General features: G+C 41.6%; 3 protein-coding genes and 1 long non-coding RNA gene across 5 annotated transcripts in view; 3 read left to right on the top strand and 1 right to left on the bottom strand.

Moving 5' to 3' along the window:
- The window catches only part of tcf7l1b (transcription factor 7 like 1b), a 32287-nt gene extending 10897 nt beyond the window's left edge, over nt 1-21390 (top strand). Inside the window, exons 4-12 of one of the 2 annotated variants that reach the window (XM_056376972.1) lie at nt 8662-8745; nt 15788-15923; nt 16396-16498; nt 17103-17186; nt 19000-19143; nt 19268-19430; nt 19527-19634; nt 19817-19868; nt 20467-21390. In XM_056376972.1, coding sequence (XP_056232947.1) covers nt 8662-8745; nt 15788-15923; nt 16396-16498; nt 17103-17186; nt 19000-19143; nt 19268-19430; nt 19527-19634; nt 19817-19868; nt 20467-20957 — 1365 coding nt within the window. In that variant the 3' untranslated portion in view covers nt 20958-21390. The remainder of the gene's footprint in view (nt 1-8661; nt 8746-15787; nt 15924-16395; nt 16499-17102; nt 17187-18999; nt 19144-19267; nt 19431-19526; nt 19635-19816; nt 19869-20466) is intronic. The other variant, XM_056376973.1, reaches the window with a different exon arrangement.
- A 3762-nt stretch (nt 21391-25152) lies between these two features.
- tgoln2 (trans-golgi network protein 2) lies at nt 25153-30889 on the top strand. Its single transcript, XM_056376461.1, has 4 exons — nt 25153-25362; nt 27114-28225; nt 28845-28928; nt 29033-30889. Exons 1-4 carry the CDS (start codon nt 25308-25310, stop codon nt 29036-29038), a joined length of 1257 nt encoding a protein of 418 aa, XP_056232436.1. The 5' UTR covers nt 25153-25307; the 3' UTR covers nt 29039-30889.
- A 445-nt stretch (nt 30890-31334) lies between these two features.
- zgc:153044 (uncharacterized protein LOC751678 homolog) lies at nt 31335-34367 on the bottom strand. Its single transcript, XM_056376462.1, has 2 exons — nt 34127-34367; nt 31335-33534 (listed from the first exon to the last, which is right to left on the bottom strand). Exon 2 carries the CDS (start codon nt 32149-32151, stop codon nt 31603-31605), a length of 549 nt encoding a protein of 182 aa, XP_056232437.1. The 5' UTR covers nt 32152-33534; nt 34127-34367; the 3' UTR covers nt 31335-31602.
- A 5132-nt stretch (nt 34368-39499) lies between these two features.
- LOC130170202 (uncharacterized) lies at nt 39500-44330 on the top strand. Its single transcript, XR_008827955.1, has 3 exons — nt 39500-40128; nt 40670-41196; nt 41734-44330. It is a non-coding gene; the product is annotated as an uncharacterized LOC130170202 (long non-coding RNA).
- Nucleotides 44331-72089: the final 27759 nt, after the last annotated feature.

Here is a 72089-nt window from a genome sequence, read left to right as displayed (position 1 = left end):
TGGAAACTTGTGTAATTATTCAGTTACACTTCTTGTTTTGGAGGCGTTTCATTGCTTTTTCTGTCCAGCTACTGTGTTGGTCCATTAGCAAACATCCTTTAATTAGTACTATTTGCATAATTGGAGAATTTATAGAGCTAAAATGTGCCCCCCCCCCTCAGGATTACACCCCAGCAAAATCTCACCCAGCAGAAACACAAGAACAGAAACACTTCTCAGTTTCTTTGTTCGAAACACCTCAGAAACTTTTTGAGCCCACAGCCTCACCCTAATCAGCCCCCACCCACAATCTCAACTTTTCTCCTTGCCCCCCACCCCTCCCACCCACCCACCCACCCAAACATGTCCTCCAGCCAGGTTTATTATGCCGTTTCACGCAGACCAAAATTGCAGCTGCATGGAGAACAATCTGGAGCACATTAGCTCAGGCGCTGTGATTTATAAATTGTTTCTCAGGCCATAAATCCCTGCTGTAATTGTGCACAAGCACCCTTCTCTTTCTCCACTCTCTCCCCCTTCGTTCTCTCTCTCTGTCTCTCTCTCTCTCTCCTTCTTTCTCTCAATCTCTCTCTGAGCAACGTACAGTTCTTGGGTTAACACTTAATTGTTTGCAGAAGTGTGCAGCTTGGATTGAGTAAAAGTTTGTTGCGTTGTGGCGCAGATCTGGGGCTGTCAGAATCAGCTCTTCATGAAAGATAAACTTTCCTCCTTTTTCCTCCCTCTCTGTCGCGTGGTGCAAGCTAAACTTCCAAGATGGGATGTGAGCATTTGTCTTCAGCTCCATGTTACTGTGGCTCATGCTCTGCATTCCTGAATACTGTGTAATTGTAAGGGGCCTCTCCTAAACTCTGTCCCTGGGAATCTGATATTTACAGCAGCCCCTGATCGTAATCACCTTGCCGTTCTCATTAGATTGTATTGAAACTGAAAGATAGCAGCAGCTGTATATATTGTTTTAAATAGCGTGTCCAGCCTCGAGCTCTCAGTGGTCTGGTTAATGTTGTGAGGACATTTTTGAAAACTGGAGCAGTCTAAATGAATCAATGTTAGTCCTTCAAAATGAGTAAAACATAATTCATAATATCTACATCAACAGATAAAAAAAAAAGACATTCTCCAGTGACTGACAGTCTCTTGCTCATGTTTCTATTCTACTTGATGAACCTTGAAGAGGTAGGCGACTCCACGACCCAAACTCATACTCCAACCCCCGGAAAACCGATACGTTCTTAGTGGAAAATGTATTCTTCACCAAGTTTCAGACACGTAAGACGAGCCTTCGGATGTGAGCGTGAATTGAATTTATAACCACACCTATCAGCGGATCATGATTTAGCACTCAGTATCAGGACGCGCAGCATGATGAAAAAGAAGCCTGTAGATTGCAGGGGAACGACTTTTACAAATGTTTCAGGTATAAAAATCAACGCTTTGGCCACGTTCCAGACCTCCCTGCAGTCTGCCGACAATACGCATAACTAATCCTGGGGAATGTCATGGTAGTAAGTCGTGCACTGTGTCGCACAGTGTGGAGGTTTGAAACTACTTTTGAAAATATTTTCTTTTTCAATCAAACATGCCAGGCACTATATGCCAGCTGAGATTATTTTCAGTCCCAAAATGATGATGTTTTGGTGTAGTTTGTCTGATGTAGGCTGCTAGAACTGGATAAAAGAGCAGAAAAGAGAATCATTTTTACTTCTAGCTCATTGGATTCAACTGATTTCCTACCAAAATTACAACATTTACTCGTTTTAGTAAGTTATTACGTTTTTTTTTTTCTTTTTTCGGTCATCTCTCCTTAAATGTGTCTAAAAGCGTTCATAAATGATGTGGGTTTCATTTCTAACAGACAGTCTCTGTGTCCCTGTGCGACAGCAGCGAGCATACCTGTGGAGTGTGAATGTGTCTGTGTGTTTGAGCAGGTAAGAGCTGGAGGGGCGCGCAGGCCGGCAGGGGCGAGGTTGTGGAGGGCGGATAGGAGACGGGAGAGTGAAGTGAGTGGGGTTAGCAGTGGGGTGATAGGGATGTCAGGTAGTAAAAACTGAGATGAGGCAGGGCCCAGAAGTCTGCGGGGCCTGGAGATTTGCGCCTGCACTCAGAGAGCAAACACAGGAGGCATCTGCAGGCAGCTGTGTGTATGTGTGTGTGTGTGTGTGTGTGTGTGTGTGTGTGTGTGTGTGTGTGTGTGTGTGAGGGGGGAGGGGCTGCTGCCGCTGCTGCTCAGGACAGGGGGGGTGGGGGTGTGGAGCTGGGTGGTGGTGTTGGGTGGTGGTGAAGAGAGAGAGAGAGAGCGAAGAGGGGAGGGGAAGGGAGGGGTGGGGTGTGGGGGGTGGACTTGCAGAGTGAACACAATCAGCCCTCTGTTTTCATAAGACTTGTGGTATGTGAGAGCAGAAACAAATGTGTTTAATTTAGGCCCTTTTTCTCTCTCTCTTGCCTTCTCCACTACACCCACTTATGCCCACCTCAGTTTCTTAAAACTGACTTTTTCCCTTCAAGATGCTTCGTTGCCTCTCCTGCCTCTGTCAGCTGCTCTTAGGGAGTTTACTTTTTTTTTTGAGAAAAAAAAGAGCCATGAAAAGCTAAAAAAAAAAAAGGGGGAAACAATCACCCACTGTGCCCTGTCAGAAAAAAAAGACACACTTTTAGCAGACGTATTCAAATTTACCCGTGGTGAGTGGGGGTAAATATTTATCTGCACTCTCTGGAAAAAGAAGAAAAAAAGATTATTTTTATGTCTTCACCAAGACTTTGGAGTGATTACTGTGCTGTGGTATTTACCCTGTTCAGTGTGAGGGGTGCATGCTGGACTTATTATTGCCTCCTAAATGCCTTGGCAGGAAACCCTGTATTATATTGGTAACCCATGCTGTCTCCAGTCAATTTGTGTTTGGTCATAAATGAAAAATTCGGGTCTCACTTGTGTGTCATTGGCGTAGACTTGGATGCACACGCACGCACATACATTTACACACACATTTGATTTCTAAGTCGAGCTTTACTGTAAACATCCAGCCAGCCGCCTGTAACCACCTCGTGCTCTGGAGTTAATTATACAGACGTTTACGGCTGTGAATTTCAATGAAACGGGGCTACTCCCCAAACAGTAAAAAGTTGTGTTCCTGTGCGACTGGACAAACAATGCCACAGGACATGGAAAAGGACGACATCTTTGACATTTGAGGTGTAGACTGTCTTGACATCAGATCATATTGACATTAAGCGGAGCGGTCTGTGACCATTGAAAGCAGATCTCCCAGGTACGGGAAACCACATAACTGACTCCACATAATTGACTCGAATAGCATTGCACCCTCCTCTCTGTCTTTATGAGATGGCCCTATTCTTACCAGATGCATAATTATTTTCTTATGTGTCTAATTATACAGTGAGTTTTATATGACCTGCTGTGTAACAAAATTACTCACTTATTCCTAACTTCAACCTCAGTTAAAGAACCTTTCTTTATATCTGATTGAAAAATACAAATATAAGAAAGATGGCGGCTTCATTTAAACACTCGTATGTGCTCGTGGATAACGCTGTAGACGCAGGAAGCAATAACTCAGGATTTTGTCATGCAAAAGAAAGAAAAAAACAACAACCCTGAAACAAATAATTGCTTGAGTTGCAAAAAATGCAAACTCCTGCTGAAGTCGGAGCTCACTCACTGGGCTAGAATGTTAAAGAAGCTTTTTTTGGGGCGGTGGGTGGGTGGGGGGGGGGTGCGTTTATCTTGGCCTTGTTCTCTGTTAATGCTGTTTTATTACTGAAACCGCAGTAAATTCACTCCCAGGACTTTTCAAATAAACCCAGTTTGGCCTTGTATTGAACATGCATGAGGCAGTCATATGACACTCAATCGCTCATTGAATATTTCAGAGTTGAATCTTGGAAATCTTTTGTTGAAAATGAGGATTTCTACAATTTATGTGAAGCACATACTGTTACAACACAAATAGTTTTTTACTGACTTTGGAATGATGAATTATCAGATATGCTGTACAATAAATTCTACTGCGTATCCTCTACTCCCCCTGAAGGGACTACTGAAATTCTGTGTGAGCTGCACACAGACGTAGATGGAGCTGTAGGCCGAGTGTGGAACCATCTCGGAAATCTTGGAAAAACCTTGACGCTGTGTTGTTAGGACCTCCCTCGCGCTGCCTCCCCTCTTCACTCTTCCCTCTCCCTCTTTGCACTAATAGTTCTTTTGTGCACAAGAGCATGTTAAGAGGCCAATGAGCCTGGCCTTAATAGGCCATGTTACCATAGAAACCACAGCACTCTGGATGTCTGACCTTTGACCCAGTTTTTTTTTACTGGCTGTGAATGAGAGTGCAGGACGACCGACCAGGTCACAATAGAGGCCCGGCAAACTGAGGGAGTACCCCTGTCATAGTCACTTAACTTCATTCCTCTATGGGCTAATGGACACTTCAAATGTGGCAGCCATTAGCAGTGTGCTATCTCCACCGCAGCACCACGGGCTTGTCAGGGTTAATATAATGTAAACCAGGAGGCTGGGTGATGAGCTGAAAAAAGAGACAACAATAGTTCTTATAGTTTTTATGGGTCTCTGGTCATTTGTATTCAGCAGGTAGGTGTAACACATCTCCACTAATAAGCACAGAAAGATGAAATGATCCGGGGTTAGAAGTCCATGCCGTCAGTTTGGATAAAAAAAAGACTAATTCTTTTCTTTCAACAGTTACACTGTCACTAAAATGTTTTGTTGTTTCTTTCTCTTCGGACTGATAGCTTTAATTAATAACTTCCTCCCTGATTAATCTGCTTACTTCATAGTGGACTGGATAATAGGACACGGTCCCCATTCAGAAAAAATTTGCAGTGGCCTAGTAGTGCATTACTGGTCTGACCGGCTGAGCTGCTCGTCGTTTCCCCATCAATTACACACTAATTAGCACAATGACTGCCGAGGTTTGCTTAAGAATTGTCAATGTAATTGCCTCTAATGTTGGCAAACAATGAGCCTTAATGCAAACTGTGAGTCAAGGCGGGGGCTACTTATCACATTGTCTTTGTCGGCAAAAGCTTTTAATTGTGTTTCATGCATAGATCAGGTTGAGGTGTCAATGGCCCCGCGTGAGCAGGAGATATCAGCAGAGAGAACCACGGAGGGACCGTTGTGTCGGGGGCCTGACAGGGCTATTGTATGGAGCTGTTGTTCATATGGGCAGGGGACGGTAATTAACACCTCAGCCAAACAGCAAGCTGTGTGGCCCATTTGTTTTCTGTTGGGGGGTAAAAGAAAACAATGGGGAGGGGTTCACCACACAGTAGGTGATTGACATTATCTGCTGGAGCGATCCATGGAGGCATTCCTGTTGCTCCTGCTATTCACCACAAGTCGGGTGAAGCCATTTCACAAGCGTCAGGCCTCGTCTCAGCTGCCACTTTATACATATTCACTCTTTTATTCGTGGTTTGTCTGATTGTTTGCTCTTGATTGATTGAATTAATCCAATTCAGCTCAAATTTCCAGACATTTAATCTGTTTCAGGCACATTTGCTTTTTCCCTAGAGTCAAGCTATGTTTTGTGCATGATTTTTGTATGTATGAATGTAGACGTATTATGGCACATTTTACTGAATTTGAAATATAATTCTATATTTGTATTATTTTTGACAGCCATTATGACTTCTCAGTGCAGCTCAGAAGTCGGCAGATAGTTGCTAGCAAAGTTTGGGATATATTCTGTCCTTTTGGCAGAGTGTCTGACTTAGTTTGACAGCAAATGTCCAGACATCTGTCTCTTCTCCATGCTCTGATGTTGGCCTGCAGTATGGCACCACACACTTCAGAGATGACAAAGACTCTTGGCTGTGTTTTCCTCCGCTCCGTGAGAGCAATGTAACAATTAGAACCCAGCTCTGGCAGGCCACATGCCCCAGAGCATATGCTGTATTCTCTGTGTTCAAAAAACCAAAGGGCTCCAGTGCAGCTTTTTGGAAAATTTCAGTGGCATCACTGCCACCTTTGTCGCATCTGGGTCCTGTAAAAGTAGCACATTCTACTGATGTCTATTCTGAGTGTTGGAGTCAACAGGGAAGGCTGGAAGACAATTAGAGAGCTACAAAAATGGATCAGCTAAGCTTCACTTTAGTTACACACTTCTTTCAGTACTCTGTCCGAGTCTATTTACCAGAGCTTCCAGCTCCCATGCTGAAACAGGCATTGCTATGGGCCCCGACCATATGTCTCTATTTGTTTCTAATATAATAAGGGCATGCGTATAGCATTATTAAATATCTTGAAGTTAATCTTCTGTTTCAATCTTATATAAACATTTAACATCATGTAACCCATGTCTTAACTGTTTGAATCACGAATTTGAAATGCTGGCTCTGTCCTAACTTTTTCTCTTACACTTCCCTTGTGCGTTTTTTTTTTTTTTTTTTACTGTAACACTGAGAAAGTTTTTGCTGAGCTGCATGACCCGCAATTCCTCGCCTTTTGTTTCCTGAAACAACTCATAGACCCAAACACCCTCCCTCTCTCCCTCTCTCATGTGTTAGTGAGTGGTGTGCTGCTCTGGTCTGGACTGGAGCTAATGTGACAGTGTGCAGCTGGCATTACCTGGCTGGATGTTTCGGGGAGTGTGTGAACAGTTGCTCCATAGGGCACACTGGCAATTAAAAGAAAAGTAGGCGCTCAGAAAAAAGTGCCTGGGGGCATGTTCCTCAGTCCTGGCAGAAGCTGTCAAATAAGGGATGGATTGGGTGGGAGAGCCGGGGTGGGCACGGCCGGGCTACACCAAACGCTCACAATAGGGCTTGTTTCATTTGTGGAAGGACTCATGATTGACATAGATTAGACAGAGAAAACTGCATTGTTTTGGATTTTCTCTCTGGAGAGTAGCATTCATTAGGCACCATGCACACAGCAGAGTAAAGTTTCAATAGGGAGCTAGCAGCCTCTAAAAGCAACTGCCTCCTGACAGTTGTATGGACTCGGGCCCATTAGTTGGAACCTACGATTCAGCCTTGAGCAGTATAGTGAAAATGAAGAGGGCTGATGTCAACTCTAAGAATTTCCCCCCTTTTCGAAGGGAAAAAGGGTCCCCTTCCCCCTGCCTCGGTGCTCTGTTGGACCCCAGCTGTCAGGAAACAATACTCTCTGCCTGCTCCGACAAACTCATTCCTGAAAATGTTTTTTTTTTCCCTCCTCTCCCTTTTCCCCCTCCTGCTATAATGTCTTTTCCATTTTTAACCCACAGCCATCCAAGCTTCCTTCCTCCTTACAAACCCCCGAGTGATGAATGAAGTTTTAAAAATCCAAACCTGAATGCATGACTCCTCCAGTTTACTTGTTCAGCATCATTTATCCTGCACCAACTTTTGAAAAGTAGACAAAGCTTTGCATATATTTATTAACAGGTTTTGTTGGTCTTTTTTTTTTTTTAAAGTGTCAGATACTATTTCTTGTCTTTTCCATTCATCAGATGTTTGCTTTGGGTGGACGTCAAGCTGTTTGTGCATAGGAATTCATAAGCCTAATACTATGTAAATGACAATGACAGTACTCAATGCAGAATGAAAACAATGGATGCATGGTGAGATTGTGTAACCACCTTTTACAGACAGAATTTACAACCCGTGATGCACTTCTTTACCCAAAAGGCAACTTAAATAATGAACTGCATGTCTTTATGTGTCTGGACTACATGGGCCTGGATGAGCAAAGCAAAACATATAACATAAAACCCTTTTAATTAATTTGAAATTGTACCAGGGAGAAAATCCACATGCATGACAAGCTGCTGTATCCGGTATTTAAACTGATTCATAAACCAGATGGTTGAGCCGTGCTTTTGGAGCTCTGGCTTCATGCTATCTTCATTGCTAGAGGACAAAAAAAAAAAAAGCCCAGCATGTTGTATCAAGCAGTAAATCACAAAAACCTCTCCTCGAGTACATAGCTCTTACGCCATGGCACATGGCGCATAGGGACTGGCAGCCGTAATAATAAGACAAAGTGTGGTGGAAATCTTTGGGACAAGTGAGAAAAAAGCAAAAGGAAAAGCAAACACTTACACAATCCTTTATGATAACTCTGATACATGTGTAATATTAAAAGGAGGAGGGGCTGTGTTCGGGGTCAAAAGTCCAAACCAATTGAGACGGACAGACAGGAGTTACCTTTGAGTCCGCCTTTCGCTGCTGTGTAGATTGGGGCTTCCTTCCAGCTGTCTCTTCCCACCCGCTCAGCGATGGGCGCCCACAGCTGGCCTCTTGTTTTTCCTTGACAAACGGCAATTTCACAGTCCTCCACCAGTCCGTTGTGTTCACATCGCTCTCCCTGCTCTCCCCCGTGCCAGAAATCACTGTCTGACTCCAGCAGCAATGTGGCTCTCGTACAGGTGTCTGCTGGAGATCTCTGCGGGTTTGACACCATTCATACCACTTTTGCACGCTCTAGGAAAAGATGTACTCCCTGTGGTGGAGTAATTGTAAATATTAAGGAGGAGCCTTTTTTTTTTTTTTTTTTTTTTTTTTTTTTGCACATTTGGTCTCGATATCCTGCCTATTTTTGAGTGCATGTTTTTTTGCCAAGTTTTTATTACTGTGCATGTTTTTCCCTGCAGTGTTTCTAGGTTTATTGTTAAATTCTGCTCCTTTTTCTCTCACCCACAGTACCTGCAGATGAAATGGCCTCTTTTGGATGTTCCTGGATCTGCCGCGCTAAAAGACTCCCGCTCTCCAACACCAGGGCATTTAGTAAGTACACACTGACACTCACATTTAATTATGACAAGATCAAGCCAAAAAAAAAAAATAATAAAAACTCAAATTTGGAGTCAGGATTATCAGTATTATTGATAATTCATCAATATTTCTTATTACTGTTTCCCACTTATGATTAAGTTCATGTGTCAGTAAACTAGAGAACATGTGACAAAAGAGCAATGTGGTTGGTTTGGGGGGGGGGGTAAAATCAAATCATTGCCACCATAAAATTTCAGTCACAGAACTGCAGGACGGCGGTCATCAGATTTATGAATCAGAACACCATTTCGTCTCCCTTATTTTGTGGCACTAACAAGATGTTTCCTCCAGGATATATCCTACGGCACATTAACTCAATTATCAAACAAATCGTGTAAACTTATTGGGGGAATCCGTTTACTGCAAACTATATAAATGCTTTAATCAAACTATCACCATAATGTGGTTATTCACAATAATGAAGTTATAGTGAGCATTTTCCCATCCATACACAGATACCCCCCCCCCCCACACACACACACACACACACACACACCCCCATGCACCCGCAGACCAACTGCTGAACAGTCTTGTCTGTCTTTGCCACAATAACTCAATCTCCACTATAAATCTCTCAGGTTTGAACCTCCCTGCCATTCCTGAACTTTCCCACACAGGTGTGAACTAGTCATCGTGGTGTGTGTCAGTCTGATCAGACAATGCTGGGGCCTCAGCAGACCTGTTTGGTTAGTGGCTTCGCTGAGGGATGTGTGTTTGGGATTGAAAACATTAGATAACGTGAAGCCTTGAGCATCTGTATCTAACATCTCACTTGCTTGATTGTATCAGGGCACTGCCTGGTTCGGGAAGCCGTGTTAAGCAGTGCACGGAGCAGAAAGCCACAATCACTACACTTTAGTAATAAGAAACGTTGTGGCTCAGCCCCTTGACCTTACATACCCTGGCTAGACGTGCTTGCTGAGTTTGTGGTTGATTCTCTGGATCTCCAGTGATGCACATGACAAAGTCCTCATTGAGCACAGTCAATGGGAAATTGTTGTGAAGGGGATGGAGTTTGCTCATGGGAATAGGACTGACTTAAGTCTCAATGGAAACCAATTAAAGACATTTCATTGGAATAAATACTGACCTCTCAGTGACCCTGTTGATTTTTCGCCGAGACACAGCAGCTGCTGTCAAGTTTTGTTGCAGCGAACGATATTTGAATTTATTTTGCAAATTTCTAACATTATAGAAATATATGAATCGACACTGTAGGGAGGTAGAATGAAGAGAAAAAAGTCAAAACAATAAGTATGGTAATAGCAACTGTATTTAAAGGAAATGAAAGCATGCAGACTTGAGGCTGGATTGTTTCTGTTCTGTCCTTCAGTGGTTGCTGCTACTTTTCATGTGGCTCAGTGTTGGTGCTTTTCTTTTTTTCTTTTTTTTTTTGTTCGGCCTTCATCTCTTTGAACGTCATTAAACCAGAAAAGTCAATAGAGACGGAAACATTGTAGAGGACTGAGAATGTGAGAGATCAAACTGTTTTCTGGCAGCAATGTTACTCACATCTGAAAAATAAGTAGCCTTCACTTTTGTGTACGAAAACATAGGCATTTTTCGGAAGTCTGGCACATTTATTCTTTAGCGTCACGCATGTAAATATTATTGAAATGCTTTTTTCTATTTGTACATGGGAACTTATAGATTCCTATACAGGGTCTACATTGTTGTTAGCAGGCTTCTTGTATTTTGATTTTAAATTTGATACTTTTAAAGACTATTTAAGGGAGATGACATTGGGGGATGATATTTAGGATGATCATTTTACTATTTTTATTGCAACTGAATGACACAGCTTTAATGAATGGGCAGGCCGAGGCTGAAGAATGTGAGATATCATTAATGTCTTAAAACCCATGTAACATTTCAGTCTAAAAGGTGGGGAAGTTCACTGAGAGTATAACAGCTTCCATTTTTTAACTAAAAGAGGAAGTCGCCATGCTTGATCTGGTGACCTGTTACCAGAGGGTCATTTGATGTGCGGTGGGAAACTGGGTACGGTGCACCCTGGGCACCGAGGATAGAAAGTGAAACACCCTACTCTTCTGCTCTTACCCCCCACTCTGGGCCAGGAGCCCACATGCCCCTCTGGTGTGCTGCTGCTGACAGGGAGCCAGGCTGATTATGTGCTCATTACTCCAGCCGAGGAGAGAGAGAGAGAGAGAGGGAGAGAGGGAGAGTGGGAGGGGAGCAGCAGGCTGGCTCCCCAGGCCTGCAGGCTCCCCAGGCCCCAACACTGCACTAATGAGAGCAGGGGGAGCGGATGGGCACACACGGGGGGCCAGGGATTACTGCCCAGGGCCAAGAGGAGCCAGAGAGAGAGACCTGAGGAGAGGCGGTGAGGAGACACCAGCAGGGACTCCTGAAGCAGACCTGTGATGCTGCAGTCGTTCTGCAAGCATGTGTTAAACCTGACGTTTAGGTCTACTGATGCACACGTATATCTCATATTCTATTAGTTTACTGATAAGGTTTATGCAGTCTATTTTTTTTTTGTGAATGATATCATCTCACATTCCTGCGAGTGCCGGCAGAGATCAATGCATTTATTGCTCCTGAGCGGAAATCTCTTTGACATTTCTGCTAATTCCGCCAATATGCAACAAGACGACGAGGTAAAATAGAAATCAGACGATTCAGTGGGCACAAAAAGTCCAGGGAAAGACCATCCTGTCATTGTGCAGATTGGGTCCATAAGGCCTGTATGCTAATCGGAGCCTGCTCTGGCCTGAGATCCTCAATTATTCAACAGACAGGTTTGTTTAGCATTCACTTGGTATTGCTTTTGGTAGTGATGGTGGTGGTGGGTGGACTGGGAAGAGGGGAACAAGCTTTTCTATGAACATACCACACCCCACCATGCACACACACACACACGCACATGCACACACGCACACGCACACACATACATGCATTCGTGCATCACCCCAAAACCCCCATATCAGCTCCTGTGTTCAGAGGGATGCCTTCTTATGAATAATACATCAAAGGTGCTGCAGGGCTTGGTGATGCAGTGTGAGGAACTTGTCAGCCCATCAGTAGTGGCCGAGCTGGACCAGGGAGCAGAGGGGAGGAGAGGAGAGGGGAGGAGAGGAGAGAAGGAAAGAAGCAGAGGTGGCGTCGCTGTCTGAATCATCTGCATCTCGCACCCATCTCTCACAACGTACCGATTCACAGTCATTAACAGTCTGCTGATAATGATGTCAAGGCTGCGTACTTCCCTCACTGAGGTCATTCAGTCGTTTGCAGTAATTTGTCCATAAGGCCTATTCTCTGTGTCATTACTGACTACACTGACTAGTACTGTTACGCTGGATTAGAAGGAGCTGTGACTTTTTAATGAAGCAGAACTGACCGGAGTGTCTGTCCCTCCGTTAGTTATCAGATCACCGTGCATTCAGTGCTCAAATATGGGCTTCACTTGACAGGGACACAAGAATCCCCCTCTTTGTTTCAATATTGTATTAGTGTGCAGGGTAATAAAGGCAACAAGGGACCTGGTCCTGTCAGCGTGTCATAAGTCACTTAGTCACCGAATTGTTTAAGTGAATTGAAGTGGCAAGGTCTAGAGCAGCATTCCAGAGATGACTTTTGTCTCCCCGCATGTGTCTGGTGCACTCGTCAACTCTCAGGGCTGCGCGACAGTTTAAGTAGAGATATTAACCGAAGAAGATGCAGCTTTTTTTTTTTTTTCTCCTCTCAAAGCAATACATATACTTGCTTTTGGCCCATATTCGTTCAACAGACCTTTGACTGGGAGTCCGGTGAGATTTTCTCGTTTTGCATTAGGCAGTGAACAACCGGGATCCATCATGAAATCAAAGGCTTTGGGAGGACTGAACTGAATACTGATCTGAGGTCTGCAGCCCTGCTGGGCCACTGCAGAGACAAGATCCTCTTCAGAAATGGAATAAGGAACCAGTGCTTTGATTCCAATCTGGGATCGCAGAATGAGTGAAATTGCTCAAGACACTGTTTATTAGCGGCAGATTTACCAGAAAATACAGTTTCAAAATATTTAGAACCACAGTGGAGCCCCATGAGATCTGTTCATGTTTGTGTCTCTATATGCTGTGCTGATTTTGCTAGCCCTCTCAATTTATTTATTGACCACTGGGGATATTCACTCCAGTAATATGACGCCGCTCGGCGCTGTATTATTCTAACCTAGAATATTACTGCCATTGACCTTTTCAGAGGCGATGACCAGACGTAAAGCACACGTTGCCTGTGATGAATGGCATAGTTTCGGAATGGTTGATTTTAAGGACATACGACACGGTCAGTCCCCTCTCACGTCCGCTTCCTGTTGGCGTTGACAAACAAGGCTTGGATTTCTCAGCATGCCAGGCATTCTTTTCACCCTGTCTTTCCTGGAGTTTTGAAAGGCCTCTGAGCCTCCCACCCAGAATCGCCGAGCATAAAGACACACAAAGCTGCGGGGTTATTCAGTTTGTTCTAAGCTCTCTTCCCCATCGGCTGTTTGCCTAGTAATTCAATTCAGATGTGCAGGATCCAAAAACATGTTTGCTTGAATGAAATCCACCCCTCCACCCACATTGACCAAGGACTGTGCTTTTCTTAGCGCCGTTCCAAGTTGGACAGCCAAGCGAGGTACTGCCACCTCGGCCTTTTTAAGCTTCAAACCCTCTTAAGAGACAGACATCTTTTCTCTGCATCAGCTCAGCAACTTTTTGCTGTGTTTTTTTTTTTTTTTTTTCCTTTAAACCTTCCTGTTACTACGTCCAGTCGCTCTAAAGACCCGTTCTGGGTGTTTTTACTTGCTAGCTGAGAGGTACACACCGCTGCAGACCTGTTTGCAACAAGCAGGTCTATGTAAAGAGCATGAATTCTGTCTGTCGATGTAGATACCATCTGGTTCCAGGTTGCTCTTTATCCGTCCTATCACGTAGGTGTTGTTTATATTTAAAACACGGCTCATGTTCCTTGTGGTTTCCTTATTACGCTTTGCTAGTGGATCATGAAACCAGGCGTATGAAGCTGTCATGGGCTGGAGGAATATTACCTCTACACAGAAAGCAAGTGAAAGAGGGCATTGATACATTAGTGTTTAGTTTTAAGTCATGATTGAGCCATTAGTCCAGTTTTTCAATTTCACAAAACCACATTTTATGCTTTCGGAGCTTTACTCATCAGAAAATTATTTTGATTTTGACTGATTTAATTCAAAAATGTTGTGAGTTAAAGACGAGACTTTGCCTGATGAAGTAGCAGTCTTTATTCCTAACGGAGAAGCTCTGGCAGGTAGGATACAGGTCAGAGTAGATTTGCATATGTGCAACCTGCATACTCCATTTTTTTCCCCACATTTTGTCGGGCTGCGGAACTGAAAGGCAGCCTGGAGTTGAAACTAGTGCCTTCAAACTTGGAAACATGTTTAGAGCACACGATATGAATAATTAATGGGCATCATTTCAAATTCTCACTGAACTGCTTCCCAAAATGTGTTGGCACCCAGGTCTAGAGGTCTCAAACAGCCCTCACAATATAGGGAAAATGCAGGCATATTGTACACGAAGTAGAACAACAAAGCACAACTCAAATATACATGACATGTGGGACCTGGGATTTCAACTCAGCGAGTCAACACTATTTCCACCGTGAAGCTTTATCAAAGCCTCTCCTGTGTTGTGTGAAATCGTGTTCTCTGCGCATCATCATACGTACTGACCTTATATGCTCTAAGTCTGGAGAAACCAAAAAAAAAAAAAAGTCCTGAGCAAAGTGATCTTAATATAGCCATGTTTAACACCAGTAAATATTTTCCTCTCTCCATCTGGCATTACCTGAATCAAAGCGTGCTTTAGACATGGGAGAAACCAATTTGCTAAAGATTTAAAAGGAGGAAAAGGTTGGACCTTCCTTTAAAAAAAAAAAAAAAAAAGTGGCAAAAGAGAAAAAAAAAAGAAAAAAGCTACGATTTGGAACAATTCGTGGCAGCGTGAGGCAGGAGAGTGTACAGAAGTCTCAATGCAAACCTTGTTCCCGAGCAGACCACGTTGGAGAGAGACGAGAGGTTGAGAAGGGGGGTGGGGAGGGATATTGAAGAAAGGTTAGCCTGGAGGAACAAGACTCCTTTCTCCCCCCCCTCCCCCCTACCCCACCTCCCTCCACTACCGCCCAACCCACCCACCCCTTGACCCTCCCATGTGACAAGTTGAGCCAACAAGTGCTCTATTCAGCCAGGCAGCCAGAGGAAATGACTGCGAGGCTGAGCGCTGCCTAATGAAAGTAGAGACGCTGGTTATTATTATTGTCTTCATCATCTTCGTCGTAGTCGTAGTGGAGGGAAGGAAAAAATCCACACTTTGTGTAAAAGTTAGATTCATCTCTGAACTCTCTGCTCTTCACCACTTGTCTTCAGTTATACAGAATCTTAAGTCTTTTCCTAACGTTTGGGGCATCTGTAGTGTAACGTGGCAGTGTAATTCCCCCATGTGTGCCTGCTTACTCCCATCAAGTGGCTGCTGTCAGACAGAGTGGGAGATGATGTCTCCACTTGTTTATGGGTATTCAGTTTACCTTAGCCTGATTGTGTTTGTTTGTGGCTTGCTGGTGTGACTTTTGGACTCTGTGGCACCGTTGTTTTTCTTGTTGGACTGAACAAACAGTTCTCTCCTTAGCTAAATGACCGTAATGGTCTTGGCATGTGTCTGCGAGGCTTTTTAGTGTTCCTTGGTGCTGGTCCAGATTGCATCACAGGGCTGGTCACACGCACAGACTGTGATGTTTACCATGGAGGGCACTCACACGTGATGGCCTATTTACTCCATGCATTTGTTTTGAACAATGGCCCACACAAATCATGTGCAGTGTACAGTATGGGAAAGTAATACGCCTGTTTCATAGTGACTTTGATTGATGACTTTGTATTCACTGTGTTTTGAATGTTGTGTCAGACACTTGCTGCTGAACTGGTCACGTCCTGCTCATAAATTCTTGTTCCTGTTCTCCTCTTCATCAACAGTCCAACAAAGTCCCAGTGGTGCAGCATGCCCACCACGTCCACCCGCTGACGCCCCTCATCACCTACAGCAACGAACACTTCTCCCCCGGCACGCCGCCGTCACACCTCTCCCCAGAGATCCTCGACCCAAAGACAGGTGAAGTCACATTAACCTTCGGCTGCAGATCCACATAAAGCGTGGCGATGGTCGGCTTGAATTCACATCACTCACTGTAAATCGAGGTGGACAAACGTATTGAAACATCCACAGAAACCAGGAGGCCGGCGCTCTAATGAGCACAAACAAACATATGCTAATGAGCTTGACGGGGTCATGATGTATGAAAAGGAAACAGTGTGTTTAGACACATTTTGACAAAGCTGTTTCTGTTTGGAGCATACTGAGCAAGTTTCTATGGACATTTTGTTACTTATTTTCCACCTTGAAGACCTTGAAGTTATTGTTGGAATCAAGCTTCTGTCCTCAGCTACCTTTCAAGCCTAACGGTTAGAGTAAAAGATAAGAGTAGATAGAGTTTTGTTTTATTTTCAGAGATTAAAAAAATGTTTTTAATTGCGCCTCAGCGAGTGTGTACAGCATTTTAAAAGCTGCCTTCTGTCACCTGCAGGTATTCCTCGAACACCTCACCCATCAGAGCTCTCTCCATACTACCCCCTGTCTCCTGGTGCTGTCGGCTCGATCGCACACCCTCTGGGCTGGCTCATGCCACAGTAAGTTCATTTTCCTGCCACCTGTCCACACAGCCACATGAGTTTTGTTCTGAAAAGTGTGTAAATGAAATATTTTGAATGTCATGTCTTTTCTTCAGAAGCTCAGAAAAATATTTATAGCGAATATGTTGGCCAGACATTTTCAATCACTTTTTTAAAAAATCAGTTTGTATGTTCACTTGCTTTGAAGTCGCATGTCATCACGCCACAGTTAAAGCACGGATGTTAGCGAACTAATTTTTAATAAAGCTCACGTCAAGTGAAGCATGAAGAAAAGCATAAAAAGGACATTTTTTTTGTAACGTTTGTTAAGAGCAATGTCTCAGTTTTATGCTCCATAGTCTGAGTGCAGGTGCACCATATCAGAACAATGAGAAATTAAAACATTTGAGTTCACCAGGAGGAATTCCTGAACATTTATGGGTTTTGCCACGGGTCTCATAATCAATTGCAACGGTGCTGTTCCACAAGCAGGGGATTTGAGTTGATGAGTAGAGGATTAGTGCTGGTGGGTTAGCTGTCAGCTGTGTTTGATCCACCTCACTCTGATGCTTTCGCTCGCTCTGTCTCTCTCTGTCTCCCTCTGTCTCCCTCTGTCTCTCAGGCAGGGCCAGCCCATGTACTCCATCCCTCCGGGGGGATTCCGTCACCCCTATCCAGCGCTAGCAATGAATGCATCCATGTCCAGGTGAGCAGATCATGTTCAGCAACACCCCCAGTTTCCCAATGGGAGACATTTAATATCTGCTGCTTCTATGACGTGCTGTAATCACATTTCTCTAGCTTTCTTTGCCAGCCTTTTCAGACTGTGAGTAAAATAAATGGCTGATGTGCAGTTTCATTGTTGAGCTGTTACAGCAACATTTTAAGGAAACACCATAGATCTTGTTTTGAATGGTTGCTTAATATCTCTCAACCACATACATTTGGGATATAAAGCAGAATTTAAAAAAAAAAAAAAAAAGTTAGTTCCACTTTTGAGAGAACATTGTCAGATCACGGACAGCCAGCAGTGTCAAGACTACAAAGGGATGTGAGGTCTGAGTCTATCACAGACAAGTTCAGCTTCTTAAATAGAGTGAACACATTATTGGCATTCAGCGCTCCTCTCCTGTCTTTTCTCTCTGAGCTAAACTTCTGTGGTCAGGCCAGTGTTCTGAGCCACTCCACAACACACACACGCGCACGCACACACACACACGTATAGTGCCGAGATGAAAGGGCTGAGAATCGATTAGGACAAATCAAAGCTCATCTGAACCTACACGTCCCATCAGACTAAACTCTCTGACCCTCTGTCAAAATTGGAAAGATTTGTAGCAGGCCTTCCGGTGTTAGTATGAGATGAAATATTCAGAAGGGCCTCTGTGATCAATAGCATGTGCAGCACCATCCTGAGGTGAACTCAGATCATCAGAACATACCTCACACTCATTTTTATTACTATGTAATGCATCAGATTTAGTGCATTCCCCACTACTGCACCAATCCTGCACTGCATGAATCTTAATGGGAGCATTGTTTAAAGAATGTGTAGCTTGACTGCATGCCATCACTTAAAGCAGGAGCAGAGTTGTTCACTTGGGACTAAGCAGGATGTTTACAGATATAGTCATAGATATATGTTTATTATCAAGGGGATGATATGGCACCTCCTTGTTTATATAGTGTAAATTATTAAATAGATCACAGGAAAAAAAAAAAAGCTTCAAAACATCAGCTTTTAATTACATCTGCTTTGTAAGACTTTATTTTAACTTAATTTTTTTTAACTTTATAGAGATAGTGATGGTAAACAAGCTTTCTGTGTGAACATTTTTAACCTTGAATCCAATGCTGTTGTTTTCGATGGCAGCTCCAAACAGTTAGAAATGTTTCGGTTCAAGTTACCACTGGCTCGGTCCATACTGGGTGTATCATAAGGTAAAGCTAATAACTCTGGACTCACCTCATTTAAGTAAGTACAAGGATATATTGTGCATAGTCTCCATTACAGTCATATTAACAAGCTTTAAATAGATTTAGCATTCATTTTCCTCTGTAACACTAACTGCAAAGTGTGTGGTAGAGGGTTAATTTTCCCCTTTGTCCTTTACAATGCTCCTTTGTATTAACAATTGGAAATTGAGAGAGCCACTTTGTAAAAGGTGTTCTGTGTGTACGGCTGTCAGAACGCTCTCCATGGTCTGGAACGTGGTAAGGAAAGTGGTTTCAGGTGTCACGGCCATGCTGTCGCCATGGTAACAACACACTCCACTTTTCTCCAGCCATCGCCGAAGAAAGGGGCTTTTGAAAAAGTCTTTATTTGAACAAAAAGCAAGCATGTAAGTCATTGTGTGTATGAATTTAGTCTAGACAGGCGCAGTAGGCACGGTGAGTTTCACCCTGAGGGTAAAGCAGGGCAGTAATGTGCCAAGTTAGCGGAACCTTTTCTCAACAGATGAACAGAAACTTGCTGTTAAACGCGACTGTTAAAATGTTGCCTCCTTTCGCCTCCTCAGCTTGGTGTCCAGCCGTTTCTCCCCCCACATGGTGACTCCACCTCCGCACAGCCTCCACCAGACCGGCATTCCCCATCCCGCCATCGTCTCCCCGGCCATCAAGCAGGAGCCCAGCGGTGACAACATCAGCCCCTCGATGCATGCGTAAGGACAATTCAAATAGTCATTAAAACCAGCTTTTGTGGCCGAACAGTGTTTGCTATCTTTTACCAGCTCCTCTCCGCCATTCACGCTTCATTAACAGCATCTTTTTAATGTTTTGGATTAGCAGGAAATCCCCTGTTCCTCCCAAGAAAGAGGAGGACAAGAAGCCTCATATCAAGAAGCCCCTGAATGCTTTCATGCTGTATATGAAGGAGATGAGAGCCAAAGTAGTGGCAGAGTGCACTCTGAAAGAGAGCGCTGCCATCAACCAGATCCTTGGAAGGCGGGTAAGTGGCACTGACAGAGATGTGCATCTGAGTTTATAACTATGCATGTGTGTGTGTGTTTAGCAGTCCTTTGATATACTCTGTCTATGTCCACAGTGGCATTCCCTGTCAAGAGAGGAGCAAGCCAAATACTATGAGCTGGCCAGAAAAGAGAGGCAACTACACTCCCAGCTCTATCCAGGATGGTCAGCACGAGATAACTATGTGAGTAGGACGTTTCCACCATCGGCTCTCATGTCAGTGGGTAGAGGAAGTTAGAAAAAAAAGTTCTCACTGGGTTCGGTTAACTGTGTAATTATAGTAACCACACTTTTGTTCTCATAAGCTGAAGTTGCTGAGGTGGTTTACTTCCACAGTGAAAAACAACATTGTTTTATCTGTTGCAGGGAAAGAGAAAAAAGAGGAAGAGAGAGAACAAACCAGACTCAAAACCAGAAGGTAAGGGGCCTTTTCTTCCTGACAGCTTTTATTTGTTTTTAGAAAACTGTAAAAAAAAAGTTGTTTTGAAGAAAATTGTAGAAACTAACAGCAAGCTTTATTTTTCCTACAAAGCTCAAGTTCAACCTGGGACACTGCGCCTTTATTCTGTTATTTTTATCTACCTTTTTTTGCATGGATTCTTTTCTTAACTAACACATACTAACTTCTTTCCCTGCTTCTGTACTTTAACAAGCAGCTTATGAGGTTCAGTGCTAATAGTGGCAGGTATGTCTGCTGTTGTGCAACCAAATGACCACAAAATAAAAAGAACTTTCCACACTTCAGTGCACGTTTTATTGTAGTGTCATTTTTTTTTGCATCATAAATGCCTCCCATCAGAATGTGTTTAGCATCCTGTTTCACTGTCCGTGCTGTAACGTGTTTTCAAGTTGATTCGAACAAGTCACGTCTCAGAACTTTCACCGCCATCGTCTTCACTGTTGTAATTATCGCTCCTTCACTTCTGTCACCGGCAGCATTGAGGGACTTGAACCAGATTTGAAGCCAGCAGGAGATCCATAATTCAGCCTCTTCACTTCTCCTTTCTTTTCCCCAGACTTCTCAATAAGAAGCAAGAAGCAGTGTGTGCAGTACCTGCCCTCTGAGAAGATGTGTGACAGCCCTGCGTCGTCACACGGCAGCATGTTGGACTCGCCAGCCACTCCCTCTGCAGCCTTGGCCTCCCCGGCTGCTCCTGCCGCCACTCACTCCGAGCAGGCCCAGCCGCTATCGCTCACCACCAAACCGGAAGGACGCATGCACCATCACTTCTCCCTACCCGGAAAAGCTCCTGGATCCACCTCCTCTTCTTCCTCTTCCTCCTCCTCCTCCTCTTCTTCCTCCTCATCCCAACCCGCCATCTCCATCCCACTTGGTACTTCAGGTAGCCAGTCGACCACACCCATTCTCACCCGGCCAATCCCCTTCACCTCTCTGCACCACTCCATGCTCTCCCCGCCTTCCCCCTTCCATCAGGCAGCCCTTCACTCCCATCATGCCCTGTTCCAGTCGCAGCCCCTGTCCTTGGTAACCAAACCAACTGAATGAATCCGCAAAGGCAAATTTTCTCCCATTTATTGTGCTGTATATTGCTTTTCTTTAAAATAGATATTAGAACAACTTTTTTTCTAAATGATGAAAAGGAAGAAATATTATTGGTCAATATTTGACTGTCTCCTTTTCTACATCTCTCAATGAAACAAAATGTATTTTTTGTAAAGTTTACTGCAGAACTGGTTTCTTTTTGATGCATTTATCCAATGAACCTCTTGTATAAAAGAACCAATGTACATAAAGTTTCTTTATAAAAACAAAAAGGAACAAAAACATGTTTTCTTTTTAGCCAAAACCTGATTAATGTTAGTATTAAGTTTAAGTCATAGTACTGGCCAATAATTGCAGCCCCCCCTTTTCAATTCACGAGTGTGTGCCCCTTCTTTGACATGTTAAATAAACATTTGAAATTGTTTCTTAAAAGAAATGCCTCCATCTGTCTTTTCACATGCATTTTTTTTGTCATTTAATAAGGAGAGGTTTCTTTAACAAGGTAATGTGGTTTGGATTCATATTCCCATAATAGTGACCGCGGTGCATAACATGTTGATAACTGCCTTTTGTAGGTGTTGAATGTAGATTTAATAAGCAGTATAATGTTATTACAGCCACAATAGAATTGAATAAAAGTCCATAACACACCTGTCATTTTTTTAGGCTCATGTTATGCTTCAGTTGTAAACAGGGAACATCTTCATAAAATCCTTGATGATGGTGGCATGGAGTTGAATGTTTAATAAAGCAGAATTAGGCTAACCACACTGGAAAATGAGTGCCTGAAGCAGGGTAACAAAAAAAAATTTAAGCCTAAAATAAATACAAATAAAAAAATAATAGACATCTGCTCCTTCTTGGAATATAGCGTCCCTCAACAATGACAAAAAAGCAGGTCAGCCCCATCCAAGCACGCCGAACCCTTCTCGGGTTCCCTGTTCCTTTTGCACTTTTACTGCATCTTTATTCACCGTTTGGCACACTGCTTAGGCTTTAATTAACTCAGAGGTAATGGGATGGAGCCCCTGGGACCTCATTAGGCATTTCAATTAGTGAAAAATACACAAGGTAGGTTACAGTTTTTGGTGGCTTTGGAGATGAGGAGTAGTGCCAGGGATGGACCAATTTTGTCAGAGCAGGGGGGGGAGTGGGGGTGCGGGGGGACTGACCTAGGCGAGCCCACTGCTGCATATATATATACATTTTGCCATTAAAGATGACTTTCCAGATAGTAGACAGCACCACCAGACACACTGCACCAATGGAGCATTCTGTGTTAATTGATTTTAAGCTTACACATGCTACATAAATGATCTTGACATTGTCAGAGATCTATAGGAGTCAGCTACTGAGCCACTATTTATCATCCGTTTACTGTTAATTGTCTGTGACAGCATCAAATGTCAGTATCATAAAACAAAATTACCTCTGGTTCAGACAGTCTCCTAAAACTGCAGGTGGACTGAGGATGTCTTCCCATTGTGCGCCCCCCGCCACCCCACACACCCCCAACCCCCACCCCATGATAGATGCACCAAACTGTCAAGTCTCCACAGCTCTGTTTTAAGCAATCATTAGCCATAATAAGTCTTTGCTTGTTTGCCGTTCTATCTTACATCATTCCAAGCAAAACCACACAGTCTCTGGTGCCACGGCTGCCTACTCTGAGCCACTTCACCGATCCGTCAGTGAAATTACAGGTAATGAGTTGTCAAAACAGCCAGCAAATCTGTCTTCTCAAGGCCATACATCGATGTTCATTTCTGCTAAGACAGACCCTTATTATGAAACTCAGTCCCCAAGTGAATGACATCAAATGTGCTGGTTATTGCAGGTATTCTTCTGGTAAATATATCTCCATACCTGTGCATGCTTATTTTTTTTTCACAGTTTTCACTTGTTTCTTTACTGAAGGGAATCCCATGGAATCTATTACAACATGATTATTACAGCATTTTTTAGCTGAATTTTAGCACATAGCAGATTGGCAAGTAGGGTTTTAAAGCACAGACATTTTGTTCAGTTTTTAACAAAATCTATATTTGAAATGTAATAAAAAGATATGTTATTTTAAAGTTCCAATGCTCCTCATATAATGTAACCTGCTGCTGTTTATCTGTAATAACGGATCTGTTTCGCATCCTCTCAACATCTGCCATGTAAGCACAAGGTCAGATTTAATACATGTTAATTTTTGCTCATTAAATTCCTCCAATCTCTTGCCAAGGTTCTTTTTTGGGCCTTCCTTTGATCTCGAATTTATTCCAGGTTAACCCTGTTATAGTTCCCCTGCGTAATATTGCATCTAGAACTGTCATTTCAGAAGTCACTAAAATCATTTTATAAAAAAAAAAAAACTGCAACCACAGAAAACACCCACCCATCAGCATCATTACGTCTAAATCCACACAATAACGCATATTTACACTGGTGGGTTTCTGTCATTGTGTTCAGTCAGAAAAGGCTGATCCTATATCATCCAATGGCTCTGTGACCTTATAGTCCCATTAATAACAGGATGCTGTGTTTGCTTCACATGTGGTTTCCTAAAGTGATACTAATTGATTGTTTCTGTAACATTCACTGAGCTTAGCAAGACTCAGCTGGTGCCTTTGTGAAGATAGATATGGCTGGCTGTGAGCTTAAGAACCTCCTTAATGTATTATTCACACCCATTTGACCTTAAAGATGGAAATGCAAATGTGTGTCAAGAATGAGAAGGATCATTGGACTTTTCAAATGTCAAAGAGCCTGCCACAATTAAGACATATTCATTACAAGCGCCCACGGGTCCCCCACACCCAGCTGACATGTAAAACACCTCCAATTAATATTTGGATCATTATCTCATCACTAGAGCTACTGCACACATTCAATTCAAATTCATATATTATAATAACCATGGTGCTCATCTGCAAAGTTTAGTGACTTAATGCTAATTATTTTTATTTTATAATGGAAGAAGTACTGTTTAATATATTTTGAGGCTGTTATAGGACAACATAATGAGTTGACAGTTTTTGAAACGCCCTACAATCACATGCAGATTAAGTAATCTAGTGTTAGGATGTGCTTTTTGTCAGTTTTTTAAAATTGCACTATATATCAATACTGCCATCTGCTGATGAGGTCAAATACTGACACAACCAACTCATATTGTGGTAATATCCCCATCATGTCAGTACCTAACCTTTGGGTGGCAGCAACAACACAAATGTTATCTGCTCCACTCCTCCTGTGGTGGATCACTAGACAACAGCAGATCTTGTATAATGATAAATATAGAATTTAATTCTCCATCGATGTTGTCTCTCACCTTTACAAGTTCAGTTCAGTTGAGTACAATGGAGTGTAAGTACAATAGGAGGATGTCAGCCTCACATACAGTAGCATCTACAGTACGAATGTATCTAAATATTTAGTCTCCCTTTGTTTCAACATGTGCCATTCAAATGAAACTAAATAATTTGGCGACGACAGTCGAGTCTGGCCTCCCACTGGATTCCTGTCTATACCAAGATTCACTGACATAAAAAAGTCAAGCTGACTGGCTCAAGTGTGCAAACATGCATTGTTTTACCATATACATAGATAAGTGCAGGCATTTGTGAAGGGAATGCGCTACGACCATGACTGAAAAGGGCAGGAGAGGCTTTACATCCTGGTTGAACAGTACAAACGGCATTTTGATGACACATGGATGACTGTATTTGCCTGACACATTTCACTGATTTGCAAGAGCTGAGGGCTGAAATTAGGGAATCTGATTGGTTGTGTCTGGTCATGTGATTTCTTGTTGCTAAACTGGTGAATCCAGGGTGTCAGGGTCAGGGATAACTTCACCTTGTTACACTTGGGTGGAAGTGAATTTTTTTACGAACGGTGTGTGATATTTTTTCTAGATTATGATGTGAGAGCTGCACCACCAAACAACTGAAATTAAATATATTTTAATAAATGGCAGTGAATGTTGGCATTTGAATCTGACTTAGGTTGATTGTTTTAATATCAAATTTCAACTTCTTCAATTGAAATCAGTAAAAAAAAAAAAAAAAAAAAAAAAAAAAAAAAAAGAAGAAAGTTTGGTGTTAATTAAGGAGCTGAAGACAGCCGCCATGGGCAGCGCAGCTGTCATGGCACCACTCCAGCTGTAGGTGGCAGTAAACCTCATCTCTGTTTGTTTGATCTGCAGAAGAAGAACGGGCTGGTTTGTACACGGAAGCAGGAACAAGACTTTAAATCTTCCAACCTGTCATACCACATTAGTCAACGCGGATTGTGTGGTGAGCGATAAGCAGAGACGGACTGGACATATTTGATAGTTTGTGTTGTCTCCGGTGTGCGGACACAATGAAGACGGGTTTCCTGCTAATCACAGTATCTCTCTGTTGCTGCTTAGTCACAGGTGAGGGGAGTTTTGCATCGTCTTTTTGTTCTATGCCTCCTTCAGACTCATTGTCAGAGAAATGTTGGACTCTCTCCATAATCCCTGTTTGCTAATGCAGCTTGTCTTCGACAGTTAAATTACAAAACAACTCTGAGACAAGTGAAACTAATCACAGAGGTCACTTTCACCGTCAGTGTTGTGTTGAATGAAAATCTTTACTGAATGGATATACATACATACATACATACATACATGCATACATATATATACATACATATATACCTGGATATATTTTCGTTATCTGATTTAACTGAGCCTTACATTGTCCCTCCTGATGCTTGTTACCTACGAAGCAGGATGTGAGGTTTTCAGTCCTAAGACAGTGGTTTACTTCTTACCGGGGTAAATCACCATGGTAACTCATGCTTAACCGCTAACCTGCTCCGGGGCAAATTAACTTCAGAGGATCAGATCAAAACCTGTCTACAGCCCAGCTGCTGACCAATCGATAGATTACTGGAAAAACGGAGTCATCATTCCTACACGATCCCGACGGAAACAAGAGTTCACAATAAAGCGACTTATAACAAACGGGGGGAGAGACCATTTTTCTTTTCTTCTCTCCTCTCTGGCAGTATTAACCGTCTCACGTAAAGATAATTCATGTACTTATTTAGAGTAGTAAATAGTGGTAAAGTACTAACTAGTAAACTTAGCCTGAATTTAATAACTGGATATTATTTGTAGTGTTTCCTTTTTATTCTTGTCATGTGATCATATTGTTCAAATTTCACCTCGTTGAATATCACTTTATGATGTTGCAAATAGCAAATTACCTGCAGGTATCAGCGTTTCTTCTCATATCATAGTAAGTACTTTATTAATGGTTCTGATGATGTTGCTTATAATTAGCAACTCTGCTTCTTTCACATGAACGTGCTGGTAGTTGGATAGGGGATTTAACTGAGACAGTTTATAAGCAGCTTCATAGTACATATTATCCAGGACAGCCAATGTTAGATTCAGTTAAGCAAGATAACAAAAATATATCCCAGGTATGTTGAACCTGCGTCGTAGTGCAGGCTTCTGCATAACCTGAGGCCTGTACTAAGAAGCAGGTTAACTCTGGGTTTACCTATCCAGCTATGAGCATTTTCATGTGAAAGAGGAGGATTCTCTAAATCAGTAGCCTTGACAGGAAGTTGTGCTGTACAGTCACACGCAACTACTGTTTTGCATGAAAGGAACGGAGAATGTCAGCAAGTTCGTAAAATGTTACAGTGGGAAGTCCCAACAGTAATAAAAAAAATGGTATCGGAACATGTCTAGTTGCATGCCTTTCCTATTGTGTCTCTCCTCTGATTAGCTGACGTCTCTCTACAGTCCCTGTCCAATAAAGGCATAAAAATGGCCAAAAGAATAATAATTAATAATAGTAATAATAATAATAATAATGAATTTTACTGTCATTTGTTCATTTGCTTGTATACCAAACTAGCTGTTTGGTTCAAAGGCAATTCCAAGCTGTTTGTTTGCTGAGCCTGCCACTTTGGGCTTGATATTACAGCCTTTTTGTTATGCTTTTTACAACATATAATTTTATCAGATAATCAAATAATCTCAGCTAATTTAATCAAGTGGGGCGAGGATGACAAGAACATGACAGAGGACATTACTAACAAGGTGGGACAAATATTCAAAATTGCCTTTGTTCTGCTGGTTAAAACTTTTTTTAAATTTATTTTTATTTTTTTTTTTATTATTTACAGGGGCTCCAACACAAAAAGCTAAGGGCCAAGATTCAACCATGACGACCCAAAGAAAACCTAGTGCAGGTGAAGCAAACGATCAACAAGCAATGACACCTTCAGAAAACAGTCAGGGGAAGGAGCCTGATGACACTGAGACCAAGGAAAAGAAAACCAGTGATCACAAGTCCATAACCATCCAGGCAGCTAGCGAAGGCAATGCACAATTGGGAAACGACGGTAAGAAAACAGCAGACAACAGCAATGAGAAAACAACAGACAACAGCGATGAGAAAACAAAAGACAACGGCAGTGAGAAAACAACAGACAACAGCAATGAGAAAACAAAAGACAACAGCAACGGGAAAACAAAAGACAACAGCGATGACAAAACAAAAGACAACAGCAATGACAAAACGCCAGACAACGGCGACGACAAAACGCCAGACAACGGCGACGACAAAACGCCAGACAACGGCGACGACAAAACGCCAGACAACGACCATGACAAAACAAAAGACGACGGCCATGACAAAACGCCAGACGACGGCCATGACAAAACACCAGACAACAGCGATGACAAAACGCCGGACAACGGCGGTGAGAAAAAGCCAGAAAACGGTGGCGAGAAAACGCCAGACAACGGCGATGATAAAACAGCAGGCAACGGTGATGACAAAACAGCAGGCAACGGTGATGACAAAACAGCAGGCAACGGTGATGACAAAACAAAAGACGATGGCCATGAGAAAACAAAAGACAATGGCGATGAGAAAACAAAAGACAATGGCGATGAGAAAACAAAAGACGATAGCGATGAGAAAACAACAGACGATGGCGATGAGAAAACAACAGACAACAGCAATGAGGAAACAGAAAAAGACGTCAGTGAGAAAAATGCAGAAGATGTCGCTAATGAGAAAGAAACAGACAAAAAGGACGAAAGTGAGAAAAAAACAGAAGAGAAGAAGCCAGAAGAGGACAGCAGAGATGGGAAAATGGGGGAGGAAAGTCATCAGTATAACGCACCTGGAATGAAGGACGACACAGAAAGCAGTCATTTCTTTGCCTACCTTGTCTTTACAGCTGTGCTGGTGGCAGTGCTTTACATCACTTACCACAACAAGCGGAAGGTACTTGACCTCTGAAACTTTTGTTCTTATTCAGACCACACTGAAGCATACTTCCTGTGTTTCCACTTACCCTGATTTTACATTGTATGTGTGTCAACCGTTGTGGTCTCTGCATTCTTGTTTTATGAAACCCAAAAGAAACAGTGCTAACTCTGTCATAGGCCTTTGTTTTATTTGCAGTCAGGTCTCCACTTTATGTAATGGAATGATTTTAACTCTTGGCAGTGTCAAATTCATGAAAACATGTAATTCACTCCACATCATTTGTCTACAACTGAATATGTGGGACGTGGTCAGCTTTATGCTAAGTAAAGCTAACCGGCTTCTGGTAGTAGCTTCATACTTACTGTGCTGATATGACAGTGGTATAAATCTTCTCATCTAAGTTTCAGCAAGAAAATCACAGCAAAATTTTCCCAGAAATATCCAACCATTTCTGTGAGATGCTGTTTTTATGTTTACTTGAAGGATTTTAATTGCCAAGTGCTGTGTGGAGCATAATGGAGCACACAGAAAAATGAATCCACTCTGCTGCCTCCTGTTCATTAGTGTATTGAAACACAGACCAGACTAGCCATTTGAAACCAATATCTGTTTGTCTTTTCTTTCCTCTCGCCAGATCATTGCCTTTGTTTTGGAGGGAAAGAGATCCAGATCTACACGTCGACCTAAATCTACAGAATACCAGAAGCTGGAACAACATGTAGGTTGCTGATATAACCCCCCCCCCCCCCCCCTCTTTTTTCTTTTTAAATTAAAAATCATTAACTATTTTGTGAGTTTTGAAATCTCTACATTTTCTTTCAGATGTGATCTCAAGTCGTTTTCGTGAAGCCATTGCCTGGAGCAGCTGAATACACTTTAGGTTGTGTGAGAAGGGGGCGAGTAGATACAGGCATTAGTTTTTTTTCTTGTGTCCTCTGCATTGATCTCAACTTGATTTAAATGGACATTGTTGTATTTTGTACCTTTAGATGCTTATTGCATGACTATGCAGATTAAATTGTTGCCTTATTGAGGGACTTGGTGAAATGCAGTGAGGGTTAAATAAGCATGTTGTTTTTGCACTTGTGTCGTTATTCCACTTTTTAGCAATCTTGTAATTTGACCTGACTAAGGTCCTGACTCAGGATATTTCAGTAGCAGATGAAAAGAATAGCTGTTTGGATTCCAGCCTTGTTTGTACAGTGCATTAGTCATTGCACTGTGTACCTAAAGAAGCCATTTGAATCCTTGTAAAATACTGATTGTGTAGAGTTTCTGTGTGGATGTTTTAAATGTCTGTTAGTTAAAATGTATCCAGATTCTTATTTAGATGTGCTAAAGTATCACAGTGGGGTTTCTGCTCAAAACCATATGGTGTTGGCCAGATGAATGTAATAGCAACCTTTATTTTTCCGAATGAGATGCTTGCTCAGTGCTCACCCACTTCAGCTTCTTAAAGGCAGAGATTGAAAAATGCTGACACTTGGATGAAAAGATCAACACTCTCATAGTCGTTAGTAAAACAGCCTACTGCCGCTTAGCAAGCCAGATGCTGTCAGAAGGTCACAAAATCTGCCTTCCAGCACCTTTAAAGTCTGTGAATTACCATTTATATTTCTTTTGTTCAATAAATACAAAAACTCAAGTGTTAAAATGATATGTTGCAGTTTTACAAGGGGCTACGTGTTGGACTATTTCTTGAGCTGGAGCATTTATGCTAAGCTAAACTAGCCATCTACTGGCGATAGCTTCATTGTTGCCGCACAAATACAAGAGTGGTGTTGATCTTCTCATCTCACTCTCTGCAAGAAAGGGAACAAGCATGTCTCCCAAAATGTTGAGCTAGTCCATTCAAATACAACTAAGTAACATGTGTTGGGTACACATGTAAATGTCCTTCGTTTTATCCAGAGTGAATATGATGCAAAGCAACCTGCATGGTGTAGCTGACCGTGTTACAGTGTTGGTTATTTGTAAACTGTCAGTCAAGTTATTATGTTTGCCCAGCACCTCTGTGACCAGTTATTCCTCTAACTAATCACTTGTTGCTTTGCATTGAAACTGTAGTCTGAAATTGTGATTGATCTAACCAAAAAAGTATTTTGTAAGAGGAACCTGGCCAACGACTGTGTTGGTTTCACTGTTGGGAGTGCACTATTGGAAAGTAATGTCTGGGGATATGTGACCACTAATACATTAGATTTAAACTGTCCTCTAGAGTCGATGTGTGTGTTGATGTTTAGAGATGACAGACTTGTGCCAAATTGTGAATGATTTTTACTGTGATTCAATGTGTGACTGTTGTATTTGCCTGTTTCATAAATTAATATATTTTTACTGGGTCATAATCCATGGAGAGCCCTGTCTGTAGAGAAAGGAAAAGAGATATAATCAAAATCAAAGTCCATATTGTGTCCCAAAAATATATTTCTATTGTGAGATCTGGAAAGAAAATTCTTGTTTTTTTTTTTTAACGCGAGTGAAAAAAGCATAGTTACAATATAGAAGTTTAATGACCTTGTAGCTAAATAATTTGGTATACAGTATTTATTTCATTTTGTTAGGAATGGCTGTCCATAAAGACGAACTGTTGTCCTTCAAATGTTTCTTTGCCAAACCAATTCAGATGACTATTGATTCTAAAATAAATGCTTTTTGTACTTTGCAGCCTCAGATGAATTGGATTCCCAAATTTTCCTTAACTGTCACAGCTGCTTCAGTGATTCGAGGCCTGACGATCGGGGGTAAAAGACGTATTCAGATACTGTACGCAAAAGCAAAAGATAACAAACAACGCGACCGTGTAAAAAGAATCCAGTGCAAATAAAACGCATTGCATTCAAAATCCTTCAAACCATTAAATGTAAAAAAAAAAGTAAAAGTAGTCATCATCCAAAGGGTCACAAGATAAATCTAATGGTTGGTGAGATGATTAATGAGGAATCTTTTTTGTCTAATATTATAATAATTTTCTCTCTTTAAGCATCAAACGGTGATTTAATGAAACCACCTAAGTTGGAAATGAAATCCCTCTTTGATGTAACAGTTAACTCAGCCATCTCAAACTGAACAAGGGGTCCCAACTAATTATGTTGTCAAATGAATGTAGTCAAGTAAAAAGTACAACATTTTCCTCTGAAATTTACTTAATAGTATAAAGTACAGTACAGTGCTTGAGTAAATGTGTTTTAAATTCCAACTCTGCCCATAATACATGAATTTCCCCTAGGGGAAAAGTAAAGCATCTATCTATCTATCTAATAAGTCAGGAGGGAAAACACTTTTCTTTCAATGAATAAACATCATTTTATGGTTATGCCACTGTACATATCACCACTGTGAAACAATGTCCCACTCCCCCACACATCAAGTAGTGCAGTAAGATAAGGTCCTCACACCGGCATCATATTCCTGGCCTCCTCTTCATAAATGTCTGGTATCTCTCCAATGGAGGAGGTGGTCATTCGGACAGAGTTGCATCCTCGAAGCTCCATCTCATACCGGATAAGCTGCTTCCAGAAGCCATTATTCGGCCTCACTATGGGTCGACAGGTCCTCACCCCCCTGTGGGCCTCCAGGAGAGTCACACCGCGGTGCTTCATCAGATAGGCCATGCACAGTGAGGCGGAGCGGCTCACACCGGCGTTGCAGTGCACCAAAGTGCGGCCTCCGCGCTCTGCAACGAGCTTTATTTTATCTGCCACCTCGTCGAAGTGATCTCCGAGAGGAGTCACCGGGGAGTCTGCTACCGGGATGTGGATGTACTCCACACCGGGAGGAGGAGCAGGGCGGCGGCTCCTGGTCTCGGTAACGTTGATGACGCAGGTTATGTCATGGCGAATCACCTGAGCGGAATCACTGGCCGCGCTGGCGTTACTCAGATAAAGATGATCAGTGACTTCACACAGGCCTGAGAGACCCGCAAGACCCGACCGATGCATAGACAGCAAGAAATTTACCGCCGCTAAATGTTGAAAATATCCCGGATGTCTGGACAGCGAGAGGTACTGACACTTCTAAGGCAGCTCAGGAAGGCCAAACTTGTATGAGCGCATACGCTGTCGCCCTCAGCTGGACATTTTTTTTTTCCAGTTCTCATTTATTTGATTAAGAAATAAAAACACATATTCATTTATAAAATGAATTTACCTGCTTAAAGTAACAATATAAAACACCTTCAGTGCTATAGGGAAACAAAACAGGCAAAACCTCTTGCATACACTATTTGCTTTTCTTGTGTTAGGGCGTCCACTTTTCACATGGACCAGTTTCAGTCTAAAAGACAAACAACAGGAATACAGGAACTAATATGTGAGTGACACTAAACAACCCTTAAACACATAGCTCAATACAGGAGGGCCAACTCCTCAGGTCAACATTCACACTTAAGGTACACTCCTTTGATGACAACAACACAATTGCATAACTGTCCCTGGTTCAGTAGTAGCTGTCAGGAGCCCAACACACTTGCAGTATGAGTCACAGTCTTTTATAATTGAATTGCCTTTATTGAAATGTTACCAAAAACACGTTTTAACAAAAATAAATATTATGTCAATCGCTTATTTAAATTGGTTACTTTCTTCTCAAAAGTTACGAGGTAACGAATGAGCTTGCTCCCTGTCATTTTTGGTAACTTGCTTGAGTGGAAGCAAGAAGCAGTTCTCCTCAGCAAATGGACGATTAAGTTAGCAGCATAATGTTTATCACATCCAAAAAAAGAGGAAGGATAGAGGAGAACAGGATGTGTTTATTGCTAAATGCAAGTGATTGTATGATCAGGTATCGTCACCCATTCATTCATACTTTGTAGATGTAACCCACTCTTGGGTGCGCAATGATCTAGATTCGGGAGCTAAGTGTAGAGCATAATAACCATAAACACACACAACAGCTGAGTTTGATTAAGAGCACCTTAAGTGTGCTTCACAATGCAAAATACCACAATTTACACAGGTATGAAAAATAACAAACTGGGCCCCTTAAAGTAAACTAAATTGTCCTTAAGTGACCTTTTCACACTTTTTTCAGTTCCAGGTCAGTGTGAGATGACCAAGTCAATAATGTGCGCAAAGTCAAATCCAAATCAGACGACGGTCTGGTTTGTCAAAGTTTCCAAGTCAGAGTGCACTCTAAGTCAATGTATGTTCAATGTGGTACCCGTCCAGGTGACTGGCACAATCCTACCATGACAAAGCGTAAATCCAGATGCCCTGGCAGAATCGTGGATCTGCATTCCTAGCGATTCACTGGGTGGCTCGCCATCTATCGGGGTGGTTGGACGACTTCTCTGAGGTTTCCTCAATCAAATCCATGAACCTGACCTGTATTTACAACACAGGCTTAGTTTCTGTATGTTTATCTTATCTATCTAAATCTAATTCTTCAGTTATAGTTCTCTTAAATGGTACCACATTTTAATAGAAAATATCATCAAAATAAAACTGAGTGTAATTCAACATTTATGAAACTTATGTTATTTTCTAGTTCAATTTCTAGTCTACATCTCAATTATTAGTTATTATTAAACATGAAAATATGAATTTAACTGGTTAAACTTAACCAACATTTAAGTAAACAAAACATATTACACAGTAACAAAAGCTTTTGATTGTAAACATATAACAAAATCTGCAGCATACTACATTTTATGAAAAATACTGGTTAACAATATACCATAAATACCTCTTACACGTGAGTAAGTAAAATTATTAAATTAAATAAATTAAAATAAATACCAGTTTTTCTTTTAAGTAAAATTATGAATTTTACACAGAACTTGATATCAAATATGTCCCCCTTCAGATATTTGACATTCACCTACATAACACAGTACTAATTGAATTCGTTATGAGGACGATTTCACTGTTAGCACACAGCACTTAGACAAGTAGCCTGAAAGCTAGGCTAGCTTACCGAGACACGAGGAGTGTACTGGACCAGGACAAAACGGCACTCCTCACGATTCGTGGCTCGTGCTGCGAAACTGCTCCACTTCTCTCAACACATACACAACTTCACCAGTGTTATGTCTTTGTTTTCACTCTCCCCAAACTTTTTTTTATAACACTCAACGCGGTGATGTGGAGCAATTACCTCTGGCTCAACAGGGCGCTCTGTGGACTCTTTCCTCTCATCACTGTGTCACAGCCCCTCCCCTTTCCCCCACACACGCGCACTCTCTCTCTCCTGGACTTAATCAATCAATCAAGGCAGGTAAGGGTGGAAATGATAAGGATGACTGATTTTAACTAAATTGTCACAACTATAATATCAAATAACAGAAAATAAAACATTAACATAAAACAAATCAATAATTCAAATATTTATAACTTTATGAGTTTTTAAATTTGTTTATTTTTCTTTAACCCATTATTTCGAGCTGGGTTACATACACCTATAATGAGTTGTGCTTTTCTTGATGGTTATTTGTTCTTGGCTGGCTGGCTAAAACTATTTGGGGTGGGGTGGGGGGGCACATGAAAAATACACATGAATAATCACAATTATGTACAGCAACAGTGTACATATTTTGGATAGGAGTAGACAGATGGTGTGAAAGAGGAGTGAAGGACGTTATCTATCTTAAAGTAAAGAAACCATCCCTCAACAGAGAGCGCCCACCTACAAGGTCCTTTTAATCCCTTCCCAGGAGATTTAACAACCATTCACACTTGGCCTCATGTGACTCCAAAAAACTCCAGTGACCATCATTTACAATTGGCCTATATGAATTAGACATTCAACATTTCTTTATTTAAATTTTTCATTCCAAACCAGATCTTTATTGCCCAGCCAAAGAATTTCTGGATTCTCTTCAGCGGGCTCCAGGTGGACCCTCATCAGGTGACCCGCCGTTGGCCGATGTCCCCTCAGCTGGACTGGCTGCACCTTGGCTAACAGCTGAATCCTCTACAGCTGAGCCAGTAGCATCTATTTCTGCAGCAGCTTCTGCTCCGTCAGATGAGTGAGGCATGTTTTTAACGCCATCATTGGAGCGAGGAACAGCTGATCCTTCAGCCTTACCATCAGGAGATAGGGCCTGGTCCAAGTTGTCCTTTGGACAGACCAGCATTTTCGCTAAAGAATCCTTGACACTGAATAAAACACTCAATCAATAAAGAAATCTGTCCATTAATCCAATCATGTATCTATCAAACCCTACTCAAAAAGATTCAGTCACTTACTACAAGCTTGTGTGTCTTTCATCCACCAGATGGGTCATTTTGACAAAGCGGTGTGAGAGAGCCTTCTCTGGAGTGATCCTCTTCTCTTGGTCTGTATGTAGAAGGCTTTTCAGGAGGCTGACAAATTCTCTTTGATCCTCCAGCGGGATGGATTCCTGTATCCCTGGTTTGTGCTGATATTTAAACAAAGTAGGCGACAGTTCAGTTTAAGTGCTTCATGTCTCTCTGTAAATTCATATTAATTATTTTTCAGTCATGAAATGGACGGCATACTGTTATGAGGTCATCCAGACTTTTAAAAGGGCTCATCCATCTCTTGGGTTCAATACCGGTGCCAAGCCGGTATTCCCTTGGGGTCTACAGGAACAAAACATGCCGGTCAGATACTACTTCCTAAAAGTTTTAAAAGGGTTGTTGTCTAACTGGGAGATAAAAGATAGTGAACAGCTGAACGAGGTTAAAATACCTTTATCCGCCATCTGTAGTTATTCGATTGCCTGTTCACCTTAAAAAATTTGTGGGTGTAGTTCCCAGCACAGAGGAGGTGGTCAGCTGGCTGGCCCAGTGTGTCTACAATGCCTCTCATCTGGAGAGAGAATATAAAGAATCACATCAGCCATAATCCTACATCAAGGCCCCAGTTGGGTTTGGACATGTGTCTTAGGCAGAATGTAATGTGTACAAGGTAATGTGTCTCCTTTGAATCTAGATTTGGTTACTTACTGACTGGTACTCGCAGTGTATCGCAAATGGGTGTATAGCGAGGTACAAGAACCCGAGCACACAGCCAAGACCCCACATGTCTATGGCCTCGGAAATGGGGAGGCCCAGGGTGACTTCAGGTGCCCTATGTGTACCATGCAATAATCCCAAGAGCTATTAAGTATATTACCAAACTCAGCATGTGTACTGAAGATTGACACAATGTCTGAAATTCCAAATTGAGCCTACCTGTAACCCAGAGGCTGAAGTCTCATCCCACATTTCTTATTTAAGGTAGTGAAGGACAGCCCAAAATCTATTAGTTTCACTCTGAAGGGTTCAGTCAGGTGGTTGGCCAGCATTATATTGTCTGGCTTCAGGTCCGAGTGAATGACACCAATACCCTTAAGGGCGTCAAGGGCCGTCAGCAACTGCAGAGAGAAAGGACACGATCTTAAAGATACCATTGACCAGGGTGCAGTCTTAAACAAAAGAAATACAGTTATGTTCCTTCAGTATGTAATTTCTTTCTCAGCTGGATGAGTATATTGCCATTACTTGCTGATAGATTGATCAAAGCCACAACATCTTCACCTGGTGTGTTATTGGCCGTATCGCACTGGGAGACAGTGGCCTCCAGTGTCGTTCTTTGAACAGTTGAAAAAGACTCTTGTCCAGCAGTTCAAACACCAGGCAGGTATGTTCTTTGTGTTTGAACTTCTCAAAGAACTGAACCACATTCTTCTTGACTGGGTCAAGAATGCTCACTACTTCAAGCATTTTGATCTGTGGAGAAAATGGAAAGATTGACATAGGTGCCTGTAAGTGACATAGTATAGAAATTAATAAACAAATCATGAGCAAGAGACTGTGGGAAAAAAAACATAAATAAACTACCTCTCTTCTAGCGGTCTTCTCAGCTTTTAGGATCTTGAGAGCCACGTCCTGTAATTTGTTTATATTCATACCTTTGGCCACTTTGCCAAAACGCCCCTCTCCGTTGAATTCTGTGATGAGGTAGCGACTTGTGCTGCTGCACAGTATGTCGTTTATTAGCACCTCCGAGCTTTCTGATTTCTGCTCTTTATCTGTCACCGCCGACAGAGAAGCAGTGCATGAAGAGAGAAGGAGAACATGTGATGGTTACAACATGGAGTCAGCAGGGGTCATTCAATTAATACAAAATGCACAAATCTAACTAAAGCATTCATTGTGCTCCTGTAAATTAACATTTGGAGAATATTATGTCAGATACTGAATATGGCATCATGTCCATTTCAGTGAGTGGTGTTCCAAAGAATGAGAAGAGCAAAACACACTGAATGGGAAAAACTATGATCGAATGCTACACTGGTCTTCAGTATTCAGATAATTTTCTTAAGTGAAAGAAGCAATATACAGTATAAAATTACTCAATTACAAGAAAGTCTTGTATTGAAAATGTTAAGAATAAAAACAATTCTACTCTAAGTATATTCTCACATTTTAAACTGCAAAGTAAGTAATATTTCAACTGTATTTAATGTAATTAGGGGAGTTTCTGGAATGTAGTGGAATCAATATATAAAGTAAAGGAGAATTTAGATGCTTATAGTACAAGCACCCATTTACACAAGCACAAGTACTGTGCTTGTGTAAATGTACTTAGTTACTCCTTATCACTGTGTGTGTGTGTGTGTGTGTGTGTGTGTGTGTGTGTGTGTGTGTGTGTGTGTTTGTGTGTGTGTTGATGTATTGTAGCTGGTCACAGGTGTTGTAAACAGCTACTGCAGGACCCTGAATGTGTTGAATACGCTGTGACATGTGTTGAGTTCTCCTTACCAGTTTTATCTGCTGTCAAGCAGTTAGCGAAATGAGAATTTGATGGCATATTGCCGCAACAAATGTTTTCCAAAATGTTCCACTTCTTCATTGTGACATCTTCAGGCAACACTAGTCTGTAGTGAAGTGTTTTCAGCTCAGTGCAAACTCACCAGTTCTGATATCGTAACAGGGCATCAGTCTGTTGATGCTCCATTATGATGTCATAGACTATAGAAAGATTCTATTCAACTTTTTTAGATTAGATTACATTTAACTTTATTAATCCCACAACTGGGAAATTCATTTACCACAGCAGAAAATAAACATCTATAGAATAAACATCTATGGAAATATACATCAAAAATACACCAAATATACACTAATAAATACAATATACACAATACACACGATATGTACATGAAAAAGTGCAAGTCTGCACATGGTCAGGAAGAGCAGGAGTTGTGGAGTCTTACAGCTGCTGGAATGAAGGACCTGCGGAACCTCTCCTTCTTACAGCGAGGATGTAAAAGTCTGCTGCTGAAGAAGCTACTCAGAGACCCTACAGTGTCATGCAGAGGGTGAGAGTTATTGTTCATGATGGATGTCAGCTTAGCTAACATCCTCCTGTCACCTACTTCCTCAATGGAGTCTAGGGGGCAGCCCAGGACAGAGCTCGCTTTCCGGATCAGTTTGTTGAGCCTCTGCCTATTGCTGTCAGTACTGCCCCCTCTCCAGCAGACCACAGCGAAGTAGATGGCTGAGGCCACCACAGAGTCGTAGAAGGTCCTGAGGAGAGCCCCACACACGCCAAAGGACCTCAGTCTCCTTTTTCTTTTATCTGAGAATCGAGGGACAGACAAATTCTTCATTTGTGATTTATGCAGTTGACCACTTTATATAATAGGAACATTTATTTAAAAGTTATATAGCTCAGTCAATATTGTAATAATATAATATGTGGTATTTTATGTAAGTTTTTGCTATATTATCTTTTGGTCAGTCGGTTGACCACTTTGGTCCGGACAAATATTGAATGGAATACCATGAAATTTTGTGCAGAAGAGATTCATGGAGCCCAGAGGATAACAGATATTAAACTGGCTCCAGTAATGAGAGGGTGATTTTAGCCGAAAAGTTAAGTTGCTTTCTAAAACATCTCTTGGTTTCTTTACTTTGATGTTCATCACATGACACCAGTATTGTATAATGATTTACTCATCCATACACAAGACATCCTGTGAGTATCTCACTGCAATGTCCTTTCCTCTAGCACCACCCTTAGGCTCAAAAATGCATCATACAAATCGCTGATCAATTATCACTCATCAGAAAATAATAATAATTTTTCTGATAAGTAATAAATCAAGTATCATCATCATTCTATTAGTTTATATTCTTGTTAATCTATTTCACATATTTCATTAAAAAAGCCCCAAATCAACAAAGTCCTGATATACAACAAACATAAAACCACATTTACAGAACTATCACAGGAGCATCAGTAAACAAACGTCTCAATGAAACGTTGAAATATATACATCTACATATACATCACATTGTGAACAGATGCATGTGGGTGTTCGTCAATAAAACAATTAATAATTCAGTTAAAAACATTAGTTATGCTACAGCATGACCCTTTAAGTACAATTCTAGCAGAGTTCTGTAGTGTTTTTGGTTTGAGGTGGATGCTGTGTATCAGCTGGTGGTGTCGATGCCTCCAGGCAGTCCTCGGTTGCCCAGGAAACACAGATGGTGGATGAAGGGCGCGCATACAAAAGACCATAAACCTGTGGCAGCAGCTGGAGAGCGAGACCACTGATTAACTCGAGTCTGTGCAGTCTCGCTCAGTTAAAGACGTCGCTGTTCTCTTTAATACGTTCAATCCATTTCCTTTGTCCCGGGGCTTCATCCGTCTGCACTTTATCCTGTTTTCCGTGGACTGGACTCCCGTCAGTGCGCAGCTGTTGTTGGCACTCCCACATCTGCTTGTCTCAGCTCGGCAGCCATATAGACGACGCTCAGCCGCGGCTCATGTTAGTGCGTAGGTTGTAGGTCCGGGAGGCGACCAGCGTTTTCACTGCGGGCGAAGTCACTGCACACAAGTATTCGTAGGTTCGGCTGCCTGCCCTTAGCATGGGGAAAAGGAAGAAGAACAAGAAGATATGCTCTTTTCTCACCGTTTGATGCTGCGGGACATGTACGTGATGAACCTGGAGATGACTGGTATGACCGTATGGGTCGTATTATTCTCTTCTTTTACATCAACGTTTTAATTGAGCTTATCAAACTAGTTTATGTTGGGTTTTTCTGTTCTTTGTTTAGATAAACATTGGCTCACTGAATTTCCTGCAGCGAAGGGCCTAGTCTTCTTGCCTCAATCTGACATCCTTGCAGGGTTTATGAATATTAAAATATGTTTATTTATAGAGAAACTATTTCTGGTGGAAACACGCAGGATTAGAAATACGATTTGTTTAATCTCGGCCAAGATGCTGCTGTAGGCAGTGCTACAGTATATACAGTACAATATAGCCTACATGCGCTTTCATTTTAAGATAGTAAGGAGACAGTAGCCTATCTATAGTATAAGCTGCAGCAGTATACATGCCATAAAGTTCTGATTATATGTATTTTTTCTATTCGTTTTTATAGGACACAGTGGGCCATTAAAAAAAAAAAAAAGTAATGTGATGTAAAATGATGTTAACTATAGATTTATGATCAGCGGTGTTCCACACTCTTAACCAGTCTACTTTTTTTTAAGGTAACCTTGTGGTCAGTGTTGCATGGACATTGCACTGGATTCATCTACAGAGCTGCTGACATGTCACCAGTCAGGACACTGGGAGGATCCAAATGGGAACCAACAGCATGACAGGTTATGTGTACAGGCTGGATTACCTTTATTAAAATCGTGAGGGAGGTTCATTTTCACTGGCACACAATATCTGGTGGAGACTTTAATAGCGTTACTCACTCACAGTTAGATAACTGACATCAATGAAGCCTACACTATCTCAAGTGACTTATGTCTTTTAGCAGTGGGTCTATTTCATTCTCATTCACTTGTAAATAAAAAGCAGTAAGGAGAAACAATGAAATGAAAGAACAGGCGTTCCCTGGGGGATCTTGGGAGGACAGTTGGGTTGCGTTCCACTTTTCTGCTGCTTTGTGTCGTGTGTTCTTCTCCAGTTACACTGATGAAAAAGCAGATCGGGGCTCGCACTGGACCTCATTGTACACCTGGCGGCATCGCACCATCACCCTCTGCTGTGCTGCCTTCACAGACTGGTAAAGCATCTCTCAGTAGATTTACACCACCGTGACTATTATTCCCCTCATATTCACTTTACACTCTACACCGTGACTTATTATATAGGTTAGGATGAATACAAACCGCAGAGCCCATTTTTATGGAATCTCATATTGCGTTTGCCCACATGCAGTATGTGTCCCTGCGTTAAGCCTCTGTGCTGGCTGAGAGTGCAGATAAATGGGGAACAGATAAAACACGAGAGATTAGCTATGTGTTAAATCGCTGCCATATTTCCTGCTATATGCTACTCTCCTTTCCAGGATTATGGTTAAGAGGAGAGATAAACCAACCGAAGAGTGGAGACCATGACCAAATCAGATTAGCATTATCTACTTTCCAGATTTATTTATCCAACATTATGCAGGATTATCCTGGAAAAAAAATGTTTGCCTATTTGTTAGACCGGAAAAAAAATATGTCCTTAAAAGTATTTCTTGTAAAGGAGGTCAACAGGAATGTGAATCACATCATCATTCACCACTGTAACAGCTGTCGCCTCATTTCTCCTGCAGTGAGTGATGCGTGGTGCCATCATTGCTGTCCTGGACCTTCAGGAGAAGAGGATCCATGTTCAAGTGTTTCCCCACAGAGAGACGACTTCTGCCGCTTTTATGTATCAGGGAAAAGAGCTGTGAAGAGTTAAAAATGCCACCCACTCCTTTGTAGTCAGTGTCAGCGTGATAAGATGTAGCAGAGAGGTATTTCATGGGTAGTGTGTATTTCTCCCCAGCTGTGAGCACACCCTCACTTGAATTTTTGTTTTCTTCACTGATCAAAAACACTGTCACTTCAGCCATTGAACACGGCACGCTTGCTTTCTTCAGCTGTTCTGTGCAGTGACCTCTTCACTCTGTTACCTTGGTTACACTGTCTAACTCTTCAGTCACTTCCTCCTCTGTAGAGGACACTTTAAATTCACCAGAGGTGGTGTTTTAACAATGCTGTCCTCCTGTGTATTAACTTCTCACTAAAGCTAGCATCCATAATGGGAAAGCTCTAATATTTTAATCCTGTAATGTTAAAAAAAAAAAACATCTGCTTAAGTGTGTGAGGATGGTGTGTAATTCACACAGTATGTTTTTGTTTGTCTTGAAACCTCTTAATTTGGACTTGATACTACTATTTTAATGTAATATATACAGTAGTACTGTTATGCGTGGGTGTGTTTGTGTGTCTGTGCGAGTGCATGTGTTTATGCATGTGCTCTATTTGTGTGTGTGTGCGTGTATGTGTGTGTTCACTCCTGTAAATGTGCATGTGTATTGTTATGTATGTCTGATAGAAACGTTTTTGTAATGGGCCTCAAGTCCAAGCTGCTTTACAGTAATTTCCTTATAGCTGCATACTTTTCAGATGCCTGAAGCTCATCTTTTAGCCACTGGATGTACCAGAAAGGGATAAAAAAAAAAAAAAGATATTTTCAAATGATTGTTAGCATTTGTTACAACCTCACTAAAGTACCAGTTGGGTGGGAATTCTTGTGATTTAGATAATCACAAGAATGGCGCTGGAAATGAATGGTGTGTATTTTTCTAAATGACGCCTGCTGGCATTAATTAAACTGTCCTGATGCTTACAGCCCCATCATCTGATACTTAAGCTAATTACAGCAAATGCTAATAATTATGTGCAAATAGCTTTTTTTTTACCCAGGTCTGGATTGTACTAACAGAATCTCACTAATATCTAACAGTACTAATGTCTGCTAACAGTCGGATGATTACTAACCTGTACTCTGAATGCTGATGGCTGGCCTGGATCTCTCTAACACACTGACTAACCCGCTGCTTTACGCCCGCAGTCTAATGTACACACTCCTCTCTCATGATCCTGCAATCCTTCTTCCAGAAACGACCGCCTCACATTAATCACTGAAGAAAGATCAATGAAAAAATTTTTAAAGTCAGTATGTCAAGAAGGGTTTCAGGATTTGGGACGGGAAACGTTATTAACCACAAGATGAAAAGAGGAGCAGACACAGCTGCTGATATTAAACTGGGTTGACCACATACTTTAAAGAAATCCTCCGAAAAAATTCCAAATGATATTACCAAACTGTGTCACACTTCACAGGCTAAATTCACATATTTTGAGAATGGCTTTGTAACTGCCTGTGCGCTGTGTGGTCAACCTTCGCAGGGGAGTGCCTGGCTTGTTGTCACCACAGGTAATGCAGTGAGACACAAGCCAAGCCAAGCCTCCGCTCCACTACTAACTCCTTATGGTATTGTTACTAACAGTGGTGAGGCTGACAAGGCCCACCTGTTGCTCTTACTAACATCTCTGTCCTCTCTGACTGAAACTCGATTTCAATCCTGATGTTTCTTTGTTAATCTTTAATTGGATCAAAGCATGCCTCACGGTACCAGTGATGTTCATTAAATCACATTATATAGAAGCTTTTATCCAAAACATCCTTTAGTGTCATGAGAATGTGCTTTTTTTTTTTTATCAGTGAACCTCCCTGCTAAGACCACCAGCAACATCCTTATAATAAAGCTTGACACTTTTGTTCCCTTGACCAGCTACTAACATCTCCTAAACTTCAATTAACAGTTACTAACATGAGGAGCTTTTAATAGCTCTCTGCAAACTAACAAACTAACCTACTAATAAACTAATAATCTAACAATAACTAACTAATCACTAACTTTGTTCTGAGTGGCAGAATTAGTGAAGCTCCCTGATTTTGAGGAGTTGCATCACTTATTGAATGTACTGAATTCAGTTTATAAGAATCAATGATGGTTGAATGTGCCTGTCTGTGTGTGTGTGTGTGTGTGTGTGAGAGAGAGGGAGAGAGAAAGAGAGAGAGAGAGAGCACAGAAAAGTGTGTGAGTTTGTGTTTGCACAGAATGTGACATGTGATGAGCGACCACCTGATTTTGTTCTCTCATATTCATTAGAGTAATTTAGCCACCAATTAAGCAACAGCTATCACCCTTGAGCTTTCAGACAATAAACTGTGTGAATGTATCATGAGTGTAAAGAAAATGAATTAAATGTACTCAGATATTTTTGTACCTTATTGTGAATTTATCAATTGTCTTCACTACATACTTTTGTAATAAACAATTTTCACATATAAATAAAACCTGTTTTGATTGTATTGTTGTACATGATAAATTGCCACCAACAACAAAAGTCTAATACGAAAGATCCCCTGCAGCCAAGATAACAACTGGCCCTCAACAACAACAAAAGGTAAAGCAATATCCTGCACCGCCAGGCAGGAAATTACAAGGTACTTTATTTCTATGGCGATATGGAGTGCCAACTCCGGGAGTGCCATTATTCTAAATAACATCTTCACTCTCTTGATTGCTGTTATCATACTGAAGCACGATTATTGTCACAGCATGGAAAACTCAACTCACATGTCACAGCATGTTCAACACATGCAGAGTCCTGCTGTAGCTGTTTACAACACCTGTGACCAGCTACAATATCCCTACACACACACACAGAGAGAGAGAGAGAGAGAGAGAGAGGGCTTTGCCTGATCCATTCTCAAAGATTCAACAGTCAATACTTTCAAATTGATAACAGCGATTATGTCATTTCTTTGTACGTTTGTACGTTTGATTTGTCTGTAACATCTGAATTTGAACTGTAAGCCACTTGGGTCTAGAACCAAGCTTGTGATTTCCCCAAGTTTCTTTATTCAAATACAGACATAATTAGATCATTCTATTTTGAAAAGAATTAAGTTATGAATCCACAAAATCTGTGTAATTCATCTGTGACTGAGATCAGGGATTTTTCTTTAGCTTCACAACTGTATGAGTTATCTATTCATGTTTATAGGCGATACACTTAGATAACAGTGTGTCAACTCACTTTGAGTATCATTATATTATTATTATTATAAACTTTTAAAATAACAATGCTGACTGGTTACATGTTGCTACACATGGATGGGAGCATTTTAGATTTTCATGGAGGCAGCATTACAGCAGGGGGCAGTAACTCATCAGGTTAGAGGATTTTATGCTTGTCGGTGCAGTGGAAGCTCGTCCACCAGCTTATCGGATCTTATGCTTATATTTACAACTGCTGGATAAATGTTTGCGCTGGGGAAATGATTTCACACTATTCATTTTCATGATACACTTTATATAATTACTCTATTATGGTTAAAACTACATATTTCCGAATCACTATAAACCACACAATTGTTCTTTTTATAAATTGAAGTGTATTTCAACATAAAAGTGAGACACGTGGTTTGTTAATGCCCATCCCTTGTTTGAGAAAACAAGGGTCAAAGGTCATCCCTCTATATTTTGAGAGAGCCATGCAGACGGCAGCAGTGTCCAATGACATTAGATCCTCCAAAGTGTCCCCCAGTTTGCACAGCCACGACCAATATAACCAGTCCTGTCTTATACTTTGTGTGTGTGTGACAGACACAGTGAGGGAGAAAGACCGAGGGGCTGTGTAGCACACTGAAACCCACACCCACACACACACGCACACGCACACACACACACACGCACGCACGCACGCACGCACGCACGCACGCACGCACACACACACACACACACACACACACAAACACACCTCAGTGAACCTTCATTCCAGCGTCCTCATCCTTTGCTTGTGTCAGACAGAGGGGCTTCTACTCTGACCCCCCCACCACCACCACCACCACCATTTGAGCCCGATGTGATCCAGATGACGGGGGTTTCCAAAGGTAGGAGCAGTGGGGCCTGGGGTCTTCATGGGTCAGCTGTAATTCACCACAGAGCTCAGAGAGCAGGGTCTTAACACACACAAAACCCCTCACAGAACAGTGAGGCTCCACTTAAAGTCTTAAATATCACACAAACTCCAGTTCAAAGGCAAGTATGTTGGGATGAAAAACATTAATCGGCTTAATGATGTTCTCTAGTGAATGGTTAGTTTTGAAAACACACTAATGCTTGAGTTTTACGGGGACTTGGATGCCACAGAGACATTTGTGGCCCAGAGAGGGAGAGAGGGAGAGAGAGACAGAGAGAGACAGAGAGTCGTAGAGATGAAACAAAAAAAGTGTGCGGGCTGGCAAGAAATAATTCCACAATTAGGATATCTCATCATTTCACAATTTCTGGAGATTTTACCAATTATCTATTTCCGTTTTACTCTTTCCTTGAATAAAATGAGGAATGTATGAGCACAGTGAATATGTGTGCATGTGTGTGTGTGTGTGTGTGTGTGTGTGTGTGTGTGTGTGTGTGTCTGTGTTTATATGTGTGATCCAGAAGCAGCTCTCTGTAACCAGAGCCTCCATCACAGGGAGGATGTCTGCTGGAATAACAGCTCACTGCCTCCAACGGAATTTGTCTGTAAGCTGTAAAAGATGGCGAGGGAGAAGAAGAAAAAGTGAGCTTGGGAAGTATTTCTCTCTGTGGCGCTGTAATCAGCAGCACTTGGCCCTGCGGAGTTTAAAATAGTAAATCCGCTCAAAGGCAGTTCAAGGGCTGAATAGAGATTGCTCTGCCTGCAGGTATGTTTGTGTGTGTGTCTCTGCTTGTAGCTGGAATGAAGACGTGAGAAAGGCTATGATATTGTTGAGGGTTCTCTATTTTTGGGGCACAGGTCTTATTTTGGCTTGATATGTGTTCAGTGTTCAGTTAAAGGTATTTTAGAAGTTTAAACAATGTATAGTGTCCGTACTATATATATTCACAAAATACACATAACCCGTGTAATTTAGTGGTGAGATTCTTTATTTATCTAAATATACTGGAGATGGAGTTAACTAGATAAATCATACAAATTCATTCTTGCAAAATGCAAAATGTCAACTGCAAGCATCACAACAACCTCCACTGACACAATCCTCCCCCAACAAAAAAAAGAGTTTAAATAGGTCTGTCTCACTGCTAGAGTTGTATTTCACAAAAAATGTATTGTACTAAAAGTTGTAAGTCACCTCCAGTGGACACCAGCAGGTGTTAGCTTATGTAGAAATATGTGACTTTGTTGCATAATGCAAAGTGTGATAATGTTAAAATTCCAGTTCATCAACCGTGCTTTCTTGATTAGTCTTTTTCCTTTTTAAAAATCCAAGTATGTTGCGTATTTCTTCATGTTTCGTAAAGTTAGCCCTTGCAATCTACTACATAGCGAATGGAGACAGAGCTTATAGCTCGGGGCCGGCATTCGTATTATTTTGGGCCCCAGTACAAGTATTGGAGAGCAGGAATGAAAGTGGAGAGCAGCAGAATTTGGGTCAGGGGTTGCAGGTCTTTAAATGTACAATAGGGGCTTTAACACTAGGGCAGGGGGAGTTCAAGAAAATGGTTTGCAGACTTTTAAAACATTTAAAGAGGGAAAATGTAGCTAATCTCTATGAACAGGGACAATCTCTGTTTTAACCAAGCTGCAACTTCTTCAGACCAACGAGACGATCGAAGGACTGACATGACTGCGTCTGCAGAACCACAAAACATAACATGGTTCAAGTATTTTGGAAAATCTGACAGCACAGATTCTGGTTCTGCCTCATGCTGATGCAAAATTACTTGCATACTTGCAGCAGAGTACTGTGCAGTGTTATACTACAGCTACTTTTCTCTCCATTGATTCTTGCTTCATGTCATCCTTTTCTGCTTCTAAACTTTTAAATCATCTTCCATTAAACTATTCGACACATGATCTGCTTCCATTAAACTATTTGACACATGATCTGCTTGGTCACACCATTTTCTCCTCCCTCCCACGTCATTCTTCCAAACACTAAGTCTTGTTAATAGTGTGAAAATAGTGATATTAAGTCAGAGACCTGGTGCTTCCTAAATGTCTTTCTTTTCCCCGCCTGCAGCCAACATTCAGAGACTAGATAAGCGGACAGTCGGAGAGGGCCAATCTGTCCTACTGGCTGGTGAATGATGGACAGTAATTAAAAGTTAGCTAATAACCTCTTCACACCTGACATTTCAACAGGGAGGTCCTGGACACCATTATCTACATATAGATTAAACAGTGTAATTGGCAGGGAGATAGGGTTAGGAGGATCGCGAAAGGAAAAGGAGAAAAAAAAAAAAAGGCCAGGCCATCGCCAAACCATTAAGCAGAATATCTGAGTGACACTCTGATTTTGCTCCTCTTGCTAATGCGACAGGAATTGAGCTGAACTAAAATGCTAAATGAATGAAGCCTATCTCGGCGTGGTTATTACCGGGGCAAACATCGGCCATGGAAAATAGCTTTAATTTCATAATAATTGCTAGATGGACGTGACTCGTTAGAGACACAATATGAGAGTGAAAAGAGAGGGAGAGATGGAGAAGAGAAGGGGGGGAAGGCAGGAGGGGGAGAAAGAGGAGGACGGGAGAAACTCCTCTGAGGATGAATGCTGTTAGTTGGGCTGCACCACTTGTGCTCCCACACACTGCCATTTACACAAACTCATTGATAAGTTATACTGTGGACTGATGAGATAGAAATGGAGGGAATTAGTTGCACTGTCATTAGCACAGTGGAAATATGAAATACTTCATTTAGACCCTAAAACATTCCTGAATTAGGTTACAGGTTCACACAGTTTAACACTTTCATAGCTCCCACAGGTTTGTACGCGGCACTAATAGGCTATTATACATGCATCACGTAACAACATTCAACATTTCTGATGGCTTTACTAATGACTGTGATATTTAGTTTCACTCTCCCAAGTTTGTGGAAACTGCTGTCATTCGGTATTACTTTGCCATGTTGAAGGAATAGTTCAACATTTTGGGAAATTTGCTATTTTGCTGTGTGCTAGATGAGAAGATTGATACCATGCTCAAGCTACAGCCAGATGCATGTTAGCCTAGCTTAGCTCAAAGAGTGGAAGCAAGGGGAAACAGCCAGCATAGGTCTGTTCAAAAGTAACAGCACATCTACAGTCCACGCCTGCTAATAAACACAAAAACTGGTCGTCTTGTTGTTGCTTAGTGCGGGACATATCCTTGCGTAAAACCACAATGTGTTATTTTGATATTTTCTGGATTAAAATATAAGAGATACAACATGTTAGTTTATAGGTGCTGGAAGTTGATTTTTTTGGTGGGGACAGAGAAAGCTAGCTGCCCCCAGTTTACTGCTAAGCTAAGTTAACCATCTTCTTGCAGACTCATAATTAACTATGAGATTTGCGTGTTTTTCTTTCACAAACATTGTTAATCACCAAAAAGTGTTTCATACAGAATTCATTTAAGATACTAAACTTAAAATTATAGCATTTTTCCAGATATATTAATATATAGCTTCTGTAACACAATCTGAGGCTTTGTCTTCTAAAATTAGTTTCAAAACAAAACCGAATTAGCCAAAATAAGGAATAGCTCTTTCACAATAAGAAAAGTTCAGCAGCTGGAAAGCCATTGACACAGCCATTTCAAAAAAGCAGAGGAATGAGAGTCTGTCCACACCTCTGTCCCAAAGCGTTGATGTGATGTTGCAACTCTCCTCACCTGTGATAAGTCAGTAGAAAACAATGTAAAACTAAAGCTGAAGAGAACTCGCTGAAAAACAGCCATCTGCCAAGAAAATAGCCCCATTTGCTTCCTCCAAAATAATTCAAGTTGACAGTGAAAACTGAACAATAATGACAAAAGCATGTAGATACTTGTGGCCCCTAAAGCTATCAAACAGTTAATGGTTACCTTAAAACCTGCCAGGTCACTGCTCTGTGTTTTTTTGACTCTTATTATTGTTCAGTGATGAATATAAACCCTCTCTCCTGCTATAGGAGGGTAATTTAGTCAAATTTTGGACAGCTTTTGATTTTTGGCCTATTATTTTCACTGTCTGAAAAAGGGCAATTACTGCTTGACGCAGTTGCTTTTACCCAATAGTTGTTCTTTTCATTTTTGTGCAAAAGCCATTCATTGAGGGATAATAGTGCCCCTCCACCAAACCACCCCCACCCCACCCCAAAAAAAGAGAGAAAAAAATTGTGTTTCAGGGGCAGATAATTGCCACTTGCTCACCATAACAAATCCTTTTCTGTATCCCACAGTTTGTTTCATGGCTGAATGCTCATCTTAGTAGCACAAAACACATCATAAGTGCCATCCTGAGGAATGTGATTGGCTGGTGCCACATTACAACATAAAAACCTCCTTTGCTGATGCAGATTTTGAATTTGGAGGAGAAAAAAAAGAAGCTAATGATGAATTATGAATATGATTGAATTATTGATGTTGAAAAGTGTTGATTGTTCATAAACGTAACTATCTCATCAGCTTCCTTTAAGTCCTTTAATGAAATGATCATGTTAACCGTCTCTACACAAAGGTTGAATAAGGTTGAATTATTTTGTCTGTGATACACTGTAAGTCCTTCTCCTGCTCCTATAAAACTGAGGACTAATTCCAACAACTGAAGCCCTCTGTAGGGTGATCACACAGATCATATTTAGCTAACTATACTTAATGTGTTAACACATTCGTGTGACTAATCAGTCACAAGTGACTCAGCCAAAGAAGCTACATTCACTCTACCTTTGGAATAGCAACTGCACCTCTTCAGTCAGCTTAACATATAGACAAAGTACTCAGTTATATCGTCCGGATTCAAATTTATACACAAAGCATTAAAGTGTTATACATACATATATGTACAGTATATCCATTTTTTATTATTTAAATTGAAATGACTATCACTTGTCTGAATTTACTCACCATTTGTTCCAATCTTTAAAAGTGACGTGAGATGTTTTCCACTCTGAAGACTTTGATTTATATTTGTGAGTAATCTTTTCATTGCAAGCTAATCAGCTAAATTAATAACATCCTCTCAAAATGTTACAGATGGCTTTTTGAAACTTGACATTTAAAACATCTGCTTGAGATTTTTGGATTAAGTTTCCATCAGTTCAGGATGGGGTAATAGATAGTTACGGCGTAGTTGCACTCTCCACCACTAGATGTCCCTCTTGCTTTAGTCTGGAGGCAGCTGTGTTGGAATTAGAGTGTGTTTCTGAGCCATCTGTCCATGACTTGTCTCTCCAGACCTTGGGTTCATCCATCATGTCCAGAGGTGCTAGTCTCTCTAGAACCAAACAAGAAAACATTTCTTTATTCCTCTGCTTCATCTGTCCTCTTGGCTCTTTCCACTCACATTCTCCACATTCTCTTTCTGTCTCGTTCTCTCCGTCTGTCTCTCTCCGTCCCTCTACCTTCCATAAAAGGATCACTTTACTGTTTATAAAGGGGGATTGGTGTTGTTAACAGGTGTAAGGTAATGGGATCCCTACTGGCAGCCAGGCACAAAGAGGGTCGCACCCCTCCTCTTCCCCACACTCGCACCCAGACCAGCGATACTCTTCTGATGGATTGCACCCACCATTCATCTAAATTATGTCACTGGCAATGAGCTATCAGTTCAATCTGGCCTAAACGAAGCACAGGGTTTGTTTCTGTTGACACTTCCTCAGCACTCACTTCTCCTCCTGATTACTGTCAGGGCCTGTAGGAGTGACAAAGCTTGGCCAAGCTCGGGGCTGGGTCCCCACTCTGCCACACAGTGTGGTGTGTGTGTGTGTGTGTGTGTGTGTGTGTGTGTGTTTGTGTGTGTGTGGCCCGTTTTTTTTTTTTTACTGCCACTTTACACCTGTTGAGAAGCTGTTATCAGGGAAAGGATGTGGACTTTCAGTTTGCTTTCAGTAACTACAGACCTCTGTTACATGAACCCCTGCCATTACATGCTGTAAATTTGCTACTTATTAGGTGAAACTTTACTCAGGGTGCAAATTACCAACCCTTTACAGGAAAAAGAGACTTTACTATAAAGGTCAGCATACAAGTCTGGTTCACAACCAGACTTTGCATGCTGTCATCCAAAGTTACCCATGGCAGCGAGGTAAGTCCTGTTTGACATGAAAGCTCAACCCGGCTAATATGACTGTGTAAATAAAAGGTGCTGCTTTACTACTGCCATTTTAATCCAATCCAGCCATTTTGGATCCCGTGTTTCTCCTCTCTCCCAGCCTTCTCCGAGCGTCCCCTCCTCCTCCTCCTTGTGTTTAATTCCTTTTTCTCCTGGCGACCCTTAGAAATACTCCCAGCTGCACAACAGATGTTGAATATATTCTTTCTTTCTTTCTTTCTTTTTTTCTTTCTTTCTTTCTTTCTTTCTTTCTTTCTTTTTTTCTTTCTTTCTTTCTTTTTTTCTTTCCTATATAACTCTCTGATGAGCAAAACGATGACTGAATTTATAATTGCGAGATACCAGCTAAACCATGACAGCCATACAGGCTGTAACATCATTTACATCATTTTATTACAGTTCTGTCTTTCTCTTTTCTGGCCTTTCTTTCCCCCTTTTTTTAACTCGATCTTTCTCTCAAATTTGCAGTGCGCCTGGAGGAATTCCTCCCCCCTCCAGTCGATGCTTTTGGCAAGGCGAGTGATGGGGGAGCGCAGACAAAGTGAGAGGGCCCAGAGTGCAAACAGTGAAAAGTTAGTCTCTGGTCTTTCCTCTCACCGAGCGAAATTATTCCAGGGATAGAGTTTGATTCATTGAGCAAATTCCTGAAGCTGATTATTTGACCATTATACTCATGTGGCCTCATTCATCATGTGAAGCTTGTTAATGTGAAGTAAAGTCTCCCTTTTCCTGATGGCTAAAAACACCTCATGGTTTAGACTTCTTAACTAGATGTGGGTGGAGAATAGCAAAGGAGCAGAAATTGAGGAAAGAGAAAATTAAGAGAAGGCACCGACATTACGCTGGTTTTGTGATTTGCTGGTTAATTGAGCCTATCTAACACGTTGTTAGCTTGTTATTTCAGATAAACAACCCAATAAATGTTCCCTAGATTATATTATTACAGTTGTAAAATGTACCCAGGGAATTAGCTCCTGTATATAAAAAAGCTTGTGATCATGCCTCCCCCATGCTCATTGTTTTTTATTTGAGTTCTTCACCCACAGGAGCCAAATATAGAACTAAAGCCGTGCTGATAGAAATAATATGCAATACTTAGTTTTGAATCTACACTCCCAAACGTTTTAAAATGCACATTTTACCCATGCCTGACAGCAAGTTCACAAGACTTACAAAAGAAAGCCCTTTCACAACATTTGCGTCATTCCTTTGATGTCTAGACATTATATGTTTTTCTTTTTTTTTTTTTCTTGAGAAACTAAAAACCCTACATCTGACGGGCTAGTATGTCATCTCCTAAGAGAGAGGTACTTGACTGAAGTCACTGTGTAGACAGTACAAAGCTTCCACATTGGTCCATATTCATGAAGGTGTAGCTATTACTGACATATTTTCTTATGGGAACAAATCACCACCAGGGTGTGAAGAAGCTGCAGTGTAGACTGCAGTCTCTGGAGCTTTGTCACATTCAGCTGATCTGAGTCCAGTCTTTGTGTTGTGCCTGTTGTCTGGGGAAGTTCCCATGGACAGGACAGTCTTTGCCCCCCACCCCCCACCCCCCCACCCCTCCCTTAACAGAGTCAGTGGGTGGATGGTGAGAAGGAAGGGTTATGCTGACAGGAGGTAAGATGTGAGGTGAAGATCAATGCGGTTTAAAAGCAAAATAAAGTGCAAAAGTCAAAGAGAACTATAGAGACAGAATGAGAGAGCATCTGTTGTGTCTTCTGTACTCAGCAGTTTGGGTTTTACCCTCCAGTGGTCCAGGGTTCAATCTGAAGCTGGTGATCTATTTATGGGAAGGTTGAAAATGTCAAATAATGGCCTGTGATAGGCAGACAAATTTCTTTAGTACCAAATTAAACATGCAATCCGTACTCTTCTTCTTGCAGCTGTAAAAACTACAATTTGTCACAACATTATGGCAAAAGTATTACATCAGAAAATCTCCAGAGAGGAGACACACATTCCCGCAGAAAACTTTTTTTTTTTTTTAAATCTTTGAGATTATTCTTTGAGATTACTTCTGCATTACAGAGCCATTTCACTGAGTATCAATTCTGCTGCGTGAAATTAATAATATTTAAACCAACACGCTGCAAAAGGCAGAAAGTGTTTCACTTTAATGCCAGCAATAAGTCAGTGTCAAGGGTGTCATCTTGGTTTTTCTCAATTTCACTTTGCAAGATGATGAATTCAGCGTGATTAATGCAAATAAGATGACAATTTTTTTTGTGTTTGCTGACTACTTACAAACATATGACCTTAACAATGGTGCTATTGATCAGCTACGCCGATTGTTTTTCTTGTGTTTGTTGAAACCATTGCTCTCTTTGCCAATATTCCCCCTCCTGCAGGATGACATTGAACATGCGACGGGTTGAGCACACATGGGAGTGAGGGTTAGCAACAAGTCAATAACCGAAACACAGCAGAGCAGTGAAGGTTGTAGAGCTGTTGTGTGCATGTAGACTGTTAAATGTGTGTCTACCTGTGCGCATTAGTGTGCTTGCATGGCAAAGGCTTCTGTAGTCAGTTACGAGGCCTAGGTATTCCTCCTCTACCTCATTAGTGCTGATTTACACCACAGCTAGGTGAAGGCAGGCAGGATGGACCTCCCACCTCCCCCCGCCGTTTACGCACATTCACACACACACACACACACACACACTTATACACGCACACTGCCCTGTACTCCCCCCTCTCTCTTCTTTCCCTCTCTTTCTCTATCTCTCTCCTTCTCATTCTCCTGCCGTGCACAGACAATGGGGCCCTGGAGAATACCGGCTTGTGCTGAATTATTCAAATCAGCAGTGGCAGCAAGCCGGAGAGCAAAGGAGAGAGGCAAGGAGGTAGAGGAGAGAGAGAGAGAGAGAGAGAGAGAGAGAGAGAGAGAGAGAGAGATAGAAAGTGAGAGAATGCAGGATGATAGGAGGAGGATGTGCAGGGAGAGACAAATAGACAGAGAGAGAGAGAGAGAGATAGATAGATAGAGAGAAAGGCATTGTAGAAGTGGTGAATCTCGTTGTCTCTGCATGCAAATAGCCTCTTGCTCCTCTTTCCCTCCCTCTCTCTCTCCCTCTCTATGAGTCACCCCCTGCCCTTCACTGCTTCATTAATACACATCTGTACCCCGGCCCTCCCATCCACCTCCTTCCTCTGCTCGCTCCTAGTGAGGAGGAAGAGAGAAACAGAGAAGTGGGGGAGGAGGGGGTGATGGTGGTGGTGGTGGGGGAGGGCGGGAGGCGGGTAGGCGCTCGACAGCAGCAGCACGCTGTTGGCAGGAGGAGAATGCGCCGGTAATTAGCCAGCACCGGTACAGACGAAAAAACCCAGGAAGGAGAAAGGAAAAGAGGAGGAAAGGAAAAAAGAGCAAAGCTCTGAAAACAAGCCTCCTGCCAGGCTCAACTCCCTAGAGGCGAGACCTGGACATGACGGTGTGCAGTCTGGGAACAAAGGAAGGAGAAGAGAGCTGGGGAAAAGATGGGAGGCTGAAGAGTGGGCCCATGACAGCACCTGCAGAGATGGAGAATGTGATTGTGTGTGTGTGTGTGTGTGTGTGTGTGTGTGTGTGTGTGTGTGTGTGCGGGCATGTAGGCATTATTTTCTTTTATTGTGTATGCATCTCATTGAAGGATGGCTTCAGGTATACAGATACAAGATTCATCACCAGAATTTCTACCTCAGACTGTAGGGTAACAGCTATGTCTATTTGACTTATAGAAAAAAAAAAAAAATCTTCTTAGGAATGACAAAGCTATTCTCCTGTCAGGATCTCCTGTCAGAATCCCTCTAATGCTGATTGGTTGTCTAAATCCACTTCCATATTCTGTTTCACTCAGGCTTCACAGCATCAGATATTTCAACAAAAAGCCAAGAGAGGCCAAGGTTTACATCTGTTATTAGGCAAGCCATGAAGCATGAGTTAATTTATAATTCATAATAATAATAATCATAATATTCTCCCCAGCAACATAGCTGTTGAACAGGTCGCTAAGCAACATAATAGTATATGAGTAATGATTTCTGGTAAAGCCAATAATATTTGAATTGCGCTGTTACTGCATTTACTTCACAACAGCTTCAAACATGACTCAGCTAATCACTCTGCACCATTATTTCTCATAACATGTAACCAACAGTTTTAGCCTTCATAACGCTAGAATGGCAGATGGCATCTCCTGAGGTCATAAATGTGTAGTTTCCCACAGTGATGTGATATGAAAGAGGAACTTCTCCACCTGGTGTCATTGAAGGTTAATGAACTTAACAAGTTAATGAAGAGACTCTGACCTCTCCTTACTAATTAACTAAGAGCCTCTAAATTTTGCTGCTGCGTTTTTTTTTTTTTAAATATAGACAGCTTCAAAAATGAGAGTAAGTGCAGACAAAGTGTGTGTGTGTGTGTGTGTGTGTGTGTGTGTGAGAGAGAGAGCAAGAGAAGGAGAGAACTTGACCCTTGAGTCCTTTGCTAGCCTCATTAGTGAGAGGACTTGGTTCATTAAATGATGTGAGCGAGCGGTGTGGGCTAAGCACAGATCTCTGTCCCCATGTTTTACTTCAGTTCATTTTGTGTTTTTTTGCAGAAGAAATTAAATATGATTTAAACAATGAAGAGTGTTTTCATTCTCACACACCCGCTCAGTGTGGACTGTGATCACACTGATGCTGGGTTAACCTCTTTCTCAGACCCACCTGAGACAAAGATATAAGTTAATGTCTCTGAGATGGGTGTTATTACCAATTGGCAAATCTCAACAATGTGTTGTGTGGCCCTGCGCAGTCAAACATGTTCATTTATAGATACAACTTATTGTTGGAAGGTGGGTTCAAGTTTTACATCTGAAATTAACTTTGAGTTTTCATCACTTTCTGTCTAAGGAAATATAACTGTTGGCCTAATGATGTTGAATGCAGTTATGCAGTATCATTTGGGTGGGTGTCTTAGCCATGTATAACCTATGAACGTTGAACCTACAGCACAAGGTAAATTCTTTGTGTTTAGTTTCATAATGTTGGTGATGTAGCCTGCCTTTAGCTATTTAAGCAGATCTGTCCCTTTACATCATTTAACATTCGGGAAGACCAATTGTATAGGTAAGTTTGTATTCCACTTGGAAAGAGGAAGCTAGCAAGCTAGGTTAACTAACTTCTACTTGGAAAGAAGAAACCTGCAAAAATTAGCACCGATTCCAAGTAGATGGTGCTTTTTGCTTGTTACGTCTGCTGTGTAACGGGGGTCTAGTGACCAGTGACTAGAGAACTGACTCTCTAAACCCCAACAAATGGGTAGTAGGCTACCAGTGGTGACAAGGAGGGCTAGCAGTGACCAGTTAAAGCTAAAGATAGACGTCAATCATCATTTTATCATTCCTGTCATTTTTGTGGTTATGTCCCATTGACAAAGGCTGGTGCTTGTCAAGCAGAGGGGGGGAGCAGCATCTCTTGGACATTTGCGCATGTGCATTGTGGATAATCCTGGGATCTTTGATGGGGACTAGCTATAGCTAGCTACAGACAAGTGTGCTTGTCAAAGTGCCCTTGACTCAGCTTCCACCGTTCAGAGATCAGTTATCATAGTGCATAAGCAGATGCGTGTGGAAACTTTACTTGTGCATTGGAAAATTAGTAGCATGTATATGAGCACGTTACACTGTGATTTACCATCTCAAGTTGGTATAATTTGTCATAGTAATCAATGCTATGGCGAGGAGTTAGGGTGTATTGAGGAACAGCTTTTAATAACTCCTTTCGCAAGGAAAGCTTTCAAATACATAAATATTCAGTTGACATATTTACAGCTAACCATGTGATATAATACCCGAGCTTTTTAATTCTGTTCTGCTTTTCATATTAATATCTTTTCCTTTCTGTTAATCAAGGTGTAGGGTTCTCTGTATAAGATCTGCAGTAAGTTTGAGAAGTTTGAGACGGCATATTGAGGCAGGAAAATACTGTCCTGAAAAGGTATGTTTTAGTTTGGTCCATTTTTCTTGTCGGTTTAGCAAACAGCTGAATTGCACATTGAGATGGTGGTTTGTGGTTCTTCGGCTCTGCTGTAAAAGTCACCGCGCGCCACTGGGTACTACTGTAACCTTTGCACTCTGTATGTTACTCTGTGATTTCAATCATGATGAGTAACATATGGATTTCTGAAATCACAGCTAGGACTAAACATTGGCTAACATCGTGAGCCCCCCAACTGGTTAAGTGCTTGTGTGGTTGTTGGAACTGAAGTAAGTACTGTACAGTTTTGACCATGTAAGTACACAAGTCAAAACAAGCACACTATGCTGATTTCTTGGCCAAAAAATGTGAATTTCAGTTTGACTTTAATAAAGTAGCGTCTCAGCATATCTTTCCAAATTATACCCATGCATATTTGCTGAACTTGCAGCCTGAACAAAAATGTAGGAAGTGGAAGTCTGACATGTTTAATATGTCAAAATTCACAGTTTAACAGCACTGAACACATTGAGCTGTGCTCCTCCCTTGCTATCATTGATGTGTGGTGGCCTCTCATGACTTGGCTGTGGATCAATTCATCCCCCCTGTGCCTGAGAACGTCAGGCCCGTCCAGCCGTGCGGAGCCCCAGGAGAGACTGGCTGTGGTTTGACATGCTCCATGTTTCCCTCCAGCACAGCACCAGCAGCCAGCCGGCCGCCCAGTCTGCCCAATCTCCCCACACACCGTTTGGAGTGTCAGCCCAGTGTGCTCTACTGGGACGTGGGCTTGGCAGTGCTGGTTACAGGGCTCAGATGGGCCGTTGATGGGGCCTTCTGCCTAGCAGCCCCATGAGGGCAAGTAGAGAGGGTGAGGGAGACAGGTGTGTTTATGTTCCACTTGTTGCCACAGAGGCCAGGACAGATGCCCATAACATTGATTTTGGAGAAGTCAGTGAAGGAGAATCAGACAAAAGAAAAGAAACAGGGGAACAGGGGTTGGAGGGAAAGAAAGGAAAATGTGATGTGATGGTATGAAAACTGATCTCATAAAATCTGCTCAATAAAAATCAATAGAAAAGTCCAGTAGGATGTGGTTTGTGATAAAGGCCTCCCCTCTGTATACAGGCCTGTGCATATGATTTCCTCCACTAACATATTCCCAGCCTAAGGCAAGAAACACATTTCCAGGAAATCCATTTTTCTCAATGCTCCCTGGGCAGTTTTGAGTAGTCCCTTCATAGTCATCAGAGTCTTTCAGAAAATTATATGAATATTACACCATGCTCTTGGAACAAGCATTATGCAGGGTGTCTAGGTTGACGACTGAAGCGGAGTCAAGCCGTTTGGCTCAGCAGGTTTCAAGGCTTTGAGTAATCAGGGTTTGGGGATTCTAATTAGGACAATTAAGTCCTAATTACAATGTAAACACATTCTGCTGCCAAAACCCTAGACCCCTAGAGTGAGGCCTCTGTACCGTAGCCTCCCATTCTGCTCTGCTGTCTAAAGAGCAGCATGGCCCCTATACTGTACAGTCCTAACTGCAGCAGGACCTGAAGTAAACGACCTACCAAGAGACATTTAACCTTTAACCCTAAACACTGAGTAAACCATGCTCAAGACAGAGACTCATCTGCCAATATTTTAATATATCTTCACTAATGGGCAGATATTTATGGTTCACAAACTCTATCTGACTTATACTTTTTTTTTTTTGATCAGGCCATGTGCTCTGTACTTGCTGCTTCAGTTAGTGGCGATAGTGAAGGCATCTTGTCTGCTAGTTTGTGCTGTCACATGTTCATGCTTGGATTTAGCTTTAGCCATCAGTGGTTAACTCCGCTGATTTACAATCGGACTCTTATAACTCTTGTCTGACTCACAATGGACAGTTTAAAAAAAGGATCAAAGTCGATAGAGCAGAACCAGAGATGTAAACGGACTTTGTAAAATTGGTGGTGTTCGCCTTTAAGTTTTAAATTTAAAATAGATAAAAGAGTTGCACTCAAAACTAGTAAAAACTAGAAGAAAATCTAATGTGCTCTCTAAAGAAGAACAATGCTGTAAACAGGTTAAAATATCTTCAAATGTTGATTCTTCGCATGTGAAATATAGTATGGGAAGAACAGCTTTCAGTTTCGGTTGAAGTGTAAGAGCCAAAGACAGTTGAAATCAGTTGAAATGTAATTGGTGAGTCCTGCAAGTTACAACAGAGTTTTTAACAACTTTTAGACTTAACATTTTAAATGGAATCATCCATATTATACTCAGATTAAACGAATGTTTTATTAAACAGTGCTGGCATGTATAATCATGTGTTGAATATGTAGAGATGCACATATTTAAATTATGAATATAAGTGGGAGATGTAGTTACTGTTCATTGTGTGCATGCAGTATTTGTGCACTAATGTTCATAAACACATGCAGGATTAGCCCATGGTTATCATCTTTCTTCCTTTCATGTGTGCACACACGCATTGTTTTTGTTGTTTTTGTTTCTCTTTGTGTATGTGCTTACAAATATTTAATAGCATATCATCTTTCATCCTTCAACAACTTAGCTGCTCTGGAAACAGGCTCAAAATGAATGATCTTGATTCTCATGGGCATCTACGCCCCGGTTATGGTTTGTGCTGGAGATTTATGCGTGTGAGCCTGTAGGTATAGGTAAGCTTAACTGTGAGTCAAACTGTGAAATACCATGAAAATATTGTAACTCATGCAAAACTAAAGTTATCGATGTGAAAACTAACTTTCGACACACCATTTGACCAGTACCAACTTTTAACAATCATGCAAAAAAAAAAAAAACATCACCACAAGTGATGGCACTACTCCTGGCTGTTACTGAATATGGGGGCGGGGGCAAACAGACAGAGGCACTAGACAGGACAGTGCCAGTTGTTCTCTCGTCAGCTCTGGAGGCTCACAGATGAGAAACATACAATGGAGGAGCTCCTCAGAGAGAGAGCGGTGAGGTGACAGGGTGTCAGGGTGCTGTCACTTCCCAGGATCAGGACTCTTTGCAGTGGAGAAAGGAAAGTGGTTTGCAGAGGTCAAAGAGCCACAGTGAATTGTAATATATGTTTAGATATTTCAGTCTCAGCCTTTTCTGAATTTAATAAGGCGTTGATTTTCCTCTCCATTTCATCATCATTCTCATAATTCATCATTGCCTTGTCCTTTTTGGCAGAAAGTCCAAGTGAATAATTGGCAGTGGGCCTCACTATGATGAGGCTGTGAACTGTATTCAATCCCTGATGTCCAGATTATTTCCTGTTAACTAATTTATGGCACTTTAGACATGCTTAAAACAATATAATGCAACATATTCATCTAGATAAACTGCCATTTTGATATTCTCTACTGCTGAATGATTTACATTTTCCCCAGCAAACTGTTAAGGTACACTGGAAGAGATGTGTTATACATTTTGTTGTGTGTTAGAGACCTATCATGCCGGTTTTTAGTGCAGCAGGGATCCTGGCTGCCCTTCCACACCCAGCCCACCTCCAGTACCACATAAGCACCCTAATTGTCACGCCACTTCCCATTACACATGTCATTCCTCATGCCACGCTCCCATGCCCATGTGCCTGGCCAGCTGCTCAGAAGGGGGTGCAGAGCGAGGACAGGGCAAGGTGTCACTGTTTCCACGTATTGATGTCAGCCCAACTTTGGTGTTGAATGAATGATATTGAGTTTTTGGCAGATTTGTTCTCACCAAACAAAGAGAGGTATTTTCAAAAAGAAGACATTTCGGTTCAGGATAAGTCTCCAAAAATGATTCAGTAGTCAAGCAATGATTTACTGTATGTTACCAAATGTCCTTACAGTATTACTAACCTAACAGTTTCTCTTTAAGTTTGTGTTATTTCAGTTGTGTAATTGTATGTGGTTTCTGTTAATGTTGGACTTCTCATTTTGGATGCAACTTCACAAATATCACATTTTGGTTTCACACAGAGGAAAAATATAATCACTGCTGGTTCTCAGCCTCTGGGCAAAAAGCAGTGTTAAGTACATGAGGAATACATTTGAACAGCTTGATATTAGACAGCTTTTGTTCTGTCTCATTACCTTTGCAAATGTAATCTAGGACTCCAAAAGACTCCCATCCTTTTGAACGCATATGCTCCCAGTGATAGTATTTCCCCGGTATGCTCCTTCCTTTCTGAGATTAGCTGGACCTGACAACCCCCCCCCCCCCCCCCCCCCCCCCCGCCCCCACCTGCCACCACTTGGACAAAGCAGAAACTATATTCGGCAAATGAGGCAGGGAACGGAGGCCATGGTTGACTGGTCCTAAGGTGAAGGCAAAGGCTGTGTCCAGGGAAGCGGGAAGAAGGAACCAGAAGCCTTTCAAAATGAGACTGTTTCACAGCCATGATGATCTCACTTCTTGCTGGGCAGGTCTTGTGGAGCGACCTGTGATGTTGTTGCTGAAGCTGAGAGGGCGGCCTGAAGCCCCTGGAGGAACAGGAGGTCTGTGCTGTGATGTGGAGGGGATCAAAAAAGGAAATACACACAGGCACAGAAATGCATACATGCATACATACATGACCACATTAATCAAGGAGCAGAGGAGGAATAGAATGATATCTCAACCCTTTTTATTTCTACAAGCCATTTCAGTATTATTCATGACAAAACTACAGGGGGACATTTAACCTCACCAACCACCCAGCATCTTAAATCATTCTCACTCACTGTGTGTGTGTGTGTGTGTCTGTGTGCTGAAGTTTAATGCACACGGTTAAATAACTGTTTTCTTGTGGCTTGGAGACAGATTTGTGAAGGAAGCCTACAGTTAACCGCTGCAGATGAAATTATTACAATGAACGTTTAATTCCCAACTTGTTCATTAGCACTGAATGAGAAACGTTATCAGTCCGTCATAATGGGGCTGTTTCTCTGGCTGGAGTGCAAGATTTGGTGGCCAAACTTGTCATTCCATTATGTAGATTTTTACTTATGACTTAAAAATAATCATAATTTACAGTAGTTGCGAAAATGCATCCAATCTAAATCAAGTTCTTTAAATCGTCTACAATCTATATTCTTACATTAAAAATGGGTCAGATGATTACCGGTACTGATGAAAAGATTTATCATCTAACTCCTTTGTCCCTGTCAGCTCTATGAAGAGTTTTTAGGCTATGTTCACAGTGCTACATTTTTTCATTTTAAAACATCGTTTTAAAAAGAAAACGATCTCCGTCCAGACGACCATTCACATACACTGGGCATGCGTGAGCCGGTGTAAACAGGAAGGAAAATAATAAGAACAAAGAACAACAAAGACAGTTGTAGGATTAAAACACAGAATTAAACTGCACATAAGGCCCAATCAAGGAGTGACCGTGGGTGTCTCCATCATCGTTTCCAAAGGTCTCTTTCTTCCCTAAAGCTTTTTCAAACTAAAACAGAGTCAGCAGTGTATCCGAAACTGTCGGTTTTAGAGGTTTGAAAACTCTGTAGTGGACACCAGGCTTAAACATAGCAAAAGCGATGTGTTGCAAAACTAAAAAATAGCAGTGTGGATGTAGTCTTACCCTCCTGCAGATCATTGCTCAGTGTTTTCTGGCATGCAACGTTACTCTCTCACTTCATTCTCATCATTCTCATCAATGTTGTTTTCAGCCACAGCAGGAAGCTGTTTACAGCGAGAAACACACTGTAAGCTACCTGCCCAGCACCAAATGGCAGAGAGCCAAACTCAGCAAATAGATAGTGTGGTGCATTTTAGCAAAACAAAGTGCCTGATATTTCCCGCAGGAGCAGGTAGAGACCAAAACAGAGCTAAAACAAATGAACACTCCCTGTATTCTCCATGTGTAAAACAAGCAAACACTTGCTAACACATTTTCCAGTTAAACTTTAAAGGTGATAATATGTAAATGTAAATGTTGCAGTTACAGATTGTTAGTGCTGCCGTCAAGTGGCCACAAAATAATCTATTACAGGTTTAAAGTAACTTTCCTGGGGAAAGTTCCTGCGGTGGAAAAGCAGCTTATCAAGTGATAGCAAAACTTACAATTGGCTCTTTTAAGGTTTTAGCATTGATTCTCCACATACTCAGTGCCTCTCAGGGAAATCCTCTGGTGGACACCAAATATAAGTTGTAAAATAGTGGTTTGCTTGGAATTAGGAGAAGAACTGGGAAGTTAGCATGAGTTAGCATTTGGGCTTAAACAAGTCAATTTGATGTCGAAATCATCCTCAGGCAGAACACTTTGAAGACTGCAATAAGTGCGTCTCACCAAAGATGACAAAAGAAAGTGGTCATAATATGATCATGTGGTGCTGTGCTTAACTTTTTTTCATTTCTATGCATTTCCATTTGTTTTTGATTTTTAAGTGAGGTCATGTAAGCAGAAACTGGCTCCAGTAAGGAGTCTAGTAAGGGGGAAGGTTTAAAGTATATATGCAATGCATTTTTTAAACAAAAGAGAGAAAGTCTGTATTTCATTAGGCCAAAACAGAAAGGTTGCAACGATTTTAGAGTTGTTATATCTTTATGGCCACAGACATTTAAGTAAAGATGATTGTTCTGCAGATCAGCACTCATGATGGCTTGGTTTAGCAGCTTAGATGATATTCAGGGTTTACAGGCCTTTTGTGTACAACTTGTTGATTTTCTTCCTCTTCAGAAAGTTTCTGTATAATCCAATATACAGTAATGCTTAAACATGTCTGGGCTGCCAATTCCCCTGCAGCTGGACATACATTTTTATTCATCTGAATAATCATCTAAGAAACGTGGTTCATAAAACAAATTGTCATTATAAAAGACATAAAGACATTTTGTGAGCAGCACATAGATTGTGGAGTGAGAGATAGTTGAAAAGGAAGAGATGCCGTTGCCTCGTGTGCAGAGCCTTTCCTGTGCTACTTCCTCTTTTATGGTCTGACCTTTCTCTTAATTGGCTGCCATGTCTTTACACTGAGATTCTGTTGGTCTCCCAGCCAAGTAATTTCTCCCCCTCTTCCAGCTAAAGCGTTTCCCTCTGACCCATAAATTGGAAGTGCTTTAACCTTTCCTGAGTGCTCACTTTATAGTGCTCTCTTTATTCTTTTATTATGCAGATGAGATGGATTTTCAAATTTCAAAAAGTGACTGGTATCGGTCACATCTGCTTTTTATTCATATCATTTTATTCTCAAATTTGTGTTGTAAAACTAAATTTCTTAAGCGAGCACATAATAAATGACAAAATGACATTAATTCACTCACTAAAGTTACTCACTTTAAAACATAATAATATGACTGTGTAAAGAAGCACATGCTACATTGTAGTGGCTGTATTACTGCAGAAATTGCCAAGAGATGAAAAACATCTCCTCTTTATAGTCAATAATCCCTAATTCACCTAAATCAGCAGGCTTGTAATATTCCTTAAAAACTGGTGCTTAAAACAACCGTAATCAGAAATGACAGCCTATAGTTTACTTATTTCCTCCAGTTATCTCCAGTATAAAAGCAATTACTTGTGCTTTAATCAACCATTTATTAGACTAAACAAGGTTCATAATATATCTGTGAGGCTGTATGCGTGTGCTCGGTGTGTAATACACTTGATGTATTGATATGTTTATTTCAATTTATTTCAAGACCTCATCCTGCGAGTCTGACCCTGAAATCAATACCTTCATTTATGGTCCACCACCTTCAATCAATTCTGCCCCCGTCTCCTCTCCACGATGGACTGCCTCTGACTGGACACATGTAAGCAGAGCTCCACAGCTCTCTCTCTCTTTTTTTTTTTTTTTTTGGTCCTGCCGGCTGCCTTCTGTGTCGCTGTGCAGTGGGAGGTAACTGGTCACTCAAATCCTAGATTGGCTGCTGGTCATCATCCTACAGCCTTCCCTGGCTCTTTGCTCTCCTGCCCTCCCTTTCTCGGCATCCTCCTCCGGCTTTCACCTCCCTGCTCATGCTCATGACTGGCAGCTATATGGCTCTGATTCACGATTAACAAAGCACACAGCCAACGGCAGAATGAGAGAAGCACATGCGGAACAAATGCAAATGGGCCTTAGTTCTGTCATGAGCGTCTTCTCTTTCCGCACTGCGCTCTCTGTCTCACAGATTCTGGCAAACTTATCAGCAGGAATGTATAATCTCATTCTTTTGAAATATAGATGGTGTGTACCTACAGATATACTTTGGCATCCCTTTGACCACACTGCAAAATTGTATTCCTACCAACATAAGCAAAGCTGTTAAGTACATCACCTGGGCCTGGTGAGGGAGATTTAGCCATTTAGCCAGGTCACCTCTTTTTAGAAAAGCATAAGGTTGAGGAAAGCCAGGAGGTTTTATTCTTCTTAAAAAGCATGCATGAGCTGGCAGTATTGCTCAAACTGCCTCCTCTGGATTTATTAGCCAATTTCCACTACCATTGTCTTTCACTTCAATCTCAGAAGTGAGGCTGCACCGGGCAGAATATAGGGCTGCAATCATCCGAGTGTGTGGCGACAAAACCTCCAGCGCTCGCACCTGGAACTCAATAGATATTCATGAACATTCTCGTATTTAGAGAAGGAAATAACTTAATACCGACAGTGTCGATGGAATAATAGCCATTTCCTGCCTGACTTGCAGCCCCTCAGAAAATGAGATTGCGCCGGCCGTCATTTTTCTTGTCTGCTGGGTGTTTCCACGCAGAGGTCTATGGCTGCAGCTATGCTCCCTGCATTGGCAATGAGGTACAGATAGAGAGAGGTGGAAGAAGGAGGGAGGGCGAGAGAGGAAGGGCGAGACAGAGAGAGAGAGAGTGAGGGAGCAAGGGCGACTGAGAGTGAGATAGGCCGACTTCAACAGTAAGATTGTTGTCAGATTTACCATGAATAAAAATGGAGGTTAAATAGAAAATAAAAACATAAAGAGTAACAGAATCATAATGTGTATCATTTTCTAAAAGGCCAACTTGGTGTTCCTCATCCCAACCTGATTTCCTAAAGACCTCCCGGGCTTTAGTGTAAACAGGACACAACTCGACCCAGCACAGAGATGCTGCTCCCCGCCTCAGCCAAGGCAAATATCTAATTCGTACCGTGATTAAGATTGATTACTTCTGCGAGGTATGGGGATACAAACGTGTCCACAAAGGATGAGACACTGAAAAAAAAAAGGAAAAAAAAGGAGTAGGTAGAAAAAGAAGATAGAGGAGGGAATTGAGTGACGTGAATGGATGCCTGACCTGAGAGACAAAGGAATCTTTCAAACTATTCCTTACCATTACTCGGCCTGTCACGTTACCACCGGCACCGGTCTTATAAATTAACCATTTCACAGAGGAGCTCAATCCTGCAAGCCTCTCTCTCCTCCGCAATTAGGTTCCTCCTCTTTGTAAGCCTTCCTTATCTCTTTGCTTTTACTTGGGCCTTCATCAGCACGGACATATATCAGGATTTCCTTTTCGATCCATTCTTATTGAGACCTTCGTCCTCACCAGTGCACAGCATTCATCATGAGTTTAAAAAGTCCATTTAAGATTCTAGTGAGGGTTGTTGCTGCAACTACTACAACCACTCAAAACCTACTGAAACTTAAATTTGGAGCTATGAAAACACTATTAAACTTAAATCATCAACAGACTGAATCCAGACTTTCTTCACAGCCCATCTTGACCTCCCGCGTCAACCTTTGTCTTTCTCTGCTGCTGAAAGACTGTAAAAGAATTAAGAACTTTTAGTGCCAGCAGGTATAACAAGATTGCACTGCTGGGTGCACAAGTGTCCTGATTCCTTTTGTGTGTCTCTACAGAGAGTTAGTAGACCAAATCTAGGAATGGGTGGCTGAGCTTTGGCCATTTCAGTGTGTGTCTCTCTGCTGGGCACACAGACAGCAGACTGAGGAGGAAAGTCTTGCTATTTTTGGCTGAGTTGAGAGGCTCCTCTCTGTGGGTTGCACTGTGAGAAACAGGGATGGAGAGAAAAAGTATGTGTGTGTGTGTGTATGTGTGTGTGGTGATTTTTGTGTGGGATAATAGTATGAATTTGCACCATGAGGGGAGATTTTTCTATGGTTCACAGATGCAATAATGGGGGTAGGGACAGTGAAAGATTGTGCGGTGTGAGAAGTGTTGCTACTACTCGGGGAGTTGGAGTTGGGGGTGGAGTGGTGTTTAAATTAATTTGATCTTGGATGCGTCAGAGCCGGGGCTGGTGTGAGCTAGCCACGCACCCAGACAGAAATCTGAGCAGATTGCACCGCTGCTTTGTATTCCAAATTAATTGGCCTCTGAAGATCGCCCTCCGCCCCTCACAACACTACTGATGCACATTTTCCTCCCCTCAATTAAAAGTGTGTACGCCACACGCAGCCCTCTCTCTTCGTTCCCAGTGACTTCTGGCTCACCTTGTTACCGAGAACAAACTGGACCTTCACGTCTGAGCTCTGTGGGGAAAAAGAGGAAAAAAAAAATGTGGAGGAACCATACAATTCATCAATCTGAATGTGTAGTGATTGTCATTAGTTATACTTAAAAGAATGCTTTACATTCACATCTTTACAAACAAGTATTGGCTGTGTAGCCAAAGTTCGACGTCACCTATTCCTCCAAAAACTATTACAAACACTTTTTGGGTTTTGGGTCAATCCCACATTCATCATCCTGCTGCCTTAGATAGTCACTAAACCAAGTACGTATTATTCCGCTGCTGAAAATAGTTCCCAACAACCTCACTTTATACACTGTTTGAGTAACGTTTTATAAAGTCTACAGTTCCCAGCTGATTTAGGAAATTACAGGTCTGCCTTAAAAAAGTTATTCATATATTTATCACTTGTTTTTAAAGATTTACAACTTTTAGCCAGCGAGCATGCCGTGTCTCATGCATTGTTGGTTTTGATATTTTTATAAAATGTGATGACCAAAATAGTAATATAGAATAAAGTCAGCCTTTAAAAGACTTTACAGTAACTGAACTCATTTCTTCAGAGGATTACGTTTTATTTTGTAAAGAATCTCACTCCAAACAATATAAAGACTCAAATTTGTGAACATCTTTTGACTTTCTTCTCACCGAAGGCATCATATCTTGTATTTCTCTCTTGACGAAAAGCCCCAAAGAGAGACACTTTTGGGGAATTCAGTCTTTCAGCTTCCTGAATTGATTCGTGTATTTACTATTGTGAACTGGCCTCAGAGGAATTCAAGTCGACGCAAGAACATATCAACATAAATATTAATATTTTGAGGGTTAATTAATGAAAAGCTTCTATCAACTAATTGAAAAAGATTTCATTGAAAAGCTGAGAATCATTTTTTACATCCATATTACTGGGTTTTATATGTGGCAGGGTGCGTGTCCCGTGAAACGTGGCTGTTGTGATCTTTATGAACTGTGGAAGCTCCCTGAGCAGCAGGGGGGGCAGTTTACTCGTCCACCTGTGACACACATATGACATTATTATCCTGCTCCCTTTAACTGAAAGCCACCCATGATACGCTCAAAGGAATAATACCAGCTGTAACAAAATGGTGACGATAAAACCAACAAAAAATATCTTAACTCCAGCTTATATCCGAGGTCTGCGTTTGATCCCTTATACCATAACTTTACAGAGAAAAGTCACGGATGGAGAAATGAAAGACTGATCTGTCTTGTTGTAAAAATAGTAGAAGAGTGTTCACAACTGACATATTTATTTATGAGAGTTTAGAAGTTTTGAGGGGAAGTAAAAATGTAGGATGAATCTATTTATTGAACAAAGGACAGCAAAACACCACAACAAACATCAGGCGCAAACACTCAAGATCCAAGATATTTCAGTCAGGAGACATGTGAAAATGTTCTCAGAGGAGAATTGCCCCTGCGGACGACAAATGCCAAAACAACTCTGACAAAGAAAGAAAGGAGAAAAATATGAGTGAACAGACGGAACAACAATTATTTATGTAAATAATGTGCCATTGCTGCTTATAATTAGTGGGAAAATTAAGCAGAAAAGAAAAGAGGGGGAAAAAAAAACATCACGCATGTCACCCAACTAATTTTTCTCATGCAAATTAACAATCGAAATTATAAATGGAAATGGTGTTGTTGTGATCGGGAGAGAAAGAGAGAGAGCAATGAGAGATGCCCTGCTTTTTTTTTTTTCTTTTTTTCTTTTCTTCACTCTGTTTGGAATTCATTAGCTGGTGAAGCAGGCAGAGGCAGATGTAGTTTGACACAAAGGGTGAAGTCAATAGCAGCAGGAGGAAAGAAGTTAGGATTATTGTTTTGGAGAGAATGGACTTAATTTTTTTTTTTTTTTTTTCCATACAAGAGGCCAGAAGGAACAGTTGTGTGATTTTAATACACCTAGAAACCTCCATCCATCATTCCTTATTTTGAATTTCATACCTTAACATCTCTTTGACAACATTAAACCTACACACCTGGTCAGTCACACAACTCATTCTCATTTGCTGGAGAGTCAGTGCAGCCTCTCCAGTGTATTTGTCCTGGTTTGGTCCATGTGTACAGGGGCCTTCAGGGTAAAAGCTGACCTGTGCTATACACTATATGTCCCTGTACATAACACCACAGTGCCAGTGCGCACAGATCAGATGTGCTGAGGTGCTGACACAGTTATCAGACACAAAATCCCCGCCGCTCTCCCGGCGAGAGGTGCTGGTTGCAGGGACTATAAAGGTAGTGTCAATGAGGGTGTGATAACTGTGAAAGTCTGTCTACATGTGTCTCCCGTCTGCTCGTCTCTCCTGTTCCTCCCTCGCTCACCACCGGCACCTCACACACACACACTGCGACCTGCTTTCTGCCTCCCCTCTGTCATTGGGAAGTGTTTTTAAAAGAAGGAGCCGGGATCAAACGAAGTCGGAAAATGCCTGTCTGGCGTTCATCTGACAGCCCTGCATCCTGAACCCTTTTAAAAGAGGGTGCAGAGGCAAAAAGGGAGAGAAAATAGGACATGTTTCGCACAATTTATGCAGCGTTAATTTCCAGCCCCCGCGTCGACTGTTTACAGAGTCCTGCGCATCTCAAACCTCCCTCTCTTGTTCTCTGCTTTTTTTTTTTACCCCCCCATCTCTAAAACCACAATTCCTCCTTTACTTTTTTCCTCCCACCCAGCCCCCCTCACTTTTTTGGCTTATGTTATTCTGATTTTTTTTTTCTTCGTCTTTTTTGTGTCACTAGTGAGGATGCTCTCCCTTGGGGTGGCTAAATTTACATCTCTCCATATGACAAACACAAACAAAGAAGCAAATAAATCAAATGTGAGGTTGAGAGAGAAAGAAGGAGACGCGGAGGAGGTAGAGAGAAGCCGTGGATGTTTATCAGTCTCAGAACATATATATGAACATTGTAGCAGCGTTATTGATAATCTATGAATAGATTATAGTTGTGCAACACTGTGTGGCTGCTGAAATAATTGAATATTACACCATACGAAGCATTCTTGGCTTTGTTTTTATTTAAAGACTGTATGGATAAAGCACCAGCATTAAAACCCAAACTGTCTTCAACAATGACGCCCAATGACAGCTGGCTTGACAGCTTTTGGATAATAAGGTTTGAAAAAAAAAAAAAAAAGAAACATACAATAAAAAGAAGTTAAAAATAGATATGCATGTGGTTGTTTTTTAAGGCCTCAAGTGTTTGTGTGGTGCAGAACAGAGAGACTCAACTGGACAGGAGGAGCCATTACCTCAACACCAGCACAGTGTCACCTGTCATCTGTCTCCAGGGACCTGGCTACATCCAGGTTGGATATATGTGTGTGGGAGGGTGTGTGTTTGAGTGCATGTCAGATGAGCCTAGAGAAACTAACCTCCATCACCCGCTCCCGCCCCTCCCAACACCAGGCTCAGTTTACCATAAAATTTCACTTATGAAAATTCATGCAGCGGAAACAAAGCCCAAAAGAATCAGCTTGTGCTCAGTTCCTGTTTGTCGCTGTGAGTCTGTGCAGTAAGTGTATACACGTATGTATGTGTAGGGCTTCAGCAGGATGGAGGATTCATCAACAATGGACTGTGCACAAGTATTCAGAGCCTCTCTTCCTACTTCTATATCTGAATATTGAGAAGAGATTTGGGCGGGGGCTT

This window comes from Seriola aureovittata, chromosome 5 (assembly GCF_021018895.1).
Source record: "Seriola aureovittata isolate HTS-2021-v1 ecotype China chromosome 5, ASM2101889v1, whole genome shotgun sequence".
Taxonomy (NCBI): domain Eukaryota; kingdom Metazoa; phylum Chordata; class Actinopteri; order Carangiformes; family Carangidae; genus Seriola; species Seriola aureovittata.
The sequence above is the reverse complement of the archived record's forward strand: the minus strand, read 5'-3'. Positions and strand labels throughout refer to the sequence as shown.

Excerpts from the sequence above, each read along its gene's own strand:
- tgoln2 (XM_056376461.1), top strand. The coding sequence starts at position 25,308 with ATGAAGACGGGTTTCCTGCTAATCACAGTATCTCTCTGTTGCTGCTTA. Across the intron at positions 25,363-27,113 it reads CTGTTGCTGCTTAGTCACAG|GGGCTCCAACACAAAAAGCT; the intron begins GTGAGGGGAGTT and ends TATTATTTACAG. Across the intron at positions 28,226-28,844 it reads CTTACCACAACAAGCGGAAG|ATCATTGCCTTTGTTTTGGA; the intron begins GTACTTGACCTC and ends TCCTCTCGCCAG.
- zgc:153044 (XM_056376462.1), bottom strand. The coding sequence starts at position 32,151 with ATGCATCGGTCGGGTCTTGCGGGTCTCTCAGGCCTGTGTGAAGTCACT.